Raw genomic sequence first — 72,089 nt, 5'->3', positions numbered from 1 at the left:
GATCTCTGATTAGGAAACACCAAACCAAGCTATCCTTATCAGGGTGGTCCCATGAGCGACTGGTAGAAAGTTTACCTGCTACATTGTATGGTACATCTGTGCATTTATAGTGTAAATGATATTGTTGCTCAGGACAGCACATTCTCATATTGTATATCTTAAGACCTATGACAGCATGCACATAGCTTAACTTCCTCTGGATTTGACCCAGTCTCTATGGATTTGTAGATCCTACTCTAGGTCTCTGTGTGAATGTCCAATGTCTTCAGGCCCAGGCTGACTGTACGGAGGCTGCTTATGTGGCACCAGGAGAATAGTGAGACTGCATACAGGAAGTGTTCCCACGTCCTATCACAACCTAGTGATTCTCAGGAAAATTGCCTGGGACTTGATTCACAGGTGCACATGGGAACTGCATTAATTCAGAGAAGGGTTTTCTGCCTGCCCCAACAGTCATTTGAGCTGCAGTGTCTGATAAGTACCTGGCACTGGACGAGAGAGAATCAGTTGGAATGGGGGAAAGCGAAAGAGCAAACAGAGGAACAGGAAAGAAAAATGTGGAAGGGAGAAAAAGAGATGGGAACTGGGAGGTGCAGCAGAAAGTGTTACTGTGAGAAGCAAAGTGCAAATTGTGGAAGGAAAATGTGTGGATGAAAAGCGAAGAAGAGGAGCATGACTAGATTGAAGGCAGGCAAGAGAATCCGAGGAGGAGAAAAAGAAAGAAGGGATTATGATCAAGGCCAGCCTCAAGGGTAGACATTGGAGATATTGCTCCCAAGTTTTGAGCCACTGTCCCCTCTCCATCCCAATCCGTGATGTTACCCCATTCCCCATGCAACCCCTTCCCCCTACTGGGTGGCAGGAAGTGAACAATGCTTCGTGCTGCATCAGCCATTTCTTTTTGATGTGTTCAGCCTCACAGTTTGAAATGTGTGTGTTCTGTAATCCTGTGGGATGTGCCACCACATAACTACATAAGTAATGCCACACTGGGAAAAGACCAAGGGTCCATCGAGCCCATCATCCCGTCCAGGACAGCGGCCAATCCAGGCCAAGGGCACCTGGCAAGCTTCCCAAACGTACAAACATTCTATACATGTTATTCCCGGAATTGTGGATTTTTCCCAAGTCCATTTAGTAGCGGTTTATGGACTTGTCCTTTAGGAAACCGTCTAACTCCTTTTTAAACTCTGCCAAGCTAACCGCCTTCACCACGTTCTCCGGCAACGAATTCCAGAGTTTAATTACGCGTTGGGTGAAGAAATATTTTCTCGGATTTGTTTTAAATTTACTACACTGTAGTTTCATCACATGCCCCCTAGTCCTAGTATTTTTGGAAAGCGTGAACAGACGCTTCACATCCACCTGTTCCACTCCACTCATTATTTTATACACCACTATCATGTCTCCCCTCAGCCGTCTCTTCTCCAAGCTGAAAAGTCCTAGCCTCCTTAGTCTTTCTTCATAGGGAAGTTGCCCAATCCCCGCTATCATTTTAGTCGCCCTTCGCTGCACCTTTTCCAATTCCACTATATCTTTCTTGAGATGCGGTGACCAGAATTGAACACAATACTCAAGGTGCGGTCACACCATGGAGCGATATAACAGCATTATAACATCCTCACACCTGTTTTCCATACCTTTCCTAATAATACCCAACATTCTATTCACTTTCCGAGCCACAGCAGCACACTGAGCAGAAGGTTTCAGCGTATTATCGACGACGACATCCAGATCCCTTTCTTGGTCCGTAACTCCTAACGTGGAACCTTGCATGACGTAGCTATAATTCGGGTTCTTTTTTCCCACATGCATCACCTTGCACTTGCTCACATTAAACGTCATCTGCCATTTAGCCGCCCAGTCTCCCAGTCTCGTAAGATCCTTCTGTAATTTTTCACAATCCTGTCGCGAGTTAACAACTTTGAATAACTTTGTGTCATCAGCAAATTTAATTACCTCGCTAGTTACTCCCATCTCTAAATCATTTATAAATATATTAAAAAGCAGCGGTCCTAGCACAGACCCCTGAGGAACCCCACTAACTAATTACTCTTCTCCATTGTGAATACTGCCCATTTAACCCCACTCTCTGTTTCCTATCCTTCAACCAGTTTGTAATCCACTGCGCTATTCATGTTAGAATGAACTCAGCTTGCATAGGAGGCTGAAGCAGCACATGGCAGTGCTTTCCTACTACTGACTGAAAGGGAAAGAGAACGACTGACTTCTCTACCCAGTAATTAGATGTCACTCCATAGCTTTCATGATGTGGCTGGCTCTGAATATGTTGATGGGGATATAGAGTGGAAGGAGGGGGAGAAAAATCAAAGTGATGAGCAGCAGGTGTTATACAGGTTGTTACCTATGTAAAAGGTTAAATGAGGTCTACTTGGCTAGATTTGTCACTATGATATGTACCAGACCCTGAATTTCCCTTATCCCATTCTTGCATATCTTGTAAATCTCAGAGGAAAAGTTCTTAAACAGGTATATTCATTGGTAAGCACTTAGCATTCCTAGACACTCGCCAAGCTAAACCTATTTGATACAGGATCCAATTAATTAGTAATTACCAACTTTCTCTTGGTTAATAAATCAACCTGAAAGCACTGTAGGTACAAATGTCAGTCATAACCAAAGTGGTCAGCTGGCTAGTTAGGCTTGCTGTTCTGAGAGCTTTTATTAATAGCTGGCTGCAACTGGTCTTGACATGGCTTTCTTACAATTTATCCACATGAGAAAAAAAGAATTTATGGTGTAACATTTAAAGTTGAAAGGCTTTTGTGATATAGATTTCTAACCCTATAATTATCTACCCCAGTAACTACAAGCTTTGGTGACTCCCACTAAAAAGAAAAATTCTCTTCCCTGCAGACAGAACTGTTGGCTGTCAAAGCAAGCACTTGCCTTTCTTGGACTGTATCAGAAGACCTCAGGCATACAAGCACAGCAGATTGTCTCTCTATATATACTAATTACTCACTAGAATGTATGTGAGATCTCTGATCTCCTAAGGTGGGGGCTTGCCAAAGGACTAACATTTTTTTAACAATTTTTATTGATAGGTCAACTGCAGACAGAAATAACTATCTCTTCCTTCCTTGGTAGGCAAAACAAATTGATCTTCCTACTTTAAAAAAAAATGATACATGAAAACAGCAATCAGTCCTGTCTCCATGCTGTCAGACAACTTTCAAAACTCCATACCAAGCAGAGGAAAAAAAATGTCAATAACCTAACTTTAATTGAAAGCCTAAACACTCCCACAAAATACAACAGAAGGGAATGGGAGTGATCAAAAGTAATGTGTTCTAGGAGGATGTTGATAAAAACTTTATTGGCAAACACACAAACCTAAGGTGAAGTATATGAGTCAATTTGTAGACAGACCATACACGGGACGAGTTTTGGCTATCAAGCTTTTAACAGGAGTCCTGTTGTATGGTGCAAAAAACATGCTCTAAAATGGGACAGTGCTATAGTAATGCCACAAAATGTGAAAATGTAAAATAAATACCTTGAGCAATAGTGGTGGCAGACCATCTTGAATGCTAACTGGCATCATGCATAGCAGCATCACAGCCACTAGTGATCATCCAAACCCCAAATCTGTAGGTTGGCCTGCTTGAAAGAGGGCCACCACTATTGCTGAAAGTATTTATTTTGCATTTTCACATTTTGTGGTTTTACTATAGCACTGTTCCATTTTAGAGCATGTTTTATATACCATACAACAGGATTCCTGATAATAGCTTGATAGCTGAAACACGGCTCCTGTGTTTGCCTATAAAGTTTTTATCAGCATCCTCCTGGAACACATTACGTTTGCCTACCAAGGAAGGAAGAGATAGTTATTTGTGTCTCCAGCTGAGCTATCAATAAAGATTGTTTTAAAAAAATATCATTCCTTTGGCAAGCCCCCACCTCAGGAGGTCAGAGATCTCACATACATTCTAGTGAGTAATTAGTATATGGTATTTTAGGGTATGTATTATGTACCATACCACAGGACTCCCAATGAAGTCTTGATAGCCTAAACACAGTTCAGGTCAGGTCCGTCTACAAAGCTCATGTACTTCAACTTGGGCTAGTGTGTTTGTCAATAAAGCTTTTATCAACATCCTGCTGGAACACATTTCTTTTGGTCACTCCCACTCCTTTTGCTCTTCTTTTCTTCAACACCATATTTAGACAGAAAACATGTTTCAACTGCTGTTAGCAACAGGGTAAGGATACACTCACCATCATCAGTGAAGCACAAATAACATTGTTAAATCATCCTTTAATTTCCACATTCTAAAAAGAGGAGCTAGAAGATCTTACTACATATAAAAAACTGTTCCCCAACATATGTTTGGCACCTGTGCTTCATCAGGAACTGTGATTCAAAGTATATCCCTTTAGGTATGGGAGCTCCATAGCTCTCTGCTGATCCACTGACTGTCAGCACCAGCCTCTGGGAAACCGCTATCACTTTAACAAAATATACCCCTTGAAGTGGTTATAAAACCAGAAATAGTCCTAAAGATATATTCCCTGCCAAACAAATTGAATAAGACACCCACATGTTACTCAAAATAACATTCCTTTTTTATCACTCAGTGAGCATTTCAGTAGGGTCAGTATGGCTGTTCCCCCTTTTACATGGAGGGGCATTTTCAATATGACGTCTAAGTCCAACTTTGGACATTTTGCTAAAAACGTCCAAAATTTAAGTGGGGAATACAGCCATTTTCAAAACAGAAAAACGTCTTTTTTTTTTTTTTTTTAATGGCTATTTGCTAAATGTTTTTCTGCTCTGTGCATTTATCTTTATGGTCCATTTTCAGAAAAAAATGCACAAAATCAAGCCATTGGGATGTAGGAGGAGCCAGGATTCTTAGTAGAATGGCCACACAGATATTTCAGAGGAGCAGTGGGGCACCCTAGGGGGCACTGGAGTGGACTTAAAATAAATGCTCTCAGGTACACATCCCAAAACCCACTATCCCCAACTGTACACCACTACAATAGCCCTTATGTGTGAAGGGTGCACCTATATGTGGGTACAGTGGGTTTCTGGTGAGTTTTGAAGGGCTCACAGTTTCCACCACAAATGTAACAGGTAGGGGGAGGTGTGGGCCTGGGTCCATTTGTCTGCAGTGCACTGCACCCACCACTAGACTACTACAGGGACCTGCAGGCTGCTTTGATGGACCCGAGTATAACATCTGAGGGTGGTATTCAGGCTGGTAAGTAATATTTTTAATCACCTTTTTTGGGAGTGAGAGGGGGACAATGACTACTACGGGAGTAAGGGGAGGTCATCCCTGATTCCCTCCAGTGGTTATTTAGGGCACCTTTTTGTGCCTTATTCATTATTAAAACAGATCTAACTCAAGACATCTTAGTTTTAGTCCTGGACAGTTTTGTTTTGTTTCATTATGGCTGAAAAATGTCCCAAGTGTCCCAAGTATTAGGAATGGCCACATCTCACCCTTAACACATCCCTGACATGCCTCCTTGTGATTAGAACACTTCTGATGGACTTCATAGAAAAACATCTAAAAATTGGTTTCGAAAATACCAATTTGAATGTTTTTGTGAGAAAACCATCCAGATTCAGATTTATGCCATTTTTTAGACATTTGTCTCTTTTGAAAATTAGTCCCTACTCTAAGTCATTTAAAGGCACTACTTGAGAATGATCCAGGAAAAATATTTACCTTCACTTCCATCATTCTAATACAAGAAAGCATTTCAAGTCTTCTAAAATAATTTATTTGCATTATCATTTCCCTCCAAGACTTTATCTTCATATTTTTTTATTACATTTGTACCCCGTGCTTTCCCACTCATGGCAGGCTCAATGTGGCTTACATGGGGCAATGGAGGGTTAAATGACTTGCCCAGAGTCACAAGGAGCTGCCTGTGCCTGAAGTGGGAATCGATATGTAGAGATAACTGAGGTTTTAAATACTCCTTAAATTTTAGTATGAAAATAGTGTATCAAACAACTTAAAATGCATATGTAGTTTAGTCTGGTTTTCAGATCCTTCAAGTATGACTATGAACATTTCCCCATGCCTAATGGTCCATGTTTAACTAATATTTTGTACTATTCATATGGATAATAGCTCAACTCATATACAGAAGTCTTCAGTAATATATTAAGAAGATTAACACAAAAACTTCCTGCTCCTCTAATTAGTGGTGCTGGTCTTTTTGGATCATATCGATATGGATTTGAACTGAAATTCCTTAATTTACAATATGACACTACCACTTCTACTATTTTCAGTTTTCCTCCATTCTGTGCATCTAGCAAAAACCTTGTACAAAAAGGTTTTATCTTTTCATATACCATCTTTGTTCTGTACATCCCCTGAAGCCCTGGGTACGGGGTGGGGGGGGGGGGGGGTGAGATTGAAATAAATCTAATAACCAAAATAGCTGATCTGTTTTGCTTATTTTGATAACCCTGAACTTATGTTTATTCTAATTAAACACATTTACTATTATATCCAAGGATTATTGAATCCTTATAAGTGTTGTGTCAGGGACATGCTTTGGGCATGATCAGAAAATAAAACATGCAAGGGTCGATAATTAAAATGATTTAACTGCCTGGTTAAATTGCACTGAGTGATTCAGGAGCCAAATATTCAATGACACTTCACTGACAGTTTCACTGAACATCCATCTGCTCTGACCACTGGTTAGTGCCAGGGTAGACCAAGGAGCAGAATCTGGTTGGAGCCAGGAATTATATGAACACTGGCAAAATTCAGTGCCAGTGCTTGCACAGCTAGACAGGCAAGGCAGACCATATAAATAGTGGTCCCAACTTTGCCTGTTAGCTATGTGGATACAGAACTGAATATTGGCCATACCTGGATAGCTTCTGAGTACCACCAAAGAGCTGGATATTCAGTGCCAAGCCCAGGCAAAGCCTAGCATAGCTTGTCCAGGTCAAATTTAACCTGCAACCATCAGCACTTAAACATTGAGGGTCAAATTCTATATTTGGCACCTAAGAAATCAGCACCCATGGAAAACATGCCTATCTATGCCTATTCTATAAACCGTGCCTATTAGGCAGGGGTTATAGAATACGCGTAGCACCATCAATGTGACTAAAATTTAGGTGCAGCCATTTACATCAATGAAAAACTGGTGTAAATGCCCACACCTAACTTCAGGCACAGAACAGGTTATTCTGTAGCACTGCGCATACATTTTAGGAACATTCACAACCCACCCATTCTCCTCCCATGGCCATGCTCACTTCTGAGAGCCACACGGTAGAATTTATATGGACTGCTCTTTAGAATACGCCTAGTGAGTAGTGCACATAGGGGCCCTTTTACTAAGGAGCATAGGCATCTACGCGCATCCATCGTACTCCAAATTGGAACTACTGCCCAGTTACCACATGCCCCGGGTGGTGATTCCATTTTTGAAGTGCACCCAAAACACGCGGTAGAAAATATTTTCTATTTTCTACTGCATGGCGCTTACCCTGCTGTAAGGTAATCGACAGTTTACGTGCGCTGACCACTTACCGACCGGTTAACGTGTGAGACCTTACCGCTAAGTCAGTGGGTGGTGGTAAGTTCTCAGGCCAAAAATGGACACGCGCTGGTTTTAATTTTGCTGCATGTCCATTTTTGGCCACAAAAAGTGCCTTTTTTCCAGGCACGCTGAAAAATTGAGCTGCACGCGTCCAAAACATGCGCCTACATCAGCGCAGGCCACTTTTAGGCATGCCTTAGAAAAAGGACCCCTCAAATTCTTATTAGTGCCAATAATTGCTTGTTTACAACCAATTATCTGTACAAATTGGCTTGTTAACCAATTGAGTTGCTCGCATAAATCAGAATACGTCCTGATTTATGTGCACAACTCTAGTCGCACCATATAGAATTTGCAGGTGAGTGCTGCAGGATAAATATTGACCCCTTAGATTGTATTTTCAAGTATATGCATGTTATTTACCTTACAAAATCAACCTGCACAAAAAGCAGATGCATAAGTCCAAGTTTCAAACAGAAGGTATGCCTATTCTCTCTTTTTTATTAACTTGTTGCAAAATCCATGGGAAAATGATACCTGTGGACTTTGCCTCAAAAGCAGCCTATAAAATCAGTCTAACATATCCAAGCCTACAAGGATTCGAAATATGTATGCAAACATGCAGGAGCAAATGACAGTTCATAGGCTCTGGGCAGAGCAATGATTTTAAAGGCACCATTTGTCCTTCTCCAAGAGGCCTCTGCAGAGGAAAATGAACTTGACAATCGCATTCAAATCAAAATGACACTGATTGGTTTCGTCACATTTTAATTTAATGCAGATGGCATAATTGGGAGGTTTCCTGGTTGGCAGGTAATGAGTCTTGTTGCAAATAATAGTGATAGACTGGCTTGTCTTTCCTGCTGACAAGGACACAACTGATTGAGCAAAACTGGGTTTCAGATGTTAAATCCTAGCAGACACCATCTATAAAGACAAGGAGGTCAATATTCAGTATCACTTATGAGGTCAGCAGTAGTGTTGACCACATAAGTGTTTTATTTACAACCGAGTCGCCACTGAGGTCTATGAATTGTTGCTAAAGAAATATTGCTGAAGATATATATAGAAGTGAGTTTTCAGCGTTGGGTATTGTTATTGCTTATTTAAAATCCAGAACACATATTGGTACCTTTGGCCATGTAACTTGCATCTTTCAGGCTTATTTTCGAAAGAGAAGGGTGCCCATCTCTCAGGGCTAGCTTCCCATTTGAGTACCATTCCGACACAAATCGGGAGATGGCCAGCCATCTCCTGAAGCCGGTGAAATCGGTATAATCAAAAGCCGATTTTTGCCGGCTTCAACTGCTTTCCATCACAGGGCCGGCCAAAGTTAAAGGGGGCGTTTTGGCAGGGTATGGAAGGCGGGATGGGGGCGTGGTTATGAGATGGCTGGCTTCGGCCGATAATGGAAAAAAGAAGGCCGGCTCTGACGAGTGCTTGGCCAGCTTCACTTGGTCCATTTATTTTTAGGACTAAGCCTCCAAAAAGTGCCCCAAATGACCAGAGGACCACTGGAGGGAATCGGGGATCACCTCCCCTTACTCCCCCAGTGGTCATCAACTCCCTCCCACCCAAAAAAAATTTTTAAATTATTTTTTCAGGCCTGTATGCCAGCCTGAAATGTCATACCCATCTCCATGACAGCAGTATGCAGGTCCCTGGAGCAGTTTTTAGTGGGTGCAGTGCACTTCAGGCAGGTGGACCCAGGCCCATCCCCCCCTACCTGTTACACTTGTGGTGGTAAATGGGAGTCCTCCAATCCCCCCAAAAAAACCTACTGTACCCACACGTAGGTGCCCCCCTTTACCCATAAGGGCTATGGTAATGTTGTGGGGAGTGGGTTTTTGGGGGGATTTGGGGGACTCAGCACCCAAGGGAAGGGAGCTATTTACCTGGGAGCTATTAATGAAGTCCACTGCAGTGCCCCCTATGGTGCCCGGTTGGTTTCCTGGCATGTCAGGGGGACCAGTGCACTACGAATGCTGGCCCCTCCCACGACCAAATGCCTTGGATTTATACAGGTTTGAGATGGCTGGCATCGGTTTCCATTATCGGCGAAAACCAATGCCGGCCATCTCAAACCCGGCCATCTCTGACATTTGGCCAGCCCCAACTGTATTATCGAAACGAAAGATGGCCAGCCATCTTGTTTCGATAATACAGTTCGGGACACCTCTTTACGGCGCCGGCCTTAGAGATGGCCACCCATATAGATGGCCAGCGCCGTTCGATTATGCCCCTCCACGCACCTTAGTAAAAGGGGCCCGTAGATTATTGTAATAGTTTGGATTCAACTATTTTGATGAAACTTTGTGTTATGCTTCAGACACTTCAAAATACTGCAGCCAAATTGATTTTCTGTTTGAAGAAGTTTGACAGAGCGACTCCTGCTTTAATTCATTTACACTGACTGCCTGTACAGGCCTGTATTGACTTCAAGCTGGCATATATGAGCTATAAGATTTTTGAAGGTTGTAGTCCTGAATATTTAATAGGCTTGTTTTCATTTCCAAACAATCTCAGATCCACTAGAGCAGGTGACTCTTGTTTGATCTATTTTTCTTCGGTATTGAGAGTTCGCTATGGAAAAAAATCGTAGAAAATTCAGTTTGCCACAGGTCTATTCAAGTCTGATGCTCGCTACCTAAGGAGCTGAGAATTTTGAACTCCTGTTGGTCCTTTTGGAAATGCTTAAAACATTCTTGTTTAAAAAGTATTTAATGTAATTTTTTGGTAAACACATTTTATATGTAATCTGCTTTGGACTGTTTTGGGAGTTAGCAGAATATAAATGATGCATTACATTATAATGCGCTAGGTTTTACGCACTGCTTTGCTCGGCTTTAACACACAGTGCAAAACTGAATTTTGCACACAAGCTAACCATGCACAAAGCCTTGCTTAAACACCAATGCACTGCACATTTAAATCAATGCTAATGAAGCTAGTAGCTATTCAGTGCAGATGTAGAGAAGTGAACAGAACACTAAAAAGCTAAAGGGTCCTTTTACAAAGCCATGCTAAAACATGGCCTACGGTAGTGTGGGCATGTCTTTTTGGTGTGCGCTGGGCCACTTTTTCCCATCACTGGGAAGAAGGCCATTTTTCAGTGGGCCAGGAAATTGGCGTTCGCAAAAATGAAAACTAGTGTGCGCCTATTTATTTATTTTATTTATTTATTTGCACATTTATATCCCACTTTCTTCCACAGGTACGCGGACTCAAAGTGGCTTACAATGTACTGAAAAGGCTATAGCCAGACCAGTTATTAAACAATTACAATTTCATGAAATAGGATAGACGGAACAGAGGAAGAAGAAATAGGAAAAGGGTAAGAGAGTGTAAAAAAAGGGCAATGGACATATCATTAGGAAGGACTGTAGGGAATATGAGGAAAGTCTGAAGATGGCATTCAGAGATAGGCCGGTCTTAGTAGATTCCAGAAGCAGAGATGGTTCAGCTGTCTGCAAGGCAAACTATGATAGGGAGCAGGTGTAAATCCCATCCAGACGAGGAGAAATAATGCCACGATGAGAACCGTTGAGAACCATTGAAGGCATTGTCTTCAGTGCCACTCAGTCCCCACCCACGCTGGGCCCTCGCCCCCAATACAAGCCACGCCCCGCTCATCCCAAGCCCCCCCCCCCCCAGGAGAACTACTCCCCACCAAAACAGCCTGAGCCCTTACTGCCAGCCATTGACCTGGCAGTAAGTGCTCACGCGCTACCCGCATGGTAACCATGCATCATGTGGTAATGTGGCCACGCTGACAATTATCACCAGGAACGCCCCCCCCCCCCAGATGGTAGTGCTGATTTGGCGTGTGTTAACCCTTCCACGGCTTTGTAAAAGGGCCTCTAAGTGCGATATAGTAGTGTAACTAGGACTGAATGGGCTCCGGCAGAAAATTTAAGATGGATTGCCTATAACACTGTCTCTCCAGTGGTAGTGGGGATGGTGGGGGAGTTGGAGAGGGAATTCCTTCAGAGCTTCAGTAAACAAACCCTCTCTCTCTCTCCTCTTTTACCTCTCCCAGGTCTAGCCTGTCTTCCTCCTCCAAAGGCCTGGCATCTCTGCATCCCCACTCCCTGTTTGGGTCTGGCATCTTTCCTTTCCTCTCTCCCCATGGGTACAGCGTCACTCTCTAGCCCACCCCGTGGGCTGGCAGTGGCAGCAATGAAACAGGTAGCCTCTGGCCAGCCCCACCAGACATTTTCCTCTGCCACATCCTTTCTCCTGTGATGTAACTTCCTGTGGAGGCAGGATGTGGCAGAGGAAAGGGCCTGGTGGGGCTGGCCAGAGGCTACCTGTGGGTATGGCTGGAGGCTACCTGTTTCCATTGTTGGTGCCACCACTGTGATAGCTATACCCTTTCTGAAATGCTGAGGCTTTAACCAAAGGACTGAGGAGGTGTAAAAGCTTAGCTCATTCTCTGCAGCAATGTTATTGAGGATTTTATGCCAGTTTCTTCTCTTTAGTGGGAGCCTATAAGACCCACAACTTCTTTCTGGCTTCCATAAAGAGTATGAGTAAAAAAACAGAGGGACAGGTATGTTGGAACTGCTGAGAATTGCATAAGCACAAAAATGGTTATATCAGTACCAAGAGTTGCATGTGTGTATGCTGGAATACAATTCCATGCATAATTGGTAAATCAAATGCTTTATGCACAGAATAGCATTCAGGTACATGCTCAGATTTATGTACATGGAATAAGGTTGCTACTAGCACAGACCCATCCATCTGGTGTGCTGTCCCATGTAAGCACATATTTTTGGCACTAGGTATGTTACTTTTACATTACGAAGATGTGTGCTAAGCGCATGGCTCTAATACGAAGTTTCTGCATTGGCCCCTGGGAAAGTAGAAGCTGGGCTCAAAAATTGAGCCCAGGTTTCCAGCACATAGCAATGCCAGTGAGAAACCGGGTTGATCCCTGAATCCTTTCTTCATTCCTAAGAGTTTTTCTAATTTAGATAATCATGTAGAAACCCATGTGAGAAACTAGAGAAAAATTACAAAAGTTAGAGAGATCGTTCTACATTATCTTCCAATTAAATACGACAAAATCAACCTCATTCTTCAAGGTCAATCACCTTCTGCAGCACATAAATATATTATTTAAAAAAAAAGCAGAATGAAATTAACTTTTTATGTATTGAGTATTCACATAGCTCTGTGTTCAGAGTAACAAACCAAGCCAGTCCTGGATTTACACCATGTCATACATGGGAGTGTAGTTCTGTTTTCCTTTTTTTTTTTTTTTTCCATTTCCATTTTTGTATTCTCTATAAAAAGCAGAACTGTAAGTTACACCTGGCAAACAATGGAATAAATCCAGAACTGGATTGTCTTGCCCCCAGGAACATGGACCTGTATAGGCATGCTATTTATGCAGGGAGATATATGTACACTATTGATAGCCAAAAAGTCATAGGCAGATCTGTGTGTTCCTACAGCAATCTGCAAGCACTCATGTTGAAGGAATCGGATCCCCCACTGTTTTCCTGCATTATGACTGCCTGTCACTGCCATGGTTCACACTGACAGCATGTGCAACATGAAAAAGGTTCAGACACGCAGCTGGTGGAGATGATAAAAGAAATGTGTCTTGGGGTGGGAAAAGTAACTGCAACAAAATGCAAAGCTTAGTCTGATCCATTCAGGGCCAGTTTAAGACATAATAAGGTCAAGGGCAGAAATTGGGAGCCCCTGATTCGGGAAGTATTTCCTCATATGCCCCCACCTGCATAGCCTGTTCCCGGGTGCCCTCACTCTTGTCCTCATCACCCCTTAGCTTCTTCCTCAATGCTCTCCTATTGATAGTTTTTTCTGTGTCCTCCTTCCTGCTTCTCACTTTGGCTCTTGCATAATTCCTTTCTTTCATCCAAGGTAGGATCAGTTTTCAGGTTCTAGAAGCATTAGAGAAAATCATCAAGGAACCTATCAGCTGCTTCATGTTCTTAAAACCTGGAGCAGCCCTAACTTCTCCTCCCTCCTCCAGTATGTGTTCCTGTTAATTGTAAAGCCCATGGAAAAAGCAGGGCAGCCATAGGGCATGTAAATGTTTGCTGGTACACAGTCCATGCAATGATTTTTTTCTAACGTGTCGATGGCCTAAAGGTTGCTGTTGCCCAGATTGTGCTCAGTTGAGCTTCAGGCAAGCCTGGAGGCCCAGGGCAATTGTCTTACTTGCCTTTTCTTCTCTCACTCCTCAACACTGGCCATAGATCTTTGTAGGAGCTGGATCTCATCAGACATTAGAAAGGTTCTGTTTAACGGTGTTAGCTCATGAAAGAAACACCTTACATCCAAATGCTTTTCTACTTTGCAGTAAATATATACAAAATATAATTTGTTTTCATCGCTGTATTGAGCAGAAATGGTAGAGAATAAATCAGGTACTAGAAAAATCTCATATTATACGACATGACTTATCTGCTGTTCATAAAAATTAGAGAAAGCGACAGTTTGCTCTTTGCTAAAGACGTTCCTTTCAATTTTTCCATTGACACTTTCCCACCTTAAACATTCCCCATTCATAATGGTAATAAAAATAGGGCATGGGCACCATACTCAATGCATATATCTTATATAAATTCAGGCTTTCAGTTCAGGCACACAAGCAATTCATCTAACTCAAAAGCACTTAACAAAGCCTCTATAGGTTGATTGTACCCGTGGAGGGGCATAATCGAACGGAAACGCCTATCTCCATGGGCGTTTATCTCCGAGAATGGGTCCGTGAAGGGGCGGGCCAAACCGAATTTTCAAAAAATTGGACGTTTTTGAGCTGGGCGTTTGTTTTTTTTAGCGATAATGGAAACTAAAAACGCCCAGCTCAAAAACGTCCTAATCCGAGCCATTTGGTCATGGGAGGGGCCAGGATTGGTAGTACACTGGCCCCCTGATATGCCAGGACACCAACTGGGCACCCTAGGTCAGTGCGGTGGACTTCAGAAAAAGCTCCCACATGCATAGCTCCCTTACCACGGCTGCTGAGCTCCCAACCCCCTCCCCCAAAACCCACTACCCACAAATGTACAACACTACCATAGCTCTTAGGGGTGAAGGGGCACCTACATGTGGGTACAGTGGGTTTTGGAGGCCTCCCATTTACCAGCACAAGTGTTACAGGTGGGGGGGGGGGGGCCTGGGCCACCTGGCTGAAGTGCACTGCGGTACCCACTAAAAGTGCTCCAGGGACCTGCATACACGCAGGCCTCTAGGACTGGTTGCTGCTATATAACATTGGCACACCAGTTGACACCTGAAGACTAATCTCTCCGAAAACGTCCTTTATTAGAATAACCGCCGTTACTCACAGTTAACTGCAGATCAGAGGTTGTGCCCCACTGGCAACGAGTCTCCCTGGTACTGAGATGAGCAGTAGGTCAGAGCTGGCAGAATGCTGTACAATGCCCTCTTTCAGCCACATTCAAGGGAAGAACTAAGTTGTCTAACGTGGCTACCACAGGAAAGGGAACTAAAACTGGCTTACAAAAATGGCGACTACCGCATGGACTACAACAGGAAACACAACAGGGCACACTCTGTCCCAGTAGGCAGGGGGAAAAGCACCATGGGAGAAGAGCCTACCAACTACCAACATCGTGAGACTGTAACACAAGCTAATGAAATCACGGAGCCCAATACCCTACACCCACCACAATGCAATGCTGATGGGGCCCTGTACTGCACCCGAGAGCCACATCTGACCCAGGGAAAGGCAGTGACAGGATCAAACACATTCTGCTGTCATGGAGGTGGGTACGGCATTTGAGGCTGGCATACAGGCTGGAAAAAAAGTTTTTAAAGTGGGTTTTTTTTGGTAGGAGGGGGTTAGTGACCACTGGGGGAGTCCGGGGAGGTCATCCCCGATTCCCTCCAGTGGTCATCTGGGCAGTTGGAGCACTTTTTTGGGACTTGTTCGTGAAAAAAAAAGGGTCCAAAAAAAGTGACCCAAAATCGCGGTAAAAACGCCTTTTTTTTCGATTATCAGCTAAAAACGCCCATCTCTCCTCGGCTGATAACCACGCCCCAGTTCCGCCTCCACCACGCCTCCGACACGCCCCGTCAACTTTATTCGTTTCCGCGATGGAGTGCAGTTGGAAACGCCCAAAATCGGCTTTTGATTATACAGATTTGGGCGCCTTTGCGAGACAAACGTCTATCTCCCGATTTAGGTCGCACTATAGGCATTTTTCTCTTTCGAAAATAAGCTGGCTAGTGTCCAAATGACCCTTTAGAAGTTTCTCAAGCTATTACTTATGCTCCTTTCTGGAGGAAGAGTCAAACAGCATTTATAAGATTATGAACCATAAGAAAAAATTGTTGCAAACACAGCTTTGTTTGATGCTGACTTAGCTTTAGCGAGTGAATCTAGCATTGAAAAGTACAATGGAATGGTTAGATAGTTGAAGTTTAACTGCATCAAATCAAAGAGGCACATCCTAGTGCACAAATATTAAATATAGCAAAACAATGGGAATACATAAATATCCTTAAAAAAGGTGCTAGGGAGCAATGTAGATTAAATTGCTTTATGCATGCAACAATTTATAAAGAATAGATTCATTCACAAAGCTAAAAACACAACATCAAAATCAAGTATAAGATGTATATTTATAGAAATACATGAATTCCCAACATGTTTCAGCAAATGTCTGCATCCGGGGCCTTTTAGTTAAATCAACATTGTTGTAAAACTGTGAACCAACCAAATCAATGAAGAGAGATGGTAAAAAAATATGTAAAAATATGAATGAAAGTAATGGAAAAGGAGGAAATATGTAATGGATTAAACTGTGCATTGTTTAGCAATTTTTGGTAACATTGTGGTATAATGAGGTACATGTATGGTAGGAAACAGTAGGGGGGAAGTTAGAAAGGGAAAGGGGGAAGAAGAGTCAGGTAATGTCCATTATGGTCTTTGGTTGTATTGTGTCGCAAGTGACCGGTATTTTCATGTTGGGTCAGTGGGGTATGCTCTTCTGAACAGGTCTGTCTTTAGTGCTTTCCGAAAATTTATGTGGTCTAGCGTAGTTTTTACTTCTTTTGGCAATGCGTTCCATAGTTGTGCGCTTAGGTAGAAAAAGCTGGTTGCATAGGTGGATTTGTATTTGAGTCCTTTGCTGCTTGGGTAGTGGAGGTTTAGATATGATCGTGCAGATTTTGTGGTGTTTCTGGTTGGCAGGTCGATGAGGTCTGTCATGTATCCCGGTGCATCGCCGTAAATAATTTTATGAACAGTCGTGCAGATTTTTAAAGTGATGCGTTTTTTGATTGGTAGCCAGTGCAATTTTTCTTTGAGTGGTTTGGCGCTGTCAAAACATGTTTTTCCAAATATAAGCCTGACTGCTGTGTTTTGGGCGGTCTGAAGTTTCTTTATGATTTGAACCTTGCATCCCACATAGATTCCATTACAGTAATCTGCGTGGCTTAATACCATGGACTGTACCAGGTTACAAAATATTTCCCTCGGGAAGAATGGTTTTACGCGTTTGAGTTTCCACATTGAGAAAAACATTTTCTTTATGGTGGATTTCGGTCGATTGTTACTCCGAGAATTTGCAGGCTGTCTGAGACAGGGAGGGTGTATCCTGGGGTGTTAATGTTTGTAGGTTTGTATGTATTGTATTGGGATGAGATGATGAGACAATGTGTTTTTTTCTGTATTGAGTTTTAGTTGGAATGCATTTGCCCATGAGTTCATGATGTTTAAGCTTAGTTTGATTTCGTTGGTGATTTTCACCAGATCATGTTTGTATGGGATGTATAATGTAACGTCATCAGCGTAGATAAATTGGTTGAGGCCTTGGGTGGATAGGGTCTTGGCTAGTGGAGTCATCATGAGGTTGAAAAGGATCGGTGATAGTGCTGATCCTTGCGGTACTTTGCATCCTGGTTTTCACGGTGACGATATGTTTATTTTTGATTTCACTTGATATGTTCTTGTGGTTAGAAAGCCCTTAATCCAATTCAGAGTGCCACCACTGATTCCGAAGTATTCTAGTAGTCTTAGCAGTATGTTATGGTTAACCATGTTGAATGCACTTGACATGTCAAATTGGAGGAGGAGAATGCTCTTGCCTATTGCTATTTCCTGCTTGAATTTGGTTAGGAGAGTGAGTAGTACTGTTTTGGTGCTGTGTAGGGGTCGAAATCCTGATTGTGACTCATGTAGTATAGTGAATTTGTTTATCTAGTCATTTAGTTTTTTGGTCACCAGTCCTTCCATGAGTTTGACTACTAATGGGATAGATGCTATTTGTTTTTTTCTTGGTGTCTTTTGGTATTGGGGTGAGCAGGATGTTGCCTTTTTCTTGAGGGTAGATACCCTGTTGTAGCATGAAGTTTAAGTGGGATGTGAGATCTATTATGAAGTGGTGGGGGGCAGATCATATTAGGTAGCTGGGGCAGGTGTCTAGTTGACAGTGGCGGTTTGAGTAATGTTTAATCGCCTGGGTAACTGTGTCGGTGGTGAGTAGAGCGAAATTTGACCATATTCGATCAGCAGGGTATTCACCAGGTATTGGGTCTAGACCATTAATGAAGTTTTCTGTATCCATGTTGTTCTGAGGTAGGGTTTTGCGTAGGTTTATGATTTTTTTCATTGAAATATTTAGCAAGGTTGTCTGCAGATGGGATGTCAGTGTTGGTTGTGGTGATCGGTGTTGTGTCTAGTAGTTTGTTCACGAGATGGTATAGTTTCTTTGTGTTTTTATAGTCTGGCCCAATTTTAGTTTTATAGTACGATCTTTTGGTCTGTTTTATTAAGTATTTATATTTCCTTTGTAGTTTGTACAGCCTCTAAGAGAATATTATAGCGGGGACCTCCCAGAGCGTGGGTTCCTGCCTTTGTGCAGAGTATAACCAAGCTTGATACCAATTGAGGGCCTCAACATACTCAACTACCCCTGTATGGCCCTCCTCTGCAAGCCATTCCCATAAATACCTCAACTGATAATATGCATTATAATATTGAATATTAGGTAGCTCCAGTCCCCCATGCTCCCTAGGGAGCAAGGGAGCATACGTTTTTACCAGCTGATCGTGCCAGCTTTCCTCTCCACAAAAACTGTGATATAGCTTTATGCAACCACTGAAGATCCCACTGCACAATCCAACAGGGCAGCATCTGCAATTTATATGAATTTGGGTTCTGCATTTTGTAAGGTGGCCCTCATGATCAGGGAGAGAGGCAGATCTCTCTAACCCTCCAGCTGCCTCTCCACCTGCTGAATCAGGCTTCTGATGTTTACAGTATATAGATGCTCCAGATTATGGGTAAAGAGATACCAACAGAGTCAATTTGATTGGGAGCCCATTGAAAGGGGAAAGACCCCTGCCAGGTGTCCTTAAGCTAAATATTAAAAAGCGTAGCCTCCAATTTGTCAAGTTAATTTTAAGGCCGGCTGTGACTTCATAAAACTGAAAGGCTTGAATAATGGTGGGTAAGTCCTAGCACTCTCACTCCACAAACAATTAAATATCATCCATGAATGAGCTCATCTTCCCCTCCTCAGCACCCATCAAAACACCTTGGAACACATCCTGATCCCATAAATAGATTGCCAGTGACTCCAGAGCCAGGACAAAAAAAAGTGGGGGTGGAGGCAACCCTCATTATTCCTCCTTCCAATCTAAAGCTTTGTGTCACTTCCCCATTAAGCAATAAACATGCCATTGGGCTGGCGTATAACACTTGAATACTTTTAACAAAACGCCCTTGAATCTCCATCTTCTCAAAGACCCAAAACATACAATCTTAGATAACTTTATCACATGTTTTCTCCATGTCTAAACTTAAGACCAGACCAATACCTGATGCACATTACAGACCCCAAAACCTCCCCTTACAGGGCTGGTTTGGTCCTGCCCAACCAAGTTCAGTAGAACATTCCCTAGTCTGGCTGCCATGATGGCTGTGAAAGGTTTGGCATCAACATTCAGGAAGGAAATTGGCTGATAAGACCCATAAGTACATAAGTATTGTCATACTGGGAAAGACCAAAGGTCCATCAAGCCCAGCATCCTGTTTCCAACAGTGGCCAATCCAGGTCACAAATACCTGGCAAGATCCCCAAAAAGTACAAAACATTCTTTACTGCTTATCCCAGAAATAGTGGATTTTCACCATGTGTATTTAATAATGGTCTATGGACTTTTCCTTTAAGAAGCCGTCCAAACCTTTTTTAAACACTGCTAAGCTAACCGCCTTTACCACATTCTCTGGCAACGAATTCCAGAGTTTAATTACACGTTGAGTGAAGAAATATTTTCTCCGATTCGTTTTAAATTTACTACATTGTAGCTTCATCGCATGCCCCCTAGTCCTAGTATTTTTGGAAAGTGTAAACAGATGCTTCAGGTCTACCCATTCAACTCCACATTATTTTATAGATCTCTATCATATCTCCCCTCAGCTGCCTTTTCTCCAAGCTGAAGAGCCCTAGCCACTTTAGCCTTTCCTCATAGGGAAGTCACCCCATCCCCTTTATCATTTTTGTTGCCCTTCTCTGTACTTTTTCTAATTCCACTGTATTTTTTTTGAGATGCAGCAACCAGAATTGAACACAATATTCGAGGTGAGGTCGCACCATGGAGCGATACAAAGGCATTATAACATCCTCATTTTTGTTTTCCATTCCTTTCCTAATAATACTTAACATTCTATTTGCTTTCTTAGTCGCAGCAGCACACTGAGCAGAAGGTTTCAACGTATCATCAACGACGACACCTAGATCCCTTCCTTGGTCTGTGACTCCTAATGTGGAACCTTGCATGACGTAGCTATAATTCGGGTTCCTGTTTCCCACATGCATCACTTTGCACTTGCTCACATTAAACGTCATCTGCCATTTAGATGCCCATTCTCCCAGTCTTTTAACATCCTCTTGTAATTTTTCATAATTCTCCCGCGATTTAACGACTTTGAATAATTTTGTATCATCAGCAAATTTAATTACCTCACTAGTTACTTCCATCTCTAGGTCATTTATAAATATATTAAAAAGCAGCGGTCCCAGCACAGACCCCGGGGGACCCCACTAACTACCCTTCTCCATTGAGAATACTGACCATTTAACCCTACTCTCTGTTTTCTATCTTTTAACCAGTTTTTAATTCACAATAGAACACTACCTCCTGTCCCATGAGTCTCCAGTTTCCTCTGGAGTCCTTCATGAGGTACTTTGTCAAACGCCTTCTGAAAATCCAGATACACATTATTAATTTATTTATTTTTTTTGTGGCATTTATACCCCGCTCTTTCCCGCTCAATAGCAGGTTCAGTGCGGCTTACAAAGTATGGTACAAAGTATCACAGAGATAATACAGGGATGGAAACAATGTATCAAATAGATGACATAATTACTTAGATTAGGTTCAGTGCGGCATATAAAGTATGGTACGATGTATCACAGAGATGATACAAAGTATGGAACAAAGTGTCAACTGCTCACCTTATCCACATGTTTATCCACATGTTTGCATGTTTGTTCACCCCTTCAAATAATAGGTTGGTGAGACAAAATTTTCCTTCACTAAATCCATGTTGACATTTGTCTCATTAATCCATGCTTTTGAATATGCTCTGTAATTTTGTTCTTTATAATAGTCTCTACCATAGTCTCTACCATTTTGCCTGGCACCGACGTCAGACTCACCGGTCTATAATTTCCCGGATCTCCTGTGGAACCTTTTTTAAAAATCTGCATTACATTGGCCACCCTCCAATCTTCCGGTACCACGCTTGATTTTAAGGATAAATTACATATTTCTAACAATAGCGCTGCAAGTTCATTTTTCTTTAGTAACACTATTAGTGCTTGTGTCATCTCCACTGAAAGCTGCTCCCCATCAAGAATACTGTTATAGAGATTTCTCTCATTTAGGCACCAACTGGTAGAATTCCATTCTGAGTGAAATAAAATATATTGCCAATTGCTTGACTTTCCATAAATTCCTAAAGGCCTTCCTCTTCAGCAAGTTCCTGCATTCATTGTAATTGACAAAACTCAGAACCACTATGGAGCTCATTTACAAAAAAGAAAAACGTCCAAAAAGTGGCATAATTTCCGTTTGGACGTTTTTCTCACAAAAACGTCCAAACTGGTATTTTCAAAACCAGTTTTTAGTCATTTTTCTATGAAGTCTGTCAGAAGTGCGTTCAAATCGCAGGGGGTGTGTCAGGGCATGTTAAAAGCAGGATCTGGGCATTCCTAGCACTTGGATGTTTTTATCCATAACGGAACAAAATAAAACCATCCAAGACTAAAACTAAGATATTTTGAGCTAGACCTGTTTTTAAGTCACAAAAAAGTTGTCCAAAATGACCAGATGACCACTGGAGGAAATCAGGGGTGACACCCCCAATACCCCTCAGTGGTCACTGACCCCCTCCCATCACCCCCTCCCACAAATGTTAGCAATCTTTATGACAGCTTCAGATGTTAGAGCCAGGTCTATTAGAGCAGCATGCAGGTCCCTGGAGTAGTGCAGTGGTTAGTGCAGTGCACCATGGAGTGGGGGACTCTGGTCCCTATCTCCCTCTACCTGTCACATTTGTGTTGGAAACTGTGAGCCCTGCAAAACTCACCAGAAAAAGGGCTATTGTGTACAGCTGTGGGCAGTGGGTTTTGGGGGCTAAGCAGACAAGATAAAGGCAATGGTGAGCTGTGTACCTGGGAACATTTTTTTTTGAAGTCCACTGCAGTGCCTGCTAGGGTGCCCCATTTATCTTCTGGGATGCCTGGGAGACCAGTCAACTAAAACTTCTGGCCCCTCCTACATCCCAATGGCTTGATTTTCTACGTTTTTCACGTGGACGTTTTTGTTTTGAAAATGAACCAAAAAAACAAAATGTCCAAAGGAGAAAAACTTGTTAGAAATAGTATTTTCTAAAACAAAAGATATATGTTTTTCTTTTTGAAAAATTAACTTCTTTCTTGTTCAGATTTTGGACGTTTTTTGCAAAATGTCTAAAGTCGGACTTAGACATCATATCGAAAATGCCCCTCCACGATTCTTATTATATTTAACAACTCTCAGCAATGTTTCTGTAAATGTTGGAGAGATTTAAATGTTTCTGTATTCTATATATTGTATCTAGTATTATACTTTATATAAATTTGTTTCTTATTTACTCTATAAGCCACGTTAAACTGAATAAAGATATTTGGATAATGTGGGATATAAGTATCAATAAATAAATAGTAAGTAAGTAAGGCTAGTACTGGGTGGATTTCTATTTTCTGTATTCCAAATATGGCAAAACAGGGCAGACGTTTTCAGTCTGTGTCCCGATTATGGATGGACAGGAGTGGGCTATGACAGCAACTGCATCAATTGGGAAGTAAGACCAGTGCTGGACAGACTTCTATGGTTCATAACCCTAGGATAGCAGAAACAGATCAAGAACAAGTCTGTGTTTTTTGTGCGAGTAAAATGTTGGATTGCTAGTTTAATCAAGTATTGAAGATGAATGTGACTATCCAAAATTAAAAAACTTTTCTTTCATGATTGGTTACCACAGCTGAAAATGACCAGTTAGTGCCGAAAAAAATGCTGGCAATGTTGGGGGGTGTTCCGAGGGTGTGACCAGTTAAGTCCCGATATTCAGAACTTAACCGGCCAGGCTTAGCAGCCAAATAAGGCCACATAAAAAGCAGGCCTATCTTTGCCCGTTAAACCATGACTGGTTAAGTCTGAATATTGACTTAACCGGTCATGCCTTAGTTGGGGTTGAAAAACCCCAATATTCAATACCGGTCGCCATAAATGGCCCGGCATTGACTATCTGGGTTGAACGCCAGCAGCAGGCAGTCAAAGCGTTGCCCGCCACCTGCTGGATATCGAGTGGTATGTTAGTAGTGTGGATTTTCATACCAGGTTCCACCTAAACCACACCCACTTGAAATCTCTATGTAGTGTGGGTTTCCAGATGTAAATAGCTACTTTCTTAAATCAGTTTTTTACACATGTATGCAGTATGCATGTTTAAATGCCAGTTTTGTCCATGTGGAAATCACAAATAGAACTCTGAAAGAAGCCCCTAAATGTAAGATCCTGAAAAAACTAAACTTAAGGAGTTCCTCAGGGCATTATAATTCTCTATGTTAATATCTACTTGTGCCTGGTTCTGGACATTATTAGATCCTTAATATGGTGATATCCTGATTACTGCAGTGGAATCTATGAATGCCTGTCTTGATGAAGTGTTAACCTGGATGAATGGTAGTCATTTGTCTCTGAATGCTGGAAAAGAGGCTCTGATCTCCAGTCATGTTTGGATGTGAATATTTTGTCACTGAAGATACAGGCAAAATGCTTGGTGTGATTTTAGATTGCAGCTTCACTCTGTAAAATCATCTCTCTCAGCTATGTAAGAAATCTCAGTTTAAGTTATGTTTAGTGCATGTTAAAACCATATTTGTCCTGAAAGCAGTCTCCAACTGTGTTGTAATCAATGTATTACATCAGTTTTTTGTAAGTCAGTCTTCACTTAAAAAGTGTAGGTTATGCAGATGATCCAAGAATGAGCTGTAAGTTTCCTTACTGGTTATGATCCAAGAGGTTGCCCATTTGCAATTTTTACAAAATACAAAATACAGAATTGAGATTTAATTTTCAGTTAATCCAGGTGACATCATTTTTTCTATTATTTGAAACAACTGCACTTACTGCTAGCATCAGCAAGGGTCCTTTTAACATTAATGATATTTGATTTTAAAATTTTTGCATGGTTTGACACCGCCTTCACGTTACTTAAGATCAGCAGATGCTTGCAGATAGGTTCTGCTGCCTCCTAATCAGTTTAGGTTGAAAAGTATGCTGACAAAATTGATCATAGGTGTTGCTTAGGATTATGGAGTTCGCTTCTGCTGGCAATACGAACTTTGTCATCCCGCTTGTAGTTTGAAAGTCTTAAAACATTGTTTTAGAAATGTTTTAATTTATTATGTTGAACCCTTGCTGTTCTTTTTATTATTTTTACTAGTAAAAAAGGCCCATTTCTGACACAAATGAAATGGGCGCTAGCAAGGTTTTCCTTGGAATGTGTATGTTTGAGAGAGTGTATGTGAGAGTGACTGTGTGTGAGAGAGAGAGTGAATGTGCGAGTGTGTGTGTGTGTGTGAGAGAGAGAGAGAGAGAGTGAGTTTGGGTGCGAGTGTGTCTCTGAGAGAGAGAGTGTGTGTGTGAGAATGAGAGTGTGTGCAAGTGCGTATGTGAGACACTGTGAGAGAGAGAGAGTGTGTTTCACACAGATACAGTGTGTGCGAGAGAGAGAGAGTGTGTGTGAGACACAGACTCTCTGTGAGACTGAGTGTATGAGACCAAGAGAGTGTGTGAGTGACTGTGTGACACATAGAGAGTGAATGATACAGTGTGAGACATAGAGTGTGTGAGAGTGAGAGAGAGAAAGACATTGACTGTGAGAGAGAGAGTGTGTGTGTGACAGAGATACCTCCCCCCCTCTCTGGTGTCAGGCCCCCCTCTCTCCCTCTCTCTGGTGTCAGCCCCCCCCCCCCTCTTTCTTTGTGGTGTGTGAGCGTTACTGTGCAGGATGCTGAACTCTGGCTGTGCTTCAAGGAACTGACCAATCCTATTTAATAGAATGCACCTCCAGCATTCTGAAGCCGAGAAACCTCGTGTGGTTGGTCACTTCTGCTTGTGACAAACCCGGAAGTACGTGATGTCAATTCAGGAGATGGATACAGAGAGCAGAAATGCCTCAGCCATGCAGTCAGCTTCAGAATGTTGGAGGTGCGTTTTATTATATAGGATATTGTATTTCGGGCTATCTCTTAGTGATCTACAGTGATTTTACGCTATTTTCACCTGGAAGTTGTAATTGGTTAGTGCAGAATGTAAGAATCTGAATTTAACTTAATCTGCCGTGCTCTGATTAGACAAAAGTGTTAATTTATTCTTGTTTTAAGATTTGCCTCTAGAGTCTTACATCAAACTCTGATGTGTTGCACCCGTTTCAAATATGTAGTGTATCTGGGAGTTCATATGAAAATACTGTCAATATCTTCTACACAAGGCAGTAGTTTTCAGGTTTCAGACTAGTAACTTTATGAATAGGTCAAAGTATGTCCAGATGCCAAAGTAGAAGTACAATGGAAAAAAGACTTAGTGGCTAAGGAGAGATGAATAAGTAGAGGTGTGCAAGGAATGTAGGTCTGTGGTCTAGAGGTTATAACTAGCGAATGGAGCTTGAGACCTATGGTAGAACTCAAATGAGTGCTTTCCCTAAAATTACCATCAGCTGTGTTTGACCTTAGACAATTCCATTTATCCTGCCATACCTCTCTCTTCACAGCCCTAATTAAGTAAAAGTAATTACCTCAATTATAAACTGTTTGGAACATGGGCTACATTACTATGCTAACAATTGATACAGTACTGTGTACTCTGATGGGTTAATATAAATTATGCATAACAAGATAATGTCTCACTAAAATGCATTACAGGGCTATTGGGATATCAAGGGGTTTTGATGACATCAGTAAACCATGAGAGCTAAGCCCAAGCGGTTTACCAACATTATCAAAATGTAAGATACCCAATTAGGTATGTAATGTACTTTCAGTCATGCATTGTTCTTGTCTAAGATATAACACAGATGTGTTAGATGCTGATTGTATGGTATCCCATGGCCTATTTTTCTTATTCTATAGTACCATTGCTGCTACTTTTATAATAAGGAAATAATACTAGGGGGGGCTTTCAGTATTTTTAAGTAGCTGTATCACTTGACATTTTCTTTAAAAAAAAACCACATAATAAAAGTCTGTCCTGTACTTTTCTACCTCTGACCTTTAATGAGGAGAATTCATTTCCTGAAATGTGTTACCTAATTTCTGTGCTGGTTTGTGTTAGAGCTTCTCTCCCCAGCTGTGCATTAGATGGAACTTTTTAAGTGCATAAACTAAGAGAGAGTAATGTTTTAGTGGGAGTGTTATTCTCTCATAACTTCCTCATTTGAAACTGAATTATTATATTGCATTAATATTTCAAGTCCTTGAGTAGATGATATCATAGTTTCTTGTTCATTGACTTTAATACATTATAACCACAGGCTTCCTTGTTGTCCCACCAGACCAGACCAGACCAGACACTTGGGTTTGCTTTCTCTTGCCAGCAGATGGAGACTGAGATCTACCAGACTAATTACATCATTCTTTAAGGTCCTGTGCAGCCTGTCACTAGCTAGTAGTCTTCAGCAGATGGTAGGTGAGGCATCCTGTTCAGCTGGGAGGCAGATTTTCCTTGATATTGCAGGTTGAATTTTTTTCTTTTCCATATTGGATTAAAGGGGGGGAAGAGAAAATAAAATAACCTCTCTTAAAACACTTTTGGAAAGCTTTCACTTTATTCAGTCTTACTGTTCCTTCAGTCTGGGGGTGGAGGGCACACCTGGTAGACCCAGGTCACTCCCGTCATCCCTTGTTCTACTACTATAGTTACTCGTTTGGGGCTATCTGGTTTGCTGTCCGTGTTTCATTCTCCCTCTCCTGCATGTGGGAGGGAGTTCTTGTGAGTTAAAGGTGACCAAATTTCAGTTTTTGGTTTTGCCGCTGGAACCAACCCAAAATCAGTATTTGTCCTTGATTCAGCTGAAAAAGCCAGTCCATTTTTTTTTACATTTTTTGTATTTATTAGAATTTTCATGTACAATCAAGCAAATAGTTGTGACATGAGAAATAAGAAATATAAAATAGATATGTCATGAGATATCCTCTAAGGAAATAATAGACAATCCTATCTTCTACTAATATTAGGAAGAAACAGGGGATCAAACTCTGATATAAAAACATGTAAGAAATTAAACGAAATATAGGAAGGACACTTATCCCAGTAAACAAACCCAAACCCATTTTTACAGCTAAAGAGGTGCGGAGCAGGTGTATTCTATAATAGCACACATAATTTTTAGAATTTATATGCATCACTTTATAGAATACGCTTAGCAAGTTGTGCGTGTAAATTCTAATTAAAGCCAATTAGTGATAATAATTGCTGGTTAATTGGGAATTATCAGTGCTGACTGTCTTGTTAAAATAATTAAGTTGTGCGTTGAATACGGGATTCAAACTGAATTGCGCACGCAACTCAAGTTGCACTGTATAGAATCTGGGTGTATGCCACTTACACATGCCCTTACAGAACAGTGCTTAGTCAATTTGCTGCACATATGTGTGTAAGTGTACACTTACCTACAAAGGTTCTGGTATTCTATACATTTATGCACTCAGGAAGATAGTCTTGGACAGAAGTTTTGACTGAAGTGAACACCACCTTTTCACACACTTCTGTATTTTGGCTGTGCTCCTCATGGATACATAAGCTTGCACTCTTCTTATGGCCCTTATACCCCGATCCTGGTGACAGCTGTGCATACTAAGCAGGAGAACAGAAAAGACTCAGTATCTATTGAATGACTTCATAACTCGACCCATGGTTTTTTACAGTCTGTAGAGTCGGTGATCATTTTAGATCCACATTCTGCCTCTGCTCTTCCCAGCTTGCTGACCTGCCTTGCAGTCCTTCCATAGAACTCAGGTTCAGAGGCCATTTTAGGTGTGCATGCAACCTCTGTCACTGCCTCAGTGACAACTGAACTGCCTTCTTTTTTAACAAGCAGGTGTTTCAGGGTTGCCTTCTACAGAAAGTGTTTATTCTATTTTCTCTCCAGATTTTACTTTTTCACACCATCAAATCACTTCCCTCTGACACAGTGCCTCAAAAAAGGATCAGAACAGCCTGAAGTTTTAAAACAGAGTCCTTACATCCAGGGTTCTCAGTGCATCGTCCTTCAGTTGCTTCCAGGGTTTCCTTCCTAAGGGACTCTCTGAAGGATGGAGAGCTTCCTAAGGCTTTTAGGTTATATAAGAAAGAAGAATTCCTGTTCTCAGTTACTCAGTCTTTGAAAGACTTGGATATTTCAACATCTTTTCAGCCCCCTTCGCTAAAGGGAGATTCTGTTATGCAAGGTCTTAAGGGTCCATTTTGGATCTCATTACTGCAGAATGGGATTCTCTTGACGCAAGTCTTAAGGTACTCAGGACTATGTCTAACTTGTTTTCTCTGCTTCCAGCTAAGAGAAAGATTTTTGTAGCTGAAGGTGGAACCTTTAGTCACTTCATTCAGAAGCCGACAATACTTGTGGAAGGCAGTATTGCTTTGAAGGCTCTGCAGAACTGTAAAGTGGAGGCAGCTCTTAAACATTCCTTTGACGTGGATGCCTTCTGGCTTCAAGCTCCTGTTTTGGGGGGTTTTTTGCTATTATGTAGCAAAAGCCTGTCTTTGCTGGATTAAGAGGACTCAGGATTTAGACCAAGATAAGGATCCAGATTTATCTCAGTCAGCTGGTCATTCGGAAGCAGGTCTTGCATATTTATTTATTTATTTGTTACATTTATAGTCCACATTTTCCCACCTATTTGTAGGCTCAATGTGGCTTACATAGTACCGGAGAGGCATTTGCAGACTCAGGTGTAAACAAATACAAAGTGATATTGTGGTAAGATAAATTTGTGTGGCACAGCAACATTAGGGAATCGTACAACGGAAGAGTTGTGTTATGTCCATTACGTACTTTAGTTTTGTTGTGTTGCAGAGATCAGGCATTTATGTTGGATTGGTAGGGTATGCCTTTTTAAACAGGTTAGTTTTTAGTTTTTTCCGGAGGTTTAGGTGGTCGTACGTAGTTTTCAAGGCTTTAGGTAATGCGTTCCACAGTTGTATGCTTATGTAGGAGAAACTGGATGCGTAAGTTGATTTGTATTTGAGTCCTTTACAGCTTGGGTAGTACAGATTTAGGTACGTTCGTGTTGGCTCATGGTCTTTATGATCTCATAAAAATTCTTGCTTGGAAGTATGGCTCTCTCTTTTACCGCTTCTTAGTTTCTATGGCTGAAAAATTAGTTGATGGATGTGGCATTTCTCTTGTCTCAAGTAAACATTTATTAAGGGTACCTTACTCCTTGATAATGAGCTTGATAAGCCTTATAGACTTCCTGAGGATAAGCCTAAATCCTCTTCAGGTGCCTCTGCTGGTAGACAAAAAAATTAGAAACCTTGAGCACTGTAGGTCCAGTTGTTCTAATTATGCCTAGTGGCCAAATTTCCAAACAAGGCAATCCTCTATTTCTTCTGACAGCAGGTCAGGCTGTCAGGGATCTTATGCAAAGAAGGCAACCAGTACTAAACTAATGATGGTGTCTGGGTCTACTCTTTGAGGTCAGTGATAGGAGAGGGTCTTACTGACTTCCTCCAGGAGTGAACCCGGATAACATCAGACCAATGGGTACTGGAAATAATCAGAGAAGGTTACAAATTTGAATCTTCCTTCCTTTTGAAGAGCAGTCTATCCTTCAGAGTTTTTCTCCTTGTGCCTGCTAGATATCAAAAGACTTCTCATGCATTACTTAGAGCTCACCAATGATTTTTATAAATCAGATTGTCTTTGTTGGTAAGACTAAGAAAGGCAAGGCATCGTCTAAAGCTACCATTGATCGTTGGTTAAAAATGTTATTTTATCAGCACATATTTTGGTGGGTAGACAATTGCCTAAAACTGTAAGAGTGCACCCCATTAGACGGATAGTTTCTTGGATGGAGTATACTGCAGTTTCTCCTTCAGATATCTGTAAAGCAACAACATGATCCTCTCTACATACCTTGGTGAAGCACTGTTGCTTGGATGTGGCAGTTAGGGAGGAAGCTGCCTTTGGAGCTTCAATTCTCAGAACAGGGACAACTGATCCCCCGATCCGTTCCCATCCTGAGGACTAATTTTTTACATCCCACGAGTTCTGAACTTATCTGGTACAACTAAAGGAAAGAAAATTATCAGTTAAAATCTAATTTCTCCACGGTGTTTGATGCTATTTAAAAGGAGAAAAGAAGAAACTGTTTAATTCTGCAAACTCCAAAGAATCCAGGGGTGGACTCTCCCAATGAGTGAGACTAAAGAGTGACTGGGGTATAAATCTGGAAAAAAATCTTTTTTAAAAATTTTTTTAATTCTTTAATACCATATTAGAAAGAATAAGAACATCACAAAAATACGTTTGTCAATTGGTTTATAGACCTTAGAACAGAAGATTTCAGCTAGTATGCCACAGGGGAACCTCAGGTGTGCTACAGAATTTGTACTGCTTGAAGAGGGACAACAGAAGTGAGTCACAGCCACTACCGAAGGCAGCAAAGTCATTAGGGGCCCTTGTACAAAGGTGTGGCAAAAAGTGGCCTGTAGTAGTGTGGGCACGTGTATTGGATGCGCGCAGGACCATTTTTCCACCGCTGGACCATTTCTCCACCGCGTCTGGAAAAAGGGGGTGGGGTTCTGGGTCAGGAAATGAACATGCAGCAGTGCATGTCTATTTATGGTCTGAACCCTTAATGCCACCCATTGACTTAGTGGTAAGGGCTCATGCGTTACCCGCACGGTAACCATCCAGCGCGTGCCAAATGCTGCCGGGAACTTGGACTAGCCGGGCGGTAATGCTGATTTGATGCACACTGCATGTGCGTAGTCCCTTACGCGTTTTTGTAAAAGGGCCTCTATGTTCTCTGTTGTTCCTCTTCTCTGCACAATGTAGAACCAGCAAATATTATATATTAACTGTTGCTGCCACTGCCTTCTCTGCTGACCTTCCTCTGAAGTCAAAGCTGTGTGGTTTCAAGAGGCAGCAGTAGCTGGTAAAGAAGTGCTGCTTGCCCAGTTCCTCTTGCTGGCTGATGGAGGGAAGAAAAGAGAAGGTGGTTATGGCAGAGGATTGGTGAGGCAAAGAAATTGGAGAGGAGATTAAGAAGATTGTGAAGCCAGGGAGTGAGTGAGGTTGAGAAGGAAGGTGAATATGGTGGGTGCTGGGGGGGGGGGGGGGATTGAGAGAGAGAGAGATTTTTTGGTGCTACTTTAGAAATATGCAAGAGCATTTCAGGGTTCTCTTTCACCTCAACAGTACAGGGATAGGTAAGGCTTCATTTGATATTTTAACTTGGTGTGACTTGAAGACACCATCTGATTAAGAGGACAGTGTTTCATATCTTTGTTTGTGACAATCTCATGTTTACTTTGAAAACTTGATGGGTAGAATCTTATCATTTGTATAGAATTAAAATAAACCTAATGTTCTTAACTATATTTTTCTAGCTATGGTCTGTCTTTCCCTCTCTCTGTTTCTCTCCTTTTCTCTGTCCCATGAATTATATTCAAAAGAATCATACACTACCTTTAGTTTCTGACTTAACTATTCACATTTTTTTTCCTCTACAAAAAGCATGTAGATAGCATTCTGTGCTATCTACATAATGTTCAAAGTTTTGTTTTGTCGTTTTTGGTCATGGCTATACTCTGTAAAAGCTTTTTCACTTTCATCATTTAGACAAGTTGATTCCATTAAATCGCCCACGCTGTACCTATTGTCTCTACTTGTATATGATGAAAATGGAAAGGGGGAACATTCAGCAGGACCCTTTAAGAAGCAGAGGATGTGAAAGGCTCGACTTGAGGTTAAATACTGTTTCGAGCACTCAACAGCATTGCAGGTCAGAGAACACATGGATTTTTCCACCAGGAATATTTTTATTCATTTATTTATTTAAAAATGTATAGCCCGCACAATCTACAATTCTAGGCAGGGGTACAAGTTTACATGCTCAAATGAAATATAAAACTTGCGTCCAACTCCAGGATGCAAGTTTTGTTATGAGTGCAGATAGCTAGGTAACATTATTCCTGTTACTCTGCTTTCAGCCTAACACTATGCATAATTTTTTTATCCAGCATTGGCTTTCTTTTGAGTTCAAATAATTTAATTAATATATTAAACAAACTAACAAACAAACAAACAAACAAACACATCAATCAAATCAAGTCAGCAATTATAAGCAAAGTAAAATTATCATATAATCTGAGAAGCAACATACTTGTCGAGTAATTCCCATTTATTACAGGAAGCATATAGTGCCACATTTCATTCCTCAATTACTCCTTCAAGTTTCCTATATAAAGAAACCAGATCCCACCAAAAATGTTCAGATATGGCAGTATATTCCTTCCAATTTAACAATATCACTATGAAGAAGTCAAACAACTTCCAAGATTTATGGGAAAGAGTAGCAGTCAATCTTTTTGATCTCCATATCAATACTCTGTATGTAATAGGTTCCTGAAGGTGAAAAATTGAAGGTCTAACCTACCAAACATCCATCTAGTATGAGTGAAGTAAGGGACAGTCAAACAACATATCACCTAGAGTTTCAATATCCTTTTTACCATGCCAACAACGATTATCAGATAGAGACTTCAATTTTGACAGTTTATATGGCATCCAATATGCTCAATGCATGAGAAAATATGACATTTGCTGTAAGCCGCTTATGCTGTGGAGCTCATTTTCAAATGAGAAAAACGTCCAAAAAGTTGCACCCCCAAAATGTTATTTTAAACAATACTTGTCAGCCTCAGATGTTATACTCGGGTCCATTTGAACATCATGCAGGTCCCTGGAGTAGTCTAGTGGTGGGTGCAGTGCACTACAGACAGGTAGACCCAGGCCCATACCTCCCCCTACACTTGTGGAAGAAACTGTGAGCCCTCCAAAACTCACCAGAAACCCACATATAGGTGCCCCCTTCACCAGTAAGGGCTATGGTAGTGGTGTACAGATGGGGGTAGTGGGGTTTAGGTGGGGTTTGGGTGGGGTTTGGATGGGGTTTGGATGGGGTTTGGGGGTCTCAGCAGACAAGATAAGGGAGCAGTGGTGAGATGTGTACCTGGGAGCATTTTATGAAGTCCACTGCAGAGCATCAACTGGAGGGAGTAGAGCAATGAAACTTCTCACAAATGGTGCCCTTTTGCTTTCCTGGGATGTCTGGGGGACCAGTCTACTAAAAATGATGGCTACTCCTACATCCCAATGGCTTGATTTTGTGCATTGTGCATTTGGATGTTTTTTTTTCCCGAAAATAGACCAAAAAACAAACAATACAAATCACAAAACCTTGTTCAAAACAGATGTTTTTCTTTTTTGAAAATGACTTTCCTATTCAGTCGGACTTAGATGTCATATCGAAAATGCCCCTCCACATATTCTCCCACTTTTTTGGGTCCAGCATATATCCAAATTCATGCTCTCAAACCAGCTCAATGCCTGCTGTGTGGCCCAATGAGACTCCTTTAAGTATTCTGTAAAAGCAAGATCCTGATTTAGGAAGATGTCCTTGCTTCTGTATAATCTCTTGTAATAACAAAGTTTTATCCACTTCTGAGAGTGGTACAGAACTATTTTTCACTGCCTGTATCAACCACAACCATCGAAAAAAAAATTGAGAATTCAGTGAAGTATATTCTTGCTGTAGACTTAAAAATGTTTTAGTCTTGCAGTCAGATAAAAGTTGTCCCACCATCCAAATATTATGCCTTTGCCAAAGTCTCCAGTTAATTGGTTTCTTATTAATTTGTATGTGGTTATTATTCCAGAGAGACAGTTGTAATGAGTAATGATCTTCTGTCTCCAATTTATCATTCAATTCCTGAAAAGAGTGTAACATAACTGACAAAATAGGATGATCCAAGGTAATCCCAGTCACAGACATACCCAACAGCCTATGTAGTGGGTATGGATTACTTAATTGACTCTCCAAAGATAACAAGCACAGTTGTGTATTCAATTTTGTTGTTCGAACCCAGCTACTAGCCTATCTTAAAAGGAAGGCTGTATGATACTTTTATAAATCAGAGAAGGTCACAGCACCCGGAAAAGAAGGAAGCTTCAAAGTTTGTGCGTGATGGTTTACCCTGCCATAGAAATGTAACTAAATTCTTTTCTAAATGTCTATAAAACATAGCAGGAAAGTAAATTGGAAACATTAAAAAAAAAAAAAAATATATATATATATATATATATACTAGTAAAAAAGGCCCGTTTCCGAAACCAATGAAACGGGCGCTAGCATGTGGTTTTTTTTGTGTGTCTGTGTGTGTATGTGTCACAGAGTTATTTTGTGTGTGTGTGTGTGTGTGTGTGTGTGTGTGTGTGTGTGTGTGTGAATGTGTGAGGGTGCGGTGTGTGTGCAGGTTGTTGATGTGTGTCTTTTTTTGTTTTGTTTTTTGCTTGGGGGTTGGGGGATGTGCTGTGCTGGCAAAGTGGGTTGGATTGGTGTGTGGTTTTGAGGGTGTGTTTCTGTTGTATTGTGTGTGTGTGTGGTTTTGTCTGTCAAGGAGGTTTGTGGAGGGGGGTCTTTCTGTTGGTGAAATGTAAATGTGGTTGTAGGGGGGTCAGTCTTTGTTGTTTTTTTTTTTCCATGGTTTTTTTTTTGTGTTGTGCTGAGGCAGCAGTGTTGTTTTAGATGGGCGGAAGGTAGAGGAGCACGTTCTTTGTCTGTTGGTATTTTTTGGCCATTTCAGGGCTGCTGTAGGGGAATGCTGGAAGAGAAATGTGCTGTTGGAAGCAGCGCCATCTTTTTCCATTGGGCTGGGGTTCTGGGCATCCTGGAGGTGGGTGACGGCTTGCCTGAGGACGGGGATGGTTGTTTTAAGTTGGCGGAAGGGAGAAGAGCACGGTCTCGGGCCGTCGGGGGGTGATCCGGTATGTTTGGTCCATTTCAGGCCGGCTGCAGGGGAATGCTGGAACATTTATGCGCTGCAGGAATCAGCGCCGTCTTTTTCCAGGTGCTCGGGGAATCCCCGAGGTGGGAGACTGCTTGCCTGAGGCTGGGGATGGTTGGGCACGTCCTTGGCCGCTTCGGCAAAAGGGGAAGCGGAAGGGGGTGGGGAGTTACCTGCAGCCACCTGAGAAACCATGTATTCTTTGTTTGTTTTGTATTATTAGTTTGCATTTCTGTTGAAGAAAGAGTGGATGCCTTTCGAATGATGGAGGTGGTGCGTCGGTGTTCGGTTGTTTCGTTAGTTTGGCAGCCAGTCTCCAGCGATTCCTAGGCAGGGAAGGAGTACTCCTCCCCCTTCCTTGGTCGCTGTTTGCTGCTGGCTGGGTCGTGGGTAATCCTTCCAGCTGGGCCGCAGCTTGTCCTGTTCGCCCACGTCCCAGATTGTGACGGGCACGTTGTTTTCCGGCTCCTCTGACTCCATGTCAAGCAATCCCAAATATAGTCTGTGCTATAGGCCCTCTGGCACTCTTCAGTACTGGCATTAGGCATTTAAAAATTTCTCCCCCCCCCCTCCTCCCCTGGTCTATTTTTGCACATACCCACAGCAGGAATATTCTTCTCTCGTTCCAGCGGTGGTTCTGTGCTCTCCGTGCTGCACAGATACTGAGCCATTCTGCTGGGGAATGCTCCTCCCTTATTGTCACGTAGTTTCCTCTGATTGGTCCGTCTTACGTTGCCTAGTGTTGCCTGGGAACGGTGTTGTGATGGTCCTTTGTGTTTCAGAATGTTAAGGGTGTTTTTTCTGATTGGTCCGTCATGCGAGGGCGGGGCAGAGAGACATGGTCAGTGTTGTGGCTTTACCACCATGAATCCATGAACCCTTCAGTGAGTGACTGAGTGACTTCAGAATGTTGTCTTCAGAATGTTGAGGGTGAGTTTTATTATATCTATATCTATATCTATATCTATATCTATATATATATATATATATAATCCTCAGGGTTAACACCATGTGGATAGCCTCTAGACATCCTCCATCAAGTAAGGAATAGTGGTGACCATCCAGAAATAGTATCATGAACTACTTTTAATATATAAAATCCATATTTTGCTGTAATGTGTCCTGTAAATTAGAAGCAAAATGTAGTCTCAGATACTTCAATCCCTGATTAGCTATCCAAAAAGGATATTCTGCTAGATCTGATACCTGTAAATGGACATTTAATCCCAAACCTGGTCCTGGAGGCACTCCAGCCAGTCAGGTTTTCAGGATATCCACAATGAATATTCATGAGACAGATTTGCATGCATTGCCTCCACTGTATGCGAATCTCTCTCCTGAATATTCATTGTATATCCTGAAAACCTGACTGGCCGGGGTGCCTCCAGGACCAGCTTTGGGAACCACTAGTTTAATGGAAGGTCTTCGGACTTCATCCAATTAATTTTATTACCTCATAAGGCCCGGAAACCTTGCAATAAATGATGTATATATTGTAATTAGAATAATACAATTAAAATCATCTGCAAACACAGCTATCTTTTGACATACCCCACAATAACTTTCCTCCTGATATTTAAAACCATTTAACAGGCCAGGAATGGCTCCTGACCGGTTAAATGGCACTTAACTGACAATCCGACAATATTTAGCAGGAGATCATTGGTTATCCTCTGCTGAATATTGCCAGTTAGTGCTTAGCAGGTAGCTGGTTATATGGCACGATATAACCGGCATAACTTCGGCTGGTTTAAACTTAACCAGCCAGCGCTGAATATCGGCTTGGCCAGTTATATTGAAACCGGCCAAACTTAAACTGGATATTTAATGCCGATCACCGGAAGAGGCCCGTCACTGAATATCCAGGCTCAGCGAAGTCTGAATATCGGGCTCTTTATGTCTATAGCTTGTTTGCTGAGGCTGCCTCTCCTCCGTTCTTCATATTTTCCGCCGGGGAGTCTGCTGCCTTTGCTGTCCTGGCCCAGACGATCTTCTGGTTGTCCCGCTGGAGTTACTCCCCTGCTGACATCGCCAGCTTTTCATCTCCTGCTGGCCCAATGGTGGAGCAGTGGTGGAGGTCCTCGTCCTGGAGGGCCCGACGGTTGGAGCTGCGCTGGAGGTCCGTTTGAACCTCCATCTTGGCTCCTGCACCATTATCTCCGTGGGTGTTGCCTGCCTCCAGCTTTCATCTGCCTCTGGTGATCGTTGCTTCTCTCCTGGCCGCATGCTGCTGCTGCTGCTTCCTCTGCGTTTCATCTGGGCACGGCTGCAGTTCCTGTTGAGTCACTCTGCTTTGCCTGCTCCTAGACTTCTGCCATCCATTTTAGTCTCTTTTTCCTTTTCCTTTTTTCCCCTTCCTACCCTGTTTCTCTCCCCTACCTAATGTACTGTACCTGTACCTGATTTTCCATGTAGCTGTATTTATTTTAACTGTTCATTGTAAGCCGCTTTGAGGCTGCAAAACTGCGGCAAAAGGCAGGGTATAAATGACCTTAAATAAATAAATAAATAAATATCAAAGGTTCCAAAGCCAAATCAAATATCAACAATGACAGAGAGCATCCCTGTCTGTTACCTTTATAGAAATTAAAAAAAAATAAGATAAATGGCCATTAACCAAAAGATGGGCCTTTGGCCTAGAATAAACAACTTTAATATGGTGTAAGAAAACCAGGACCTAATTCAAACCATTGCAATACTTGAAATAGAAAGTTCCAGCGAATACTATAAAATGGCGTCTCTGCATCCAATGTAAATGTCATTACTGGACTATCTTGATCTTGTGCTATGTGAATTAGATGACGGAGAAATCTGGTATTTTCTGCAGATAAACGATCTCATACAAATTAAATTGTGAGGTATTTACTATGGAGGACAAGACCCCTGTTAAATGTTGTTGGTATAAATTTTATAGTCCACATTTAATAAAGAAATCAATCAATAATTTACCACATATCTATGATCTGTGCCTGGTTTACCATGCACTACTATGGTGGCTTCAAACAAGGAGCCCTCTATCATATCACAATTAGTCATAGAATTAAACAATGTCAACAAATGAGGGACTATTTCTGCACTAAAAGCATAACAAAATTCTGTAGGGATCCCATCTAAGCCTGGGGCCTTTTTTGAGGCAATTATTTTATGGTATTCACTGTCTCCTGCTCAGTGATAGGTTTATCCATTTTTAGCTCACAGATACTGAGCCAAGAGATGGCCCATCCTATTTGTATCTTCATAGTAAGAAGCAGTTTGTGGAAAAAACTGTTGCTTGGCTTGATGTGTAAGAGTTTGATTGTATTGATAACTCATTTGGCAAAGCCACTGTTGGGCCACTAGATTAACACCTTGTAACATAATAATCTCCCTTTTTCTCATTTTTTAAAATCACATAGGAGATGATGACTACCCTGGTGGTGGCATTAAAAGCATCCCACCAGGCTTACAAAGAAGTATTCTGAATTGGATTTTCTTGGAAATAGAGAGTAATAGATTCTTTGATTATGTACAAAAATCAACATCTTCCAGGAAACCAGTATTAAAACGCCATTGCCTATGGGTGGGGTGGGGTGTTGATCTTCTAATACATAATACCAGTTTAGCTAAAGCTTGATTGGAGACAGTAGTAGTCTCAATATTCATTTGGAGAACTTTTGACAACTGATATTTGGAGACTAAAAAGTATCCAATATGAGAAAAAGTATTATATGGGATGGAGTGAAAAATATGTTCATACTAAAATGGATGCTGTTCCCTCTAGGAATCTATTAAAGCAGCATCGTGCATGAGATCCTGAAGTTTCCACCAAAAATCAAAGGGGTACTAATCTCTTCCATAATTTATCAGCTAGGCCCTTAAAAAAATAGGAACATCAGCATTTGACCATAAATATTTAGTAATCAAAATGTAGTTGTCCCCAATTGAATTGTAACTAAAACCCTTCATCCCTCAATATCCCAGTGGGATGTCAACACAGCATGAAATAGATTATGACAAAGAAGAATTATCACTCCTCCTTTCTTATGTATAGCCGGTGAATAATCCAACACGTTATAATACTTATCAGCTAATGTAAGAAACTCTTTAGCTGTCAAATGTGTCTCATGTAAAAAAAAAAAACCAAAAACCAGCATCAGCGTTCACAGATTGCGTATAAATCTGAATCTTTTTTTTGCTTTGTGGGGTTATTAATCCCTTTAACATTGAGGGGGTCTTTTACAAAGCTGCAGTAGCATTTTTAGCTAGCGGTAGAAATCAACTAGCGGTAAATGCTGAGACGCCCATAGGAATATAATGGGCGTCTCAGCGTTTACCGCCTGCTGATTTCTACTGCGAGCTAAAAACGCTACTGCGACTTAGTAAAAGACCCCCTTAAGGACCAAATACTAAACATAGGGGCCCTTTTACAGAGTGGCAGTAAGCCCAATGCGGGTTTACTACTCGCTCTTTCGGGTCTACCGCCAGCCCAACCTCAGTGGGTGGTGATAAGGGCTCCCCGCCGCATGGCCACATGGTAAGAGTTCTCTTACCGCATGGCCATGTGTCTGGGGACTTTTTACTCACAGCGGTAAAAAGGGCCCTGGCGCATGGGAAAAATGACTAGCACAGGGCCCTTTTTCCTGAAGCTTGGTAAAAGGACCCCATAATTAGCAATACCGTGAGAGTCGATTCCTATACTGACAATTCCTTATATAGAGGAACAAAGATTTAAAAAATTATATAGGTCATATCAGAATATATGAGATTCAAAACACAAACTGACATCCACATCTCAGGAATTAAAGGACAAAATAAAAAATTGTAATATACAAATAAACCTTCCACTCTCATACACTTGACGAATATTCAATATCAACCAAATACCAGTCTTCTAAATCAAAGTGGGGATTGAGACATATTAGTAACCTGTATCCCCTTCTTCTAATTACCACAGTAGAAAATTGCTGGCTTATTGAATGTAAGACAAGCAAACAACACAAACATACAAACCCAAACATAACAAACAACCATGTCATCCATTTATTCTGCAGGATGAAGAGCAGACTCCAAGAGAGACCTGCTTACCCCAGGCAATTATATAAATCAACATTTAAAACATTAAAATAAAGTATGCACATTAATAGAAGAGCAAAGTAAATGAAAACAATGCATCTTGGGTAATGCTGAATGACAAGTACCTTCTGCCAGAATAAAACTACTACATTTCCTCTATTAAGGCCCAGTAGAACATTGAGGGGCCCTTTTACAAAGCATCGGTAAGCCCAACACAGGCTTACTGCACGCTAAAACAGAACTACCACTGGCCCAACGCAGCTACCGGTGGTAGTTCTGGCTCGAGCGTGCACCAAATTTTTTTCTAGAGCAGCGCTAACCTTGCAGTAATCGGGCATCACTACGCGCTGCCCAGTTACTGCCGGGTTACTGCGGGAGCCCTTACCACCATCTCAGTGGGTGGCGGTAAGTGCTCCCCACCACATGGCCATGCGGTAAGAGTTATCTTGCTGCGTGGCCATTTTTAGGGGGCTTTTTACCCGCTGTTGTAAAAAGGGCCCTGGTGCATGGGAAAAACAGCCCCTGCCGCTACCGCAGGGCCCTTTTTCCCCGCAGCTTACTAAAAGAACCCCTGAATTATTTTGGCAGTCACTTCACTTCAATTCTAGAACCCGTTTGATCCTCCAGGAAAATTGAGAACTTGTTGGGCTCTTCAAAATTCCTGGTGATATTGTTTAGGGTAACCCATAAATGCACTGGATAATACATGCCTTATTTGGCTGCAACTTTTGTAAGATGATCTCTTTAAGAAAGCAATTTGCACCTTTTGAGGGTATTCCCTTGAAGATCTGGCAGAATTAAAATCTTAAGTCCCTGGTATAGCAATAGGGACTTCATTTTAGCATCCTGCAAAACTGCTAATGCGTGCAGATATTGCAATACTTTTATCACAATCTGACGGGGATAGCAACTGTGTCCTGTAAAACATGAGGGAATGTGATGGGCGCGCTCAGCCTCAAATGCTCGTTTCAACTTTAAACCCAATAATTGGGGTAGAAATGTCTCTAAGAAGGTTTCCAGGCCCAAAATTATAATGTTACTACGATGCATCCTGTTATTCATGTCCTTGAAATCTTTTTCCAGCATCACAACATGCTTTGTGTTGCATCTAACTTCTAGTAGAGTGTCTGCCTGTATCACCATCTTGGCCTCCAAACTATCAAGATGCTGCCATGTTTCTCTGCACTGCTACTTCAAACCAGTAACATCCTGTTGGAGCAGGACATCTTTATTTTCCTTCACAAGACCCTTAATTTGTAGTATTTCAGCCATGACTGCTTGTAGGGATATTTTTGATCCGCTCTCTGCGCTTCCTTTTTGCTGCAACGGTGGTCAGGGTTTAGAGTGTTTAACTCCCTGGGAGGATGAGGAAACATAATCTAACTTCATGGACTTCATTCTTATATGTTCTGGCAATGAGTACCACGCTGTAATGTTAAAGCATAAAAAACACAACCTTGAGTTCTCGCTGTTTGTGCATTGAAGATTTGCAGTTCTGCACATTTGCGGACATGTATATGTAACCAACAAATCACATTTTGCACAGCATTCTCGGCTAGTCACGAACATGCGCATTTTAAAACAAGTTCTTCCACTTTCATCTTTCGCACTGTTTCTGGCTATTTTTCTTTCGCCTTCACTTTGCTGGCATTTATATCAGAACTTAAAGGAGTGGAGCCACTGGGGGCACTAGTTTGCTGCAGAAGTGTTATCCTTGCTACTGGTGTATATATCAGAACTGAAAATGGCACCTAAGCGTCCTGCCTCAAGCTTGCATTCATAAGCGCAAGAAATCTGTGATGTGCCTTAGTGATAAAATACGTTTTTTAGATAAGCTTCGTTCTGGCATGTCTGTTACTGCTGTTGGCTGTCAATTCAGTGTTAACGAATCAACAATCCGATATGTCCGGCTAAAGGAAGAAGATATTCGTCAGTCTGTTCGTGAGGTTGTGCCTGAAAGTGCTAAAACAACATCTATGGTTTGTGATCAGTCAATGAAAAAGAAGGAAAAGTGGCTAAATTTGTGGGTTATGCAAATGATGGACAATAAACAAAAGCGCAATGGATAGTATGTTGTGAGGATGAAAGCCAAAGAAATTTATAACCACATCGCACAGGGCCAGGAAAGTGTGAAACCCTTTTCTGCTAGTTCTGCCTGGCTTGTGCATTTTAAAAGGCGATATGCGCTTAAAAATGTAAAGCTGTCCCACGAGGTTGATCTGCCAGCTTCACTGTTTTCATCATCTCCAACTTTGCAGGAGGTGCAAACCTCTCCTGCCTCTCCTGGGGTCGAACTGCTAGTGTCAACGTCTTCATTGTCGTCTCCTACTACTACTACTGCCGTGCAGGAGGTGCAAACCTCTCCATCTCCTGAAGTTGTTGTTGTATAATGTTGTTTTATTTTCCTGCACTATTTTTTGTGTATGTTTCTTTTAATACTGAAACTGCTTTAATGTTGCCTCAAATAAATAATTTGTATTCAGTATATAGTATTTGATTCAGTATTCAGTTTTTTGGTTTTCAATTACCTGACAAAAATGCAAGCAACCCTGTATTTTCCATAGGAGCAACGCTTCACTTTTCATGTATTTCCCATAGGAACAGTGCATTGCCTTTCATGGTTTTGCGGTTCGCACAATTTGGAAGCATATCTGCATAAATAGCAAGAATATGCTGCATTAAGGTGCCCTTTTACTAAGCTACATAAACATCTACGCATACCCAATGTGTGCCAAAATGGAGTTACCGCCTGGCTACCGCGTGGCTCTTGTGGTAATTTCATTTTTGGCGCGCATCCGAAAAATAATTTTTATTTTCGGACACGCGTATGATGTCCAATTGGCTAGAGGACTGCATCTCTTTCATTTACGCCCAGGCTGGGCTGACTCTCGAGGGCCATGTCATGCCATGTCATTCACTGATAGCCCATTTGAGGTCAGCCTCCATTGAGGATATTTGCAGAGCTGCAACATGGTCTTCAGTCCACACAGATGGCCGGCCTTGGCCGATAATAGAAAAAAGAAGGCCGGCCCTGACGAGCATTTGGCTGACTTTACTTGGTCCCTTTTTGTTCATGACCAAGCCTTGAAAAGGTGCCCGAACTGACCAGATGACCACCGGAGGGAATCGGGGATCACCTCCCCTTACTCCCCCAGTGGTCACCAACCCCCTCCCACCCAAAAAAAAAAATTTTAATAAATTTTTTTGCCAGCCTCTATGCCAGCCTCAAATGTCATACCCAGCTCCATGACAGCAGTATGCAGGTCCCTGGAGCAGTTTTTAGTGGGTGCAGTGCACTTCAGGCAGGCAGACCCAGGCCCATCCCCCCCTACCTGTTACACTTGTGCTGGTAAATGGGAGCCCTCCAACCCCCCCCCCAAAACCCACTTCACCCACATGTAGGTGCCCCCCTTCACCCCTTAGGGTTATGGTAGTGGTGTACAGTTGTGGGAAGTGGGTTTTGGGGGGAGGTTGGGGGGCTCAGCACCCAAGGTAAGGGAGCTATGCACCTGGGATCATTTTGTGAAGTCCACTGCAGTGCCCCCTAGGGTGCCCGGTTGGTGTCCTGGCATGTGAGGGGGACCAGTGCACTACAAATGCTGGCTCCTTCCACGACCAAATGCCTTGGTTTTGGCCGGGTTTGAGATGGCCGCCATTATTTTCCATTCTCGGCAAAAAACAATGGCGGCCATCTCTAACGCCGGTGATCTCTAAGGGTAGCCCAAATGTTGAGATTTGGCCGGCCCCGACCATATTATCGAAACGAAAGATGGCCGTCCATTTTGTTTTGATAATACAGTCGGGTACACCGCTTAATGGGGCCGTCATTGGAGATGGCCGCCCTTATACGGCCCCGTTCGATTATGCCCCTCCACGGCTCCACCCCTACAGTAACCACAACCCCAGATTAGCCATACCTTTTTACCAGCCATGGAGCATATAAAAAGACATCATTGAAAATAATACTCAAGTCCCTAGGTCTAACAAAAGAACCCCAAAGAGTTACCATGAACTAATAAAATATGTACACAAAAATTCAGCTGAAACCCCCCAAAACCAGACTCTGGCATGCAGGATAACACCAGAAAGAACTAAAATCTTTTCCTCTTGTACTGCTCTAAAGATAGCAGATGTAAATTTCATATTCCATTCACTACGTTACAAATTAACAACTAGAAATAAAACAAAAAACGAACACAGTTACCACACTATTTTATCCCATCCAGCATCTCCCCTTTGCCCCCTCTCTCCCCATCCAGCATTTCTCCCCTTGTCTTCTCTCTCCCCATCCAGCATTTCTCCACTTGCCCCCTCTTTCCCATCCAGCATTTCTCCCTTTTGCCCTCTTTCTCCCCATCCCACATTCCTCCCCTTGCCTCCTCTCTCCCCATCCAGCATCTCTCCCATTGCCCCCTCTTTCCCATCCAGCATCTCTCCTGTGGCCGCTGCTGCTTCTCCCAATGAACAGCAGCAGTGGGCAAATCAAGAAATAAAAGGTGTGGTGCTGCAGTGCTCAGACATGCACTGTTGGCTCTGCTGATCCACTGCCCCTCTGACGCCAACTTCCTGCTCTGGGGCAGGCGATTGTCAAAGCCGACAGCGTGTGTCCTAGCACTGCAGCCCCGCACCTGCTACTCCTTGCTTTGCCCGCTGCTGCTGCTCATTGGGAAAAACAGCAGTGGCCACGGGAGAGAGGTGGGGGATGGGGGATGAGCGGGCAAGGGGAAAAAAAAGGTGTCTGTACACCATACCGATGAGCACCGACACAAAAGAAGTCCTGATCTTGAACAGAATACCCGATCAATAGCTGGTTTGATCAGACAGTTCTGCAGAATTTATTTGGTGTTAAAAACCCAACTCCATCCTCCTAGGCCCATTCTTTTTTTGTTTGTTACATTTGTACCCCGTGCTTTCCCACTCATGGCAGGCTCAATGCAGCAATGGAGGGTTAATGACTTGCCCAGAGTCACAAGGAGTTGTCTGTGCCTGAAGTGGAAATTGAACTCAGTTCCTCAGGACCAAAGTCCACCACCCTAACCACTAGGCCACTAGGCACTTTCTCAACAGGCCTGTTTATGCTGATATTGTTATTGGTTCTTGTAATCCATGCCATTGCAAGTCCATATTGTGTAGCTAGAAATTCCAACATGTGAGAAGGTAATGTCCTGCTTGTCCTTGGAGAAACCAAAGTTACTCAACTGTAGCAGATGTTCTCTGAGGACAGCAGGACATACATTCTCACATACCCTCTCACCTCCCCTAGAAGTTGTATTCTCTGAACTCTACTTCATAGATGGCTGCAGCGATTCATTTTTGCTGCCTACCCTGGCATGGCAGCTTTCCATAAGTAAGGAAACAGGAAGTGATGTCATAAGTATGGCATGGCAGCTTTCCATAAGTAAGGAAACAGGACGGATGCAGCAAAGGGAAGCCTTCTGGGCCGATGCAGGGAGCGAAAATAAATGACTGAGGCTGTTTCTGATGGTACACTGGGGAGGGGTTTCGAAGGCAAGGGAAGTTACTGATCCATGAGTGGGGGATTGAGGGGAGAGAGAGAGAGATGTTGGATGGGGGGGAGGGGGAAACTTAGGGGAAGGTAAAAAAATATTTATTTTATATATCTGCCGGGGGCAGGGATGGAATGCCCCATTCAAGTTAACTCTGGGCCTACCCAAAATACTAGTCCCCCTGTTTACAAAGCCACACTAGCAACTGGTACTGCCTATACAGCCCATTCACTTTGAATGGGCTATGTCGGCAATCCTGTGTGGCTTTGTAAACAATGGGGCAAGATGTATTGCTTTCTTATAATGAGAACCCAGAAAATATAGGAATAATTAATAATGTCCTTGATACTGTTGTGCATTATAAAATATGATATTGGTATGACAATCCCTGTGTGACTGTTTCTAGCTTTCATTAGGTAAGAATCAAAGAGGAGGGCCAATGTAGTAAGGCAGAATACAAACATCCATCAGTGGTCACAAACAATGATAGGAAAAAGAGAAATAAGACCCCCCCCCCCCCCCCCCCCCAAAAAAAAAAAAAAATAAAATCAGCATGTGAAATTGAGCAGTGCAGAAATGATGTAAAACTTAATGTAAAACAGAAAAGACATTATGCAGGGGGTCAGAGGGAAATGCACATTACAGCATCTTTCTCTGTCTCTTTGTACTGCATCTCAGGGCTTTTTACCGACTGCAAGATACATTCTCAGTAGGGATTTTTTTCTTTCAATCTTTTTTCTACATTTTTAAAAGGTCACAAATTGGGTAAGTGATGCAGCATTGTTCCTTAGCTGAAGGATACCTGTTGATAAATATAACAAAAGCTTTTTTTTCCTATTTTTTTGTGCAGTATGGCAACATAGTGCTACATGCATTTTTTGTTGCTTATATCTTATCGCGATGCAACTGTGATTGTAGCAGCTGATCCTTTCTGTGGCATTAAAACTCCTTGAAATCATTTTCAAAAGGAGAACAATCTTTCAACATCATCCATTATCTTCATGAGGTTGTACCACTTTAACACTGATGTTTTATATCCTACAGTAGTTAGGTACAAAACATTTTTTAAAGGTCTCGGACCTCAATCCTCCCAACTCTTGATGACAGTAATTACTGTTATCAAGGGGTCATTAGCCAAGACTTAAAAAATATTATACAAAAAGTCAGCTGTGAAGAATTAGTAGTTTATCATTGTGGTCTGCAATCCTACAATAATGGGTTTGAATAACAAAGACAGCATTTCACTTCTGCTGTTAAAAAATAAATCTGAACAATCCCTCCCCCCCCAGCTCTAATGGATTTGGATTTTAGGTTTGATTATTTGCTTTCCAAATCCAAGCCCAAGGCAAGTTACATTAAGGTGCATTTGAGGTTTCTCTCTCCAAGAGAGCTTACAGGCTAAGATGTGTACCTGAAGCAGTGTAGGGTTATGAAGCTTGCCCAAGGCCACAAGAAGTGTCAGTGGGAAAGGCAGGATTTTAACCCTGACTTCTCTGGTTTCTCAACCCTCCGTCCAACTATTGGATGTTCCTTCACTTCTAGGTACAAGGCTGACATTCAAGGGATACATGCAAGTGTACAGTTATATGAACCTTCTACGAGTGAGAGAGAAGAACTTCGCTTTTATTGGAATGAGAGCAACTGATAAATGTTATTACATCTGTAGAGCACTTTTCCTCAAGGTGAGATTATTAACATAGAAACATGATGACAGATAAAGGCCATATGACCCATCCAGTCTGCCCATCCTCTGTAACCCCTAATTCTTCCTGTTCCTAAGCGATCCCACGCCTTTTAAAATTCTGGAACAGTCCTCGACTCCACCACCTCCACCGGGAGGCCATTCCACGCCTCCACCACCCTTTCTGTGAAATAATACTTCCTTAGGTTACTCTTAAGCCTATTCCCTCTTAACTTTGTCATATGCCCCCTGATTCTAGAGCTCTCCTTCATTTGGAAGGCTCTCTTCCTACATAAATGCCCTTGAGATATTTAAATGTTTCTATCATGTCTCCTCTCTCCCTCCTCTCTTCCAGCGTATACATGTTGAGGTTCGTAAGCCTGTCCCTATAATTTTTGCATGCAAGAACTCTTACTAATTTCGTAGCCGCCCTCTGGACCGACTCCATCCTGTTTATATCTTTCTGTAGGTGCGGTCTCCAGAACTGCACGCAGTACTCCAAATGAGGCCTCACCAGAGACTTATACAACGGCACTATCACCTCCATGGGAGTCAATATCCAAAATACTGCCATCAGAGTTCTTCATCATCTAAAGAAACGACCACGTTACTCCCTACTTTAAATCCGCTCACTGGCTCCAAATTTTACACCACATTACTTCTAAAATTCTTCTGCTAATTTTCAAAACTCTTGCTACCTCTGAACCGCTCTATGTTCTGAGATATCTCACTTCTTATACTCAAACAAGAACTTTAAGGTCGTCACAACTCAATCTTCTGTCTATTCCATTATATCAAGAACTTTATCATGAACATAGTTGGCACATTATTTTTTTATTTCAAGGCCCAAAATTATGGAATTCCTTACCACCTCATCTTGGACAATTTACATCACTACCTCTTTTCAAAGCAGAGTTAAACACTTTCCTCTTTCAGGATGCTTACACCTAGTTTTCTGCTGATGAAATAGCTGATACCTGTCTAACAGAACTCCCTGGCTTTATGTTTTTCCCCATTTCCCCTCTTTCCTGTTCTAATTGTAGTTGTACCCTAATTCCTCTTGTCATGTTAGTGTTTTGTGTCACTTCCTTCTTTCTTCTTTTTATTAGATTGTACGCTGCCCAGATGGTTTTTCTGTTGTGCAGGATAGTAAGTCTTTAATAAACTTGAAAGTGATTTAACCAGCCAAGAGAGGGTCTTGGCTGGTTAATTCACTTTTGTGGGGCTATTTACTGATATTCAGTGGAACTTAAGTGCTTATTGCCACTGAACATCAGCTCTAACTTCTAATGCCCTAGTCAGATATTTTGTGGGTAGTACGAGGCTGAATCAGCACTTATGTGGTTTAATTCCCTTGAGGAAGTGGCTAGGCAAACTCTAGATCCCTTTAAGAGCACTCCCTCACCAGGCCATGTTAAGAATATATTGGCCTGCTTAGCCAGGAAGGCGGGACTCAGACAGGGAGGAAGTTAAAACCTCTGAGTGGGGAAAGAGCAGAGAAGCCCCAGGGAAAGAATCCTTCAAATGTGCCCCAAGCTGACTGTAGTACCAGGAAGGGGGTTATTGGGATGAGAGGAGCAGCCTCAAGCTTAGGTCTTCACAGTCTATAGGTAAAAGACTGACAAGGTGGGAAGTGCCTTGATTTTATTTGTGAAGACCGTGGTCCTAGGTGGCCAAGCAGGAACCAGGCCTGGGTGTGTTTGTGAGTGGTTTGGAACTGCACATTGTGATGGAGCCTGGCCAGAAGACAGCCCTAATAAGATTGGTCACTGTCTGCCCAATATTCAGTGCTGTTTAACTGGCCAGGGACAGCTCCTGGCCAGTTAAATAACCTTAAGCCAGCTAAACGCTAATATTCAACACAAGGTAGCTGGCTATCTCGGCTAAATATTAATGCTTAGTGGCTAGCCCAGTCACTGGCTGTTTCATGCGACATAGCTGGTTATCACCAATATTCATTGGCTGACCAGCTAAGTTTAGTGGCCAAATAGACCTGCATAACTAGCAGGTCTATCTTTGGCTGCTATAATATCTGGTCAGCTGATGAATATTGGCTTCACCACCTATGTGCATAGTGGCCAAAAAATAACCTGAAATTCAATGCCAGTCGCGGGGTACAGCCCGGCATTGAATTTCCGGGTTTGCCGCCGGGCGGTCTGAATATTGACCCCTGTGAATTGGAAAGAGACTGCATTGACACAATATTCAGCCTGTGAAGCAACAGGCTCATTTATCTATTTGATCATAGTAAGTGTTCAGCAGTGTTTGTTGAGGCTCCTAAGCCTGGCCACCATCCTTGCTACTACTACTACTACTATTTAGCATTTCTATAGCGCTACAAGGCATACGCAGCGCTGCACAAACATAGAAGAAAGACAGTCCCTGCTCAAAGAGCTTACAATCTAATAGACAAAAAATAAATAAAGTAAGAAAATCAAATCAATTAATGTGAACGGGAAGGAAGAGAGGAGGGTAGGTGGAGGCGAGTGGTTACAAGTGGTTACGAGTCAAAAGCAATGTTAAAGAGGTGGGCTTTCAGTCTAGATTTAAAGGTGGCCAAGGATGGGGCAAGACGTAGGGGCTCAGGAAGTTTATTCCAGGTGTAGGGTGCAGCGAGACAGAAGGCGCGAAGTCTGGAGTTGGCAGTAGTGGAGAAGGGAACAGATAAGAAGGATTTATCCATGGAGCGGAGTGCACGGGAAGGGGTGTAGGGAAGGACGAGTGTGGAGAGATACTGGGGAGCAGCAAAGTGAATACATTTATAGGTTAGTAAAAGAAGTTTGAACAGGATGCGAAAATGGATAGGGAGCCAGTGAAGGGTCTTGAGGAGAGGGGTAGTATGAGTAAAGCGACCCTGGCGGAAGATGAGACGGGCAGCAGAGTTTTGAACCGACTGGAGAGGGGAGAGGTGACTAAGTGGGAGGCCAGCAAGAAGCAGATTGCAGTAGTCTAAACGAGAGGTGACAAGGGTGTGGATGAGAGTTTTGGTAGAGTGCTCGGAAAGAAAGGGGCGGATTTTACGGATGTTGTAAAGAAAGAAACGACAGGTCTTGGCGGTCTGCTGGATATGAGCAGAGAAGGAGAGAGAAGAGTCAAAGATGACCCCAAGGTTTCGAGCTGAGGAGACAGGGAGAATGAGAGAGCCATCAACAGAAATAGAAACGGGGGGAGCGGGGAGGTGGGTTTGGGGGGGAAAATGAGAAGCTCGGTTTTGGTCATATTTAATTTCAGGTGGCGTTGAGACATCCAGGCAGCAATGTCAGACAAGCACGCTGAAACTTTGGTTTGGATGCAAGGTGAGATATCAGGGGTAGAAAGGTAGATTTGGGAGTCATCAGCATAGAGATGGTAGGAAAAGCCATGGGATGAGATTAATGAACCAAGGGAAGAAGTGTAGATAGAAAAGAGGAGGGGACCAAGAACAGAACCCTGTTGCTACCACAGGGCCAATATCCAGCAAGTAACCGCCTAAGTTAACCGGACAAACTGGACTGTATAAAACTCAGTTCCATCTCTGGTTTCACTTAGTGCTGAATTTTGTACTTAACAGCATAAGGGATAGCTGACTGCACATAACCAGATATTCAGTGCCGGTGCCCAGCCACGACCCAGCATTGAATATCTAGGCATAATGCCGGAGGTGACCAACAAAACGCTGACTGACGCCGGCTGAATATTTTCCCCACGATTTTTAGTCAAAGCAGGCCAGAATAAGAAGCTTGCATTCTTTTTTAACATCAGTGGTATGATAACTGACTTGGGGCCCTTTTTGCCAAGCTGCAGCAAAAGGGGGCCAGCTAAGTCAATATTCAAAGGTAGCCGGTTAACTTTAAACCAGCTAAAGATACAAATGTTATTTAAGCGGCCCGATGTGGCCACTTATAATAGGCGGGTATGAATTGAATATCTGGGGATATCCAGCTATATCACGCTAACTGGGAATACTCAGTGGGGGATAACGTTCCTGGCCATTTAAATGGTTTTGAATATCGGGGTTATTGCAAGTATGTATTTGTAAACCAATATGAAGTGCAATACAATAATCACGTTTTCTTGTGATTACCACATATGTTATTTTAATTAAATTATCCTTCTCCAAGAATGGCTTAGAGAGAGAATTTTCCTATCAATTTTGCATATATTCATCTTATGCATATTCATTGAGGATATCATGAAAACCTGGTAGGGCTGTTTGATTCACAGTACAGATTTGGAAAGCTCTGTGACAGAATCCTATTGAGATATAAAGAAACTACAACCAATCCAAGCATTTGCTCTTGAATTGGCTCTTAGTGCATGTAGAAGATTTAAAATCATTAACAAAAGAACCTCAACTGCCTGGGGTGCTCCAAACAATGGCTAAACCCCAAATAACGGCTACTATCACGGGTTCTAACTAACACTCCGAACCCAACTGCAAGGAAAACAACTCATCAAGAGAAAAAACCTTGCAGCCAAAAAAACGAAGGATCAATCAAATCTTCAAAGTATTTAATGTAATGAGTAAGAATCTATATATTGCAAGAAAAATTTGCAATATCAAAAAACGCAAAACTGTGCACAGGACCAACAAAATAGACTTAGCTTAACTTCACCACCCGAGTGGTAGTCACCACATCTAGGTTCTTCGGGCATCCAGCCGGGGCTTACTTCCAACAGATATTGATATTGTGGATTTTTCTTGCGATATATGGACTCTTACTCATTACATTAAATACTTTGAAGATTTGATTGATCCTCCGTTTTTTTGGCTGCAAGGTTTTTCTCTTGATGAGTTGTTTTCCTTGCAGTTGGGTTCGGAAGGTTAGTTAGAACCCGTGATAGTAGCCGTTATTTGGGGTTTAGCCATTGTTTGGGGCACCCCAGGCAGTTGAGGTTCTTTTGTTAATGATTTTGAATCTTCTATATGCACTGATTAAGAGCCAATACAAGAGCAAATTTTTGGATTGGTTGTAGTTTCTGTATAGAGTTTGCTCTCCAGCTTTCTTAGATTATTGAGGTATAAAGAAATGTCTTCTCCTTTTATGATTATTTACAGTAGTTTTCCAAGGTAGATGACTGGGAAGGATTTAGAAGGCAATTCTATAAAGGGACACCTACATTTAGGTGTCTTCAATATGCCTGCTTGTAGCCTAGTCTTTAAAGAAAAGTACATGCATACTTTTCTTTATAGAATGCCAGCATAACAGGTCATATACTCTTGTATATGTTTAGGCCTAAATCACAAAAGACCATGGGCCATTTACAGTATTCTACAATCTACGTGCATAAATCTGTGCCCCACTCCATTCCACCCAAACTCTGCCTATGTGTATACCCACCTGCAACCTATATGCTATCACTTTATAGCTGAAATATTGGCATATATGAATATATATTCTAGTATTCAGGTCATTTATGCTTATTTCTGGTGGCTAAGTCTTAGCTCCTCCTTTATAGAATTAGAGTAGTTTCTGTTGCATATCATGGAAAGTTGGAACATAGAAGGATTAGTGTGAGTTCACAAACCTTGGTTGTCTGTATTGCTTCCTAGTTTAGCAGGAAGCTCATATAGGAGGATTAGGCAGGGCCTGTGAACATTCAGTGAATTATGGGCCCCTATGCTTACTGCCACCAATAGGTCACAGAGAAAGAGTCCTGCAAGACATTTTTATTTAATGCCTTTGTCTATCTGGATATTACAAATGGACTGCATGTCTTCTTACTGATAAGCTCTGGAAGGAGCAGCTCTGTTTTTGTGACCCTTGTCCATTGTTAATATGACCTCATTTGAGGTCCCAACCCCACAGTCTGGAAATACTACAGCAGGGGCTGAAAAGCATGATTGAAAAGCAGAGCCAAAAAGTGGGGCCATGTAGGAAAAACAGACACTTATTGATAATGCCAAACCTGCTGGTTTTGCATTTTCTATACCTTAATTTTGGCAATTACCACGTGGTAACTGCAAAACCTCAGCCCATCTTATTTAATGAAGCCCTATTTTTATTTTCTTACTGTAGGAATAACACAAAGGAAAGTGGCACAATTACTCTGCAGGAGCAACAACACACCATAATGTCTAGGAGTGTGTTACACTCCTATAATACCTTATTGCAAAGGAAAACCTTCTTTGTCCCTGCTTTAGATCTTTTCTCTATTTGGGTATTTTTTAATGCCTTTTTGACACGTTTTATGTAATATTCCATTTCTGTGCTTTATTTTAACTTTTGGCTGCAGTTTCATGATGCCTGTGTTCACTTTAAGATTCCAGATAAAAAGGACTCAACTAGGTGTAGTCTTCGTGAAGAAGGCACATCTCAAGAAAACAGCAATTTGACATATAGAAATATTAATTTATGTAGATTAATACATGGTACCCAAATTGCATACAGGTTATAATTCAATCAAGAGGGGTCTTCTGACATTTATAAACATTTATGAATGGCCTGAGAAGTCTGAGATTAAATTTCAGCTGTAGTCTTCAATTCAGTATCTTGTACTGGCTGTTATTCCTAATATATACACAATAATTATTTTCCAGTGAAATCTTCAATTTAATTTTGTCTTAATCCATCTCATCCTGTATGACAGGTGGTACTTTCTCTCCTGTTTTCCTATTCTCAATATGCATTTGAATCTCAATTACAAAATTGCAACTCAGAATGTTACTGTATTTGTTTGCTGTACTGGTCCACTTGAATATTTAAAAATAAAGGCCAACAAACAAGCTGAAGGTGATACCTTTTGATTGAGATAATTTAACTGTTTTGAGAGCTATGATCCTTTCCTCAGGTCAGTGGAAACTTTCACTATTCCCCTTTCAATTACCGCACAGACACGTTTCCAACTTCGAGCGAATGCCAAGCGTGATTAGAGTAGATGCACCTAACACCACCTTTTAAGGTGGCATTAAGTGCACTCCCACTAACTAAACATTGGACAGCAATGCCCAATCTTCGCCCATACCCTACCCAGTCCCTGCCCATCCCACATTAAGTAGTTAGTACACGATTTTTTCCACCTAGGCTGTTTTAGCACTCAGGAACTGTTACTAAAACCTACACCAATTGTTTAGTACGGTTTAATAAAAGGACCCCATAGGTTCCCAAGTCTAATATAATAATTTGCTCCTTCAACGTTTGACTGTGTTTCACCAGGATCGTAACCATCTCCTGACGTCACTGGCCCGCACTAGAACCCTGCTTGCCTGTCATCAGGAGATGTTACTACAGAGACGTTGCTGTCGAGGAGCCGCTTCAGATGTTTAACGCCAGTGACAGTCCCCCCCTCCCTCCCTCCCAATTCCAGGGTCCCCCCTCCCTCCCAGTTCCAGGGTCATCATCCCTCCCTTCCTCCCTCCCTCCTTTCCTTCCTCCCAGTTCCAGGGTCCCTCCCTCCCTTCCTCCCAGTTCCAGGGTCATCGTCGCTCCCTTCCTCCCTCCCTTCCAGTTCCAGGCCCCCTCCCATCGATTTTTAAAACTCATCTTCACTCACCACGTCGGCGTTACAGCAGCCGGCAGCAGCAGCAGCAATACAATGCATGTAGGCTCGGCCCGTCTCTCTGTCTTAGCTCTGGTCCCGCCCTTGCGGAAACAGGAAATGAGGGCGGGACCAGAGCTAAGACAGAGAGACAGGCCGAGCCTGCATGCGTTGTACCACTGCTGCCGGCTGCCGTAACACCGACGTGGTGAGTGAAGATGAGTTTTAAAAATCGGAGGGAGGGGGCCTGGAACTGGAAGGGAGAGAGGAAGGGAGGAACGATGACCCTGGAACTGGAAGGGAGGGAGGGAGGGACCCTGGAACTGGGAGGAAGGAAGGGAGGGAGGGAGGAAGGGACCCTGGAACTGGGAAGGAGGAAGGGAGGGAGGGACGGGGCCTGGAACTGGAAGGGAGAGAGGGAGGAAGGGAGGGATGATGACCCTAGAACTGGGAGGGAGGGAGGGGAGGACCCTGGAACTCGGAGGGAGGAGGGACCCTGGAACTCGGAGGGGGGAGGGAAATGAGAGCGAGAGGGGAGGGAGGGAGGAGGGCCACCAACTTAAAGGGAGGGAGGGGGCCTGGAACTGGGAGGGAATGGGAAATAGGGAGGGGGGCCTGGAACTCGGAGGGGGGAGGTGTGATGCACATGTAGGGGGGAGGGCAAGGAACAGAGGAGAATTGCTGCACCACGAGGGATGGAGGAGGCAGGGGAGAGATCCTGCATATGGATGAATGCAGGGGAGATAGCATAATTGGTGCACACAGGATACACACTACACTCTCTCACTCACACAGACAACACACACATTCTGTCTCTCAGTCACGCACTGTCTCTCAATCACACACTGTCTCTCTCTGACACATACTCTTTGTCTCTCACACATACTCACTCTCTGACACATACTCATTCACTCTCTCACACATACTCACTCTCTCTCACGCACACATACTCTCTCCTAACCGTTCCCTTAAAAACATAATTGCCATTAGAGGACAACCTTGCTAGCGCCTGTTTCATTTCTTTCAGAAATGGGTGTTTTTTTACTAGTTTCTTTATAAAGTGTTAGCACAAATTCAGAAGCAATAGCGCCTACATTTTACTAAGCGGTGGTAAGCCCAACGCAGGCTTACTGCTCATTCTGGAACTATCGCCGGCCCAATACAGGCGCCGGTGTTAGTTTCTCTCCCCCCCCCCCCCCCCCCAGTGTGCAGCATTTCCGGCACTAGCAGAAATGTTTGAAAAATATTTCTGCAGGGGGTCACCGCCGGATTAGCACTGGAGCACTTACCACCACCTTCATCGGTGGCGGTAAGTTCAATCTTACCACATGGTCTTGTCTTTTTTTTTTTTTTTTTTTAAAGAAGGGTGGGAGAGTCATTCTACAGCAGTCAAACAATCAACAAACAGAATGGAGGCATGCGAATTTCAGCTGGTGTAAGTCCTGGCAACCAAATTTGGGTGTGGGAATTGGTGCTTAGCTCTATTCCATAGAGCACTTATCCCGGAGCACCCTTTATAGAATAGTGCTGAGCATTGAGTGTTCCTGGTGCCTAATTATTAACCAAAATATCAAAAAGAGGGAACAGATGTGATAAATTATCTAAGGTCTGTTAGGGATATTTTATGGCGACATCTTGTTGCCTTTGATAGTTCAGTTCTTTCCTCCTGATGCAGCAGTTAGGCGAAACAAGGCTCTTATTGAGGTTTGTCACTACACGTGGACTGCCTTGAATATGGATTACAAATGTCAGTTCATAGAAAATACTTTTTATGGGGTCTGCTACTGAACATCGCTACAGCTAAGTGATTTGTTTGAGCTTTTTTTTAAGCACTGTGTGCAAATGTTTTTCTTTAAATATTTTTTGTATTTAGAACTGAATTTTTCTTGCAACTGTATGTAGGTTTGTAGCTGGTAGTTATTGCTCCTGATTTTTTTTCACCTGATGGAGTTTTTTTTTCTGAGTGTAGCTGGCCTATGATGAGATATGGGACTCCTTTAGAAAAGGCTTCTCCTCACAGGAAAGAGGAATTGACTGAGAAGCTGAGCCCTGCACAGGGTGTGTGGCGATAAACAGTGGAACTAGCTTTCTTGGATGAATTTTTGCCAACCAGAAAGATAACTTGAACATCCCTGGTTAGTTTGCAGCCATATTGGCGAAACATGGCCATGTCGGGACTTGTGCAATAAAGATCTTTTTGGACTTATGCAATAAAGATTTTTGGACTTCTGTCTTGACTGCTTTGGTCTGTCCATGGAAGTACAAAGCCTACATTTATGAGGTTGCTTTTAAAAGCTTAAACCCAGGCTGATCAAGAACAAAGCCTCGTCAATTTTAAACCTTCCAATCTCCCTTCTCTCCCTCTCACCCACCTGGAACAGCACCAAGGCCCTCCTTCCAATCCCTCTGCCGCCCTCCCACCCCACGAACGTCACCAAAGTTCTCCTAGGATCCCTACAATCCTACCTACCCCATCCCTGGTGGTCTAGTGGAAGAATGGGCAGGAGCAATGCCCACTTGCTCCTGCCTGTCAGGGCTGCCTCTTCAAAATGACTTTAAAGAAACCCTGACCACCACAAGCTAAATATTGGTCAGAGAAGTTTTTAGACAGAAAGCATAGCCCTTTACAAGGATCTAGAAGTAGGACTGGGCAGCCCAAAATTTTTCATTTTGTTTCGTTTCCTGTGTCATTTGCAGCATTATTCATTTTGTTTTGTTTCATCTTCCTTTATTTTTGTTTTGAAGGGCATTAGCACATAAGCACCGCCAAACTGACAAACGCTTTTGCTGTTAAAGAGCATGCACTCTTTTGGAGGAGAGCACACTCTTTCAATAAGGCATGCATTCATAGCAGAAGTTCTTGGAACTTTGTGTCTGCCAGTGCCTGTTGCCTATACCTGTATGCCCACTGCCAGTACCCTGCTTGATGCTGGTGCCCAGTGCCTGCCTGCTGCCACTGAAGCGTACCCAGTTCCCAGCGTGCTGCTGCTGGTGCCCACCCAGTGAACAGAGTGGGGATCACCTGTCTACTAAATGTTCTACTGCTGGTCACTTTGCAATTTAGGGCTAACAGATGGAATAGCCACTTAAACCTCACATTCCCATAACCTGCAGGGGCTGGTCATCCAAAGACATCATTTCCCTTATGTACATTGTAATCACTTTGGATGCAGCCTTCCTCTTTGCACAGAAAAGGCTGTTGGACACCATCCTCATTTACTCCATTGTAGCCAACCTCTGTTTCCAAGATAGGGCGTATGTTGTAACAGCTGGCAAGGGCTGGGGAAGTAGATTAACAAATGAATCACTGCTACTAGATCCTCTCCTTTTCTCCTCTTCTTTTTCTTCTACTACTGCTTCATTCCTATGACCTGAAAGACTGCCAGCCTCCTCTGAAAGCAACACAGCTCTATGTTGTGTTTCATGTGGTGCTTCATAGAAGTGTTGGATGGATGGCCAATTATTTTTCCCTGGCTCATGTGTTTTTTTACAGTGCAGACATTCTGCAAGGCGTTGATCTTCCAGGATACAAACGTTTGTGAAGCAGAACAGTTATTTAGATAGTTTTCAATTTGGTTTTAGAAGAGCTTATGGAATGGAGACTTTGTTGGTATCTACTGTGGATGTGTTGAGACGGGGATTAGACAGGAATCAATGCTTCTGTCTTGTGTCTCTCTATGTTTCCTCCATATATGATTTAGTAGGTGTTGCTATGTTATTGTTTAGACTGAAATATTCAGGGGTGGGCGGTAAAGTGTATGAGTGTTTTTCCTGTTATTTGGACATGTTATGCAAGTTCGTAGTTTGGGTTGGGGGGGAGGGAGTTTCTGAACCTGTTGAGGTTAGAAGAGGCATCCTGCAGGGATCGACTCTTTCTGTCCTTTTGTTCAACATTTATTTGGCACCATTGTATCAGGTGCTGGTCAGTTGGGGGTTGAATATCATCTTTATGTTGACAATGTGCAGTTCTTTCCAATAGTGGTATAGGGGTCAGGTCTGTTGGATCAGATAATCGACATATATGAAAGTGATAAGTGAGTGGATGGTGGTGAATAAGCTTGCTTTGAATTTGGAGAAAACAGATTATGATTGTGGGGAGAGTGATGGATGAAATATGGCTCCAAATAGAACAGGTGTGTGGTGTGGAGATACTGGTTAAGAGTGAAATAAAGTTGTTGGGGGTGGTGTTGAATGTCCATCTTACTCTGCAAACTCAGATTGGCAATGTTGTTCGAGCATCCTTTTCCAGTTACATCTGTTATACTGGTTGAAGCTGTTGTTGGCTTTTTCTGATTTTCGTAATGTTGTACCAAGTATGGTTATATCAAGGGTGGACTACTGTAACTCTCTGTATTTGGAGGTATCTAGCACCAGAGTTAAAGCATTGCAGATGGTGCAAAATGCCGCCACGATGGTAAGTAATTGTGGGTGTATTGAAGTGGGATCATGTTACTCCCAGTTTGAAGCAGCTACATTGGTTACCTGTGCAATTTAGGATTCAGTGTAAAGTCGTATGTTTGTTTCATGAGACTGTGTATAGGAATGCCCCATAGTATTTACATTCTGTGATAACATTGTTTGCGTCTTCTAGGGGTTTGAGATTGGATTCAGCGAAGAAGTTAGCAACTGATTTGTTAGTAACCACACATTATGTTCTCAAGAGGGCTTCAGCCTTTTTATTTGCAGGCCCAGTCCTATGGAATGCTTTGTCTGGCTACTTGCGCCTTTGTGTGAACGCAGGACAATTCAAGAAGCTTTTGAAGCTTTATTTTTTGGTTCAGGCCTTTTCCATGTGATGCAGTTGGAGACCAGCAGCTATTAGTTGTAATGCTAGTGTGTGTGTGTGGTGGGGGGGGGGGGGGCTGTGTGGATAATGTTGTATTTGTTGATTGTGTGTTTTTATTTTATTATTATGTATGTTATGCTGTTAGCCACTTAGATCTAAATGGGGTATACGTTTTATAAATAAATAAAAATATAATAAAGACCTACAAAAATCTGATTTTTCCCCCTTGAACCCCTAATTCCTGTATACTTGGGCACTCCTATGATATCCTTTGATTTCACTGAGGCACTGGTGTACTAGTAGTAGCATGAACAATACTATGGCTAGCATTTGCATCTGCAGTAGGAGGAATTTTCTCCTCATCAAACACCAGCTGCTAATTATCTCCTCAGCTACCACAGATGAGATATCACCAATACTTTCCATTTTTAATTCTTGCATATCATCATCATTTGATTCAAAGATTTTCTCTAACACAGACTGCGTATCTAACAAAAGAGACTATTGTACTGGCTTTGGCTGCTGTTGTTTTTGTACTTCTCTACTACTGCCAGGCTGAACCCACAGCCCTCTTCTAATTTCTCTATCTGATAACATATGCCTACTTCTGGTTGGGGGTCTAATACTAGTGGTATTATCAGTGTGTTTCTTCTAGCAAAAAAGGTGCCAGTACTCAAATGTCAGGCCACCCTTCAGAGACGAGGTGATCACTGAGGGACTCATCCCACAATAGCCAGGACCCCTGCAACCAGTCACAGAATCTATGACAATGCAGAATTGGTGTGTAGAGCCTGAGCTCTTTCATTAAAACTTAGGGACCATGGGCCAATTTCAACACACAATGGAAAATGTGCCGGTACTCAGTACCCCCAAGTACCCCCTCAAAAAAGCCCTGGGTATTATTAGTGCCACCAGTACAGCCATAGTTTTCCTTCCCTCATTTTCTCACTCTCTGTAACCTGCACATTTCTTCCCTCTTGAAAAGGGCATGATTGATTTAGGCACTGGTGTGTGCCATTGCCTGAAGCACAACTAGAAAAATAGAGACAACTCATACCATCAGAATACTCGGCCTGCCTCTTGTGAAAATAATTTTGTCAGTGAGCTGCACTATAATTTTACAAAAACAACTTCAGAGCTAGGTAAGTAGATAGATCTCTCACTTTCCTCCAACTCACTAGCAGCGTATCTATGATGTGTCAAGGGGGGGGGGGGGGGGGGGGGGGGTGGATCCACAAGCCCTGCCAGCCAAAAACAACTCTCCCTCCCGTGTACCTTTAAAATAGCAGATCTTCACTGGCAGTGAGCAGCGAATGATACTGTTCGCTCTGGCCCCACAGCCTTTCTTCTGATGTACTCCCACCTATGTGAAAACAGGAAGTTGTGTCAGAGGGAAGGCTGTGGGTTCGGCATACGGGCAGGTGGGCAGGAGAGAGAGAGACTGAATCACCTGTGGGACAGGGGCAGGGCTGGGTTCTTTACCCACCCACCTTGGGCCCAGGCCCACACAAAATTGGGTGTCTGACTATGCCCCTGCACTGCACTATACTGTTTGTAATGTACTTTGTCTGATGCCTTTATGCCTTATGTGGCTCTCAGTGCCTACCCACACACCACCACTGGGCACAATGTCTGCCACTCCCTGAAGCACAACCACGAATACAAATCACACTACTGTTCCTTCTTCTTTTCCCTAAGTATCTCAAGCTGTTGTTTGTAATAGTAAGGATTTCTCCCTGTGCTCTGCTGTTCCTTATTTCCTTCCCCAACAAGAGCTTCCAGACCTCCTTGCTCTTATTATATAGTATTTTCAAACAGCGCATACTCTTATTACATAGAACACGCTTTTTTTGCCCCTCCGAAGGGACACCACCTTGTAAGTGGTGGAGGGGCTTCCGTGTTTCAATGACTCAGAGGGCTATGCTGAAGGGTTACCCATATCAGACAGGCCTCTGAGGAGAAACCAGACAAAGAGTGTCCCAAATTAGGGAGAGGGGAAAGATGGTGACCTGAAGCTCGTACACTCAACGGCCCAGCTGTCCTCTGAAGTTCAGTTTTTGTTCACTTGAAATTTCCTCTCTGCATTGCAGTTGCCTTAACAGAGGAAGGGGACAATGGGGGGTCAGCCGCCGATGACCAGCGTTTTGTCCCCTGTGCAGCAAGTGTGGGACCGCTGTATGACGAGCTGCCCATAGATGACTGGGTTGATGAGTCCTTTGATTAGCACCGACGAAGGAGCGTCGATGCTCTTGGACCTGGAAACAACTTCATCGCTCAAAAATCATTTAACCACCATGTCCAAAGGGGTGGAGGAGTGAGTCAGGAGTGTATGCTGAAACGGAAGTCGTTTACAGCTGAACCCGTGTCGGCGGTGCTACTCCTAAACCCTTAAGAGTTATCAGCTTGGAGTTTTTGGCTCCCGTGGAGGTTGCATTGAATGTCATCTGGAGGGTGCTCCAGGACCTGACGGTGGTAGAGAATGACTTTGCTTCAGATATAGTCTTGTTAATGAGCCACATGGATAATCTAATCGAATCATTTGAGAATATACAGCAAATGAAGTTCTACTGAAGTAGAAACGGTTAAGATTTGAAAATGATAATAAGACCAGAAAAAATTTGAACAAAATGAATATTGTTGTAGATGATTAATATCGAGATTGTTGTTTTCCCAGAGTTCCAGGTATGACTCCTAATGTTTTTTTTTCCTCTGAAATGATTCCTCTTAATATATTAATTCAAAAGGAGTGAAGCCTGTGAAACTGGGATTACTTTAATCAGCGGGAATTGGATTGGAGATTCAAGGGTTTGTATTGTTAAACAATTTCTGGTTTTAAAGGGAAAAAAAATGAAATCAGGTGTATTACTTTCACTAATATTGGACAATAAGTATGTTTCCAATGAAATTGATGGACTATGCACCGTTATGGTCTTGAAGAAACCAACCAGATGATCAATGTGGAAAAATGATTTAGATAAATAATAACTGGGGATAATCGGGTTAATACCACGTTTTCTTTGTTTGCTGTTGCTTAAATTGATCTCCTTGTCTTGTTTCACTCTCCCTATTTATTTTGTGGTCTAAGAAAGAGAAAGATTGTACAAAATCCATTTATCTTGTTGAGATTGTTTTCTTCAAATATTGTTTTAATGTACAATCATCTCTGTTTTACTGTTTTGCAAGTGATCCTTGTAAAATGAAAAAATTATAAATAAATGATTTAAAAAAAAAAAAAAAAAAAAAAAGAACACGCTTTTTTGAAGATGACATGGGGGATTAATTCTTGGATTTCTCCCAGTTGTTTTTGATTTGTAATGACGTGAGACGACATGGGTTGTGTTGACATTTCTCATGCCATTCCAAACAACCCATTTCTGTCTGGAAGTAGGTAACTGTAGAGCTCTCTTCATTTGGGGGTTGCTGGTTTTCTTGCTTTGTGCTCTTGATGGGGTAGAGAGGCTCCACATATTTAAGAGAACTTGAGAACATAAGAACTATCATATTGGGTCATACCAAAGATCCATCAAAAGCCCAATATGACCATAGTTCACCCTATGGATATATCAGGGGCAAACAGAATAATTGCTTTAAAATGTACAACAAGGTGTGTATATATAAAAGCATCTTTTACTTGTCAAAAACTCATAAAATTCTGGAAACTACCCAGAACTCATAAATATGAAAATCAGCCAACAATTTTGAAAGCACTGTAGAAAAAGCCTTCAAGTTAACTTGTTTAAATATGAATATATATATTTTTGGAGTAATAAATGTCTAGCTGTTCATTCACTCTTCTATTCCTTCTTCTTCATTGGATCTTGGCTGGTGCAGGATTTTTTGCCTGTCTTGTTTTTTCCAAAGATCCATCAAGCAGCAGTGACCAATCCAGGTTACAAGTATCTGGCAGGATTCCAAAAAGTAGATAGCTTCCATGCTGCTTACATCCAGGGATAAGCAGAGGCATTATCCAAGTGTAGCTGATTAATAACGGATAAGAGATCTGAGGCTTGTAGCCAGGTCAGTCTGTGAAGGTAATTAGTTGTGTGCCTGGGATTGTTCCAGCAGGACCTTGTTAAAAGCAAAGTGTGAAATGTAGGCAGAAATGTATGGGTTCAGGGATGGACCTGTGCTAAAATCTGAAAGCTTACAACCTGAAAAGCAAAGAAAATATCAAGAAGAGATGAGAAACTTCTTTAGATAATTCATGTTTCATTTATCCTCTTATGGTCAGAGTTTAGTTTTGTGGAAAATTGATGTTTTTTATCTGCTCAACTAGTATGAAAAGGGTCAAACTCTTAGGGAAAACAGATGTAAATAAAAGCTATCCATTTACAGATATGAATGACAAAAATATTTTTTTGGTTTATTTTTGGATTTTTCCCAATTTGTGGATGTTTTCCATTCATTTTTACACATTAATTTTAATTTTAAAAATCCTATATGCAGAGAACATTTTTTTCTGCATGCAAATTGTGCATGTATAATCAATTTTGCATAAACTTGTTTTTTTAGGTGCACAAATAAATCAATTGTGTGCTAATGAATGCACATCCCTACTACCAGCTGTCAGACTATACTGCCACAGGTCCAGAGTCTCTAGGAATTACAAATCATCTACCCGATAGCGGTGGAATAGCCACGGGTGGGTATGGATAGCTGAGGCCCACCCAAAATTGGTGAGCCCATAAGTGTGACTGGTAGGGATCACCAAGACCTGCCAGTCAAAGACTTCTCCCGGCCGGAACAATTGCAACCTAGGCAGCTATCAGTAATATCCTTGAGCCACCTTCACTGAACCCCCTGCTCCCCATGCATGCTTTGTTTTCACGCATGTGCAAAAACTGAGTATGTGCTGGAGCCAGCAGTGGTGGCGGTTCAGAGACACTTGCTGGTTGCCCAGGTTGCAAGTGTTTCAGTTGGGTGAAGGTCTTTGGATGGTGGGCTTGGGGATCCCCATCATCTCAGGTATTTCTAATTTTAGTTTGGGGGGGTGTTGGGGGGTGGTGATGGGGGTAGGGGTAAAGGCAAAATTTTGGCCCCTTCCACTTTCATCTCAGGCCCACTCTAAATCAGCCATCTGGCTACACCATTGCCTAATAGATTAAGCCAAATAATCAGACGTTTAATAGACATGAACCAATGGATTTGCAGTAAATCCAGATTTAAAGATCCATCTTCTAATGGACTGAGTAGTGTCAGAAAATGAATTTATTTCTGCATGAAAATGTAATGACTGTATCTCTCCATGAAAAATGTAGCATTAAATCAACAAACTTAGCAGAAATAGAGAATTCATCTTTCAGCGTTTACTAATTGGTAAGTAGAGAAGTCCAAATATTGAGCTTTTTACATTGCCAGAGAATGATCCCTGTGTGAATTAATTTCTCTGAGGACAAGTAGGAAAGAGTGTCTCACATGTGGATGACATCTCCAACGGACCCTCACTAAGAATGCCTACCCAGTGCTTTGTAAATTCTAGAAGCCTTTGGCAGGTCCCCATCGTGCATACGTGAGTGCCTTCCCACCTGCCCAAGTCATGCGGAACCTATAATTTCCCTTTCTTCACGGAGCAATGAAGACATTTAGCAAGGCATTTCTTTATTCTGAGAATTTTTTTTGCCTTCCTGCCCTTTTTTCTTTATGAGTAGCGCAGGACTTTTCTTACGTTAATCTTTTTTAAACCTACCTGTGGGTTTAAATGGTGCAAAGAATTTGTTAGGACCATGTCTGTGACTGATCCACATGATGTGTGCCTAACCTGTCTGTTCTCTTTGGGCTCAAATGCAGAAGAAAATCCCCCCCAAAAATCAAAAGGCCCTGCATGAAATACTTTTTAGCACATTGAAGTCCAGTCTATCGGCATTGGCATCGAAGGCATTGGTCCCATGGCTTCTTGAGCTGCACTGGACACCGGAGACACATTGACATTGAGGAGGTCTCACCCTGCCTCATCATCAGGTGCTGGTAGTACCTGCTTGGGCCAAGCATCATCAGACCCAACATCAAGGATTTGCATGGATTCCACATCATGCTTGTCGGCACCAAAGTTCTCCAGTGCTCCGCATGGAGTATCAATCCTTGTTGAAGCACAGGAGCTCCAGGACAATAGCCTTATCATTACCCAACAAGCATTCACATCGTGAGGACTGCTCCCCCTCTGTGGAAGTGGTGCTGATGTGCCAGTCTCCTCAAAGCAGAGACCCACCTCCGACTCAGCTCTGACATCTTCACACACCATCTTCTCACCAGTACTGGTTCAGCTTTACTGATGTCTGCCTTCGAGAAGTGCTTCAAGATCATGTTACAGGAGGAGCTGGAATGCATCCTAGCTTGGCGTGACGTTGAAGCATTGAAGGTGCCAGCACTGATTATGGTACCACTCCAGCCCATCCTGGAGACCCATGCTCTGCAATTCGATGATGCCAGTACCTCACAGAGCCGGCATTGACCAGTGCAGTGCTCCTTTCCAGCCCATCAGGGAGGAAGTGTCCCTGGAGTCTACGAGAGGCCCTGTACCTCAGTACTCTTGCCCAGAGCTTGGCCATTTACCCAGTAGAGCAAGGCAGGTACAGACTCAGACATCCCGTGAGGAGTATTGCTGAGTTGGAGCACTCCTGGAGAACTGAGGAAGAGCTAGAGGATTCAGAAGAGAGGTCCTGTGAGGGAATAGATAGTATAATGAAGAGCACTCCCTCACGGATGATGCAGTTTAGCCTCCTTGCAGCAGGGGGCACTAGTCTGCTGAGGTGGAGGCTGAGGCAATTGCTGAGTCAGGGGCAGGGTTCAAATCAGGATGGAGCTAAAAGCCCTGAAGCTTAATAGATCAGGGAGGCCCAGATACAGAGGCCCTAGGAGGAGAAAAGCTGCCCTGTAGTGTAAGAGTTCCCCTGCTGATGTGCAGAGATTGTGAACTGGCTGAGGTAAGCCACTTTTGCTATTTCATTGAGATTTGCATTTTGAGGTCTGGCTCTGGGACTTGGAAAAAGAAACCTACAGGCTGTGTTTGGGGCGTGACAGCCCCACCAGCCACAGACTATGTTTGGGTAGTGTGGCCAGATGCCTGCTTGAGACTAGGGGTGCAGCTATGTGGGGCCACGGGGGCATGGGCCCCCATAGATTTGGCCCTGGTGCCCCCCCCTCCCGCCGCCAACCCCTTTGACCCCCTCCCGCTGCCAACCCTCCCTCGCTGCCGCTGCTGCCGTCGGGTACCTTTGCTGGTGGGGGTCCCAACCCCCGCCAGCCAAAGTCCTCTTCTCCAGCACGGCCGTGTTGCTGATATACAAGGTTTCTGTTTCTGTCAGTCTGACATCCTGCACATACGTACATGTAGGACATCAGACTCACAGAAACAGAAGCCTTGCAGATCAGCAACGCGGCCGCGCCAGAGAAGAGGACTTCGGCTGGCGGGGGTTGGGGACCCCCCGCCAGCAAAGGTACCTGACGGCGACAGTGGCAGGGGGGGAGGGTTGGCGGCAGCAGGAAGGGGGGTCGAAAGGGTTGACGCGGGGGGCGGTGTCAAAGGTGGTGGGGGCTGTGGCGCCGGGGGGGGGGGGGGGGGCTAAAATGTGCCCTTTCACCTCAGGCTCTGGACCCCTCTCCCACCGAAGTCTGGCTATGCCCCTGCTTGAGACTGTGCTTATTGAATGGAGGAAGGTTTTCCAACTTATGTTCTTGACCCTGTGAAGTAACAGGCCTCAGGACTCAGACAAATAAATACTTATTTTTGCTTATATCCTATTATCTGGCTGAGTTCTTCCACCAGCCCGTCGTCAACCCTCACTCAGAATAACACAGGTCCCTTGGCCAGTCTTCAGATCTCTCTCCACCATAGGAGAAAGTCTTTCCCTGAGGAGCTCTATTTTGTCACCTGTTTGAGGGAAATGGCATAAGCCATTCCATTTTAATTGGAGGTTGAGGACAATCTCAGGACTGAGATGCTGAATGTCCTTGACTGTGAATCCCCTCCTAAGGAAGCTGTGACAGTGCCCATTCTTAGCGTTCTTAAGAATGCAAAGATTTAGACTTGAGAGACCCTACTCTCTGTGCACATTCATCCAAAGAAGGCAGAATCTATGTATAAGAGTCCAGAAGGCTCACGGATTTGATAAGCTGCAGCTTCTGCATCATTCCTTGGTGATCGAATCCACTCTCAAGACAGCCAGAAGCTTGAGAACACATGACTTGACTACCCTAGGCAGGAATGCTTGCACTTTGGACCCTTATGGGAGGAAAGTGTTTCACGGCTCAATGCTCATTTCTCAAATCCAGTCTTACCAACTCTACATGAACATTTACTTTGAGAATTTTGTAGGCATTGTGCCCACCGGAGCAGGCCACAGAACATCATCAGATAGCCACAAAGCAAATGGAGTGTCACAAACACATTGCTAGGGACACTTTTGATACTTTTGACATGGCGTCTAGATGTTCTGCTGTGGGTTTCTGTATGCACAGATATTCATGGCTGCATGTCTCAGACGTGGAAACAGCAGTTCAGGAAAAGTTGACAGATGTCCCTTGCTGAGGAGACAGTCGTTTTGAAGACAAGGTGGAGGAGATGGCAAACCATAAAAAAGAGAACTGATAAAATCAAGTCCCTCTCTTGGACAACTCCTTCCTCAGCCTCCAGTTCTTGGAGATTTGTGGGCGGAAGTCAAAAGATTGCCTACTACTCTCAAGGCATTGGATCACTGCTTTATCTCATCCTCAGCAATATTTCCAGCCTCTGTGCTCCCACCTTCAGCAGCAGAGTCCTCAAAAGTCCCAACCAGCTCCCCAGTCTAAGTAGGGGACAAGCTTTTGATTGGCTCCAGCAGAGCATACCCAACATCAAAGTTCCCGTTCCAGATGGCCTACTGGTTGAAAGGAGGCTAAATGTTTTGCAAGAAAAGTGGCCCCTTGTAACCTTAGACTGTTCCTTCAAATAGTCTGGGAGGGTTACACACTCAATTGACATCAACCTGCTCCAAATTGCCCGCCAAGACTGACAGAATTCAGCTCAGCATCAGGAAGAACTCACAGGAGAATTCTCCCTTCTGAAGTCCCAGGCGGTCTAACTCATTCCATCAGGGTAAAAAATGAAGGGATTCTATTTCAAGTACTTCCTCATTCCCCAAAAAACAGGAGAATTTTGTCCATTCTAGACCTAAGAGTCCTGAAAAAATATCTGGTCAAAGAAAAGTTCAGGATGATTTCCCTGATCACCCCATAATTCAGGAAAATGATTGGCTGTGTTCTCTGGATTTAAAAGATGCTTACAGATACATCCAAATCAGGAGGTATCTCGATTTCAAATAGGGATACACCACTACCAATATCACGTTCTTCCATTGGCTTCGCATCCATGCCCAGAGTGTTCACAAAATTCCTTGCAGTAGTCACAGTATCATTATGCATTTGGGAGTTCATGTGTTTCCCTTCCTGGACAATTAGCTGATAAAGAGCACAACAAAGGCAGGTGCTCACATATCAATGCAGAGAACTATTTGAGTGTCAGAGCTACTAGGGTTTTTGATCAACTACCCCAAGTCCCACCTGCTCCCAAGTACAGCGGTTGGAGTATATTGGAGCCCAGCCAGACACGGTTGAAGTTCAAACCTACCTGCCTAAGGTAAGGGTGGATGCACTCATTTCTGTTGCCAGTCAGGTTCGGTGCAGCCAGTAGGTCTCAGGTCATCAGATGTTGAGGTTATTGGGGCTTCCACAGTGCATGTCACACCCATGGCTTGCCTTTATTTATGAGATACCCAGTGGACCCTATCTTTCCTGTGGCGTCAGGCCATGGGGAATCTAGCAGAAGTTATCTCGGTCACCTCCGAGCTAGCTAATCACTGCTTTGGTGGACAATTTCAAGCTGTTTGACTCCGGACTTTTCATTCCGAATTCCTCCTCCACAGAAAATTATGACGACAGATGCATCCAACCTGGGATGGAGAACTTATGTAGAAGGGCTTTACACCCAGGACAGTTTGGAATGCTCCAAAGACTTTCAGAGATCAGCTATTGAATCAAATTGTTCTAATTCAAAGAAACAATCAGGTCACCATGCACTATGTCAACAATCAGGAGGGTGCAGGCTCCTTCCCCATGAGACAGGAAGCCATCAGGATGTGGCAGTGGGCCTCCCATCATGGGATGCTAATCAGGGCCATATAACTAGTGGGCAAGAACAACGGTCTAGTAGACAAACTGAGCAGAGTGATTCAACCGCACAAGTGGTCTGTCAGTACAACCATTGCCTGCAAGATCTTCCAAGAGTGGGGCACTCCCTCGGTGGATATTTTGGCCACTCATCTCAACAACAAAGTTTCTTGGTACTGGACTCAAGTCACATGATGACTAATGTCAGATGCCTTTCTCTTACATTAGGGGGAGTGTCTGATATACACATATCGTCTCATTCCTCTGATTGGGAAGACTGTCTTGAAACTCAAGCAGTACTGAGGCACCATGATTCTGATCATGCCCTACTGGCCAAGACAAATATGGTTCTCTTCTCTTCTTAAGTTATCCTCTGAAGATACTTGGAGATTGGAGTGTTTTCCAACCCTTATCACGCAGAATGAGGGGTCTCTTCTGCATCCCAACTTCCAGTCCCTGGTTCCCAAGGCCTGGATGTTGAGAGCATAGAATTTGCCTCCATTCAACTGCCTGTAGGTTTCTCCAGAATCCTGCTGTCTTCAAGACAAGATTCCACCAAGAGATGCTATACTTTTAAGTGGAGAAGGTTTGCTGTTTGGTGTGAGGGCAAGGCCCTAGGTTCACTGTCTTGTCCTAAACAAAGCCTGCTTGAGTACAATCTACACCTCTCTTGAGTCTGGATTAAAAAACAACTCTTTAAGAGTTCACCTTAGTGCAATTAACTCTTACCATCACCACTTAGACGGAAAGCCCATCTCTGTACAGCCTCTAGTTGTTTGCTTTAGAAGAGATTTGCTATTGACAACCCCCCCCCCCCCCCCCCCACCACCACCATCAAACCTCTAACTGTGTCATAGGACTTCAGTGTCATCCACACCCGGCTGTTGATGGCTTCTTTTGAGCCACTTGATTCCTTCATCGGAAGTACCTGACCTGGAAGTTCATATTTATAGTGGCAGTCACTTCAGCAGACAGTCAGTGAGCTTCAGGCCCTAGTAGCTGATCCAGCTTACACAAAGTTTTGTCATAACAAATCAAGTCTTCACACATATCCTAAGATCCTTCCTGAGGTAGTGTCAGAATTCCATCTTAAGCAGTCAATTATTCATCCATCATTTTTCTTGAAACCTCATGCCTATCCTGGTGAAAGTGCATTGCATAGCTTGGACTGCAAGCGAGCCTTAACCTTCTGTCTGGAGCGGATAAAACCCCATAGATAGTCCACCCAGCTTTTTGTGTCTTTTGACCCAAAGGGGATGGGGGCAGCCTTAGGTAAACACAGTTTATTCAATCAGCTAGCAGACTGCTTCTCTTTCACTTATGCCCAGGGTCATGTCACAACTCTCAATGTCAGAGCCATAGTGGTGTTGATAGTCCACTTGAGGTCAGCCTCCACTGAAGAGATTTGCAGAGCTGCAACGTGGTCCTCAGTCCACACATTCACATCTCACTAGGATACCTGACATGACAGACAGTACTGCAGAATCCAGTTCCACCCTCCTAGGCCCATTCTTTTCTGTTCCAGGCTGCACCTTTACAACAGAGCTATTTTTGTTGTTAGTGTTATTGGTTCAAGTCCTTTTTGACCATTTGCTGTTTTTCGGCGAGCCTGGTAGCTAGGGAGAAATTCTGTCCTGCTTGTCCTTGGAGAAAGCAAAGATACTCACCTGTAGCAGGTGTTCTCCAAGGACAAGCAGGACAAGTATTCTCACATATCTTCCACCTCCCCTAGGATTTGCATTCTTTATATTTTTTAACCATATGTGTGTCCCGTGTGACTCAGGCAGGCAGAAAGACACTCACTCATGTGTGGTAGGGGCCTGCCAAAGGTTTCTAGAATTTACAGAATGTTAGGCGACATCATCCACATGTGAGAATATTTGTCCTACTTTCCTTGCTACAGGTGAGCAACTTTGTTATTTCTTTAACAAAAAATTGCGATGAAAAAAATAATTGGAAATAGAAATAAAATAGGCCTGATTAATAGTGGTTAGGTAATATTTTACTATTATGCATGACAAAACCAGGCTATCAGCTGATGTAACCCAACCTAATCAAACATTATAAGAACAGGATACAAAGTCGGAAGCTCAACATTTTCCTTTGTATTGTGAGAATATGCATCATATGACATCTGAATCCCTGCAGGGTAGAGGAGCAATGTCTGGAGTAACTCCTAATTAATTAATGTGCTTAGTAAACTAGGTATTGGAGGTAATTTCAGAATAGCAACACTTAAATGTGTAGATTGCATACATTTGGATATAGTACTTTC

Source organism: Microcaecilia unicolor, chromosome 5 (assembly GCF_901765095.1).
Source record: "Microcaecilia unicolor chromosome 5, aMicUni1.1, whole genome shotgun sequence".
In the NCBI taxonomy this organism is placed as follows: Eukaryota; Metazoa; Chordata; class Amphibia; order Gymnophiona; family Siphonopidae; genus Microcaecilia; species Microcaecilia unicolor.
This window is presented reverse-complemented; position numbering follows the sequence as displayed.